Source organism: Loxodonta africana, chromosome 9 (assembly GCF_030014295.1).
Source record: "Loxodonta africana isolate mLoxAfr1 chromosome 9, mLoxAfr1.hap2, whole genome shotgun sequence".
In the NCBI taxonomy this organism is placed as follows: Eukaryota; Metazoa; Chordata; class Mammalia; order Proboscidea; family Elephantidae; genus Loxodonta; species Loxodonta africana.
This window is the reverse complement of record NC_087350.1, coordinates 104,077,734-104,149,822: the sequence shown is the minus strand read 5'-3', so window position 1 is coordinate 104,149,822 and position 72,089 is coordinate 104,077,734. Positions and strand designations below refer to the sequence as shown.

The following is a 72,089-nucleotide window of genomic DNA, read 5'->3' as shown; positions in this document are numbered from 1 at the left end:
CCGCAGCTCTCAACCGCTACACCACCAGGGTTTTCTATGCCAGAATAGGCAGCCTAATTAACAATGGGAGAGGTATAAGGAAAATTTGTCTTAAGGTAGTCAGAGAATGATGATATTATTGGCATTTTATATAGTTAGGTTTTGTATTTAGTATCAAAACAGTCTATTTAGAAAATCCTCTATAATTAAAATCTAGTTATTGCTTTTCTATAATTAAAACAGAGTTATTGCATAGATGATGTTTTTACTTCTTAAAATACCCAGAACTACCCTTTGAAAATATTTGACTCAATTTTCTTTTTTCAGGGTTACAAAAACACTCATTAGGAAATTTATGGAAAAATATTAAAGAATGAGAAGAAAATACTGAAAAGAAATTTAAAAGCTATGTTCTGAATTATTTTTATAATTAATCTAAGTAATAGAAATTGAAAAACACAAAGATTAAGTTTAACCACCCATAATCTCACCACATACCGGTAACTTCTTCATTATTTTGGTAAATGTATATATACTTCCCCATTACTTTATAAAAACACACGTGCATACGTATATGTATATTAGAACATGCTTCTGACACCTGCTTTTTATTCAGCCTATTTCTTTTTTCAGTTAGCAACGTATTGGCACTATTTCACATGCCATTAATTATTCTCCTATCACTTCACTTTTAATGGTTGCGAAGTTGTCCAAGCTATGGTCATACATAATTTATTTAACTTAGTCTTTATTTCTAGACTTTTATGTAGCAGATCTGCTTGGTTGTTTTCTGCCTTTGGATTCTGTATTGACCCTACATATAAATAAATCTCTGCACATATTGCTGATTACCTTTTTAAAATGAATTTCTAAATAGGGAATTGCTGAGTCTAACGGTATACCTGATTCTAAAACTTGATCAAGTTTAAAACTTGACCTCTAAAAATGTTGACCAATCTACCTATATACCAATAGTGTATTATTGCTTGAGTAGTGAGCCAAAGTTTGAGGTTCAAAGTGATACATTTATTTCATGAAGTATTATTTGGTATTATTGTCCTTGTTGACAGCACCTTATTTCCTTCACTGGTTTTTCTTTGAGATGAAATAAAATATTTCTTTTAATTCACTTCACCCCAGATATATTCACAACTCAGGTGTTTTGGATTTTGAAGTAAGTTAGAAAAAATGAAAAAAAAATTTTTTTAAGCTTTGCCTTTTTTTTTTTTCCTTTTTTGAAAAGGAATTGTAATACACACCTTGCCTGCAAATAATCTGTCTTTTTGAAATCCTATTGTTGTTGTTGTTAGGCGCCGTCAAGTTGGCTCCAACTCATAGCGACCCTATGTACAATAGAATGAAACACTGCCTGGTCCTGCATCATTCTCATAACGGTTGTTATGCGTGAGCCCACCGTTGCAGCCACTGTGTCAATCCATCTCATTGAGGGTCTTCCTTTTTTCTGCTGGCTCTCTACTCCACCAAGCATAATGTCCTTCTCTGGGGACTGGTTCCTCTTGATAACATCCAAAGTCTGTGAGACAAAGTCTCTCCATCCTTGCTTCTGATGAGAATTCTGGATATACTTCTTCCAAGACAGATTTGTTTCTCTGGCAGTCTGTGGTATATTCAATATTCATCACCAACACTATAATTCAAAGGCATCAATTCTTTTTTGGTCTTCCTTATTCATTGTCCAGATTTCACATGCATATGAGGTGATTGGAAGAACCATGGCTTGGGTCAGGCACACCTTAACCCTTAAAGTGACATCTTGGCTTTTTAATACTTTAAGAGGTCTTTTGCAGCAGATTTGCCCAACGCACTGCATGTTTTGATTTCTTGACTGCTACTTCCATAGGTGTTGGTTATGGATCCAAGTAAAATGAAATCCTTCTCAACGCCCATATTTTCTCCGTTTAACATGATGTTGCTTATAGGATTTTTGTTGTCTTTATGCTGAGGTAACATTCATATTGAAGGTTGTAGTCTTTGATCTTCATGTGTAAGTGCTTCAAGTCGTCTTCACTTTCCGCAAGCAAGGTTGTGTCATCTGTATATCAAAGGTCGTTAATGAGTCTTCCTCCAATCCTGATGCCACATTCTTCTTCATATAGCCCAGCTTCTTTGATTATTTGCTCAGCATACAGATTGAATAGGTATAGTGAAAAGATACAACACTGACGCATACTTTCCTGATTTTAAACCATGCAGTACCCCACTGTTCTAATGACTGCCTTTTGATATACGTACCAGTTCTGCATGAGTACAATTAAGTGTTCTGGAATCCGCATTCTTTGCAATGTTATCCTATTATTTCACTAAATTATCTCTAGCACAAAACCAAAACTGATAGAGAGATTTCTGCTTCAAATTTCCACACAACTGCCAAATGAGATTGGTTATTATCATAGCAATGTGGCAATACATATTTGGTACAGCATAACACAATTTAAATAGAGCTATTCTTAAACTTTGAAGTATTTTCACTACCAAAGCCAAAAGGTTATTACAGAGTTGAGGGTCGACCACTGCACAATCAGCTACAGCTCATGAGTCAGGCAAAGGGACAGATTAACCAGTAAGCAAGGTGCATGTGCTTACTTGTGCTTACTTACTGATCTGTAGTGCATGATTTCACATAATGTGGTGAAACGCATGTGAAATCATGCACTACAGATTGGTAAGTAAACACAAGCAAGCCCATGTGTACCTTGCTTATTGGGTAATCTGTCGTAGGTGGACGTAAGAAGGTCACAAACACACAACAGAAAAATCAGAAGGGCATTGAGCAAATGCACTTTCAGCAGCCTTTTATCTTCTGGAGGGACAGGCTGATTTGAGCTTATTTTTCCCCTGAATTTGCAGTGCCTTTTTTTTTTTTTTTTTTTTTTGGCATTTGCCATATCAGACTGGAAAGGAGCAGTCTCCTTGGTCAAAAGTTCATAAACCTGTCTGCCCAATCCTGACTATTGCACGAATGTTCATATAGCACCCTTTCATGAATTCTTTGCTCCCCTACCACTTCTCTTAGTGACATCACCCTGTGAAACAAAGAATTCCCACACCTATGCAGATTTACTGACACTGGCTGCATCAATGGCCTCAAACATAGCAATGATGGTGCAGGACCCTTTTGTTCTGTTGTACGTAGGGTCACAATGAGTTAGAACCAACTCAACGGCACCTAACAATACAGATCTGGGTTCTATCAAGTGCTAACTACAGACTCAAATCTGGCCCCAGGCTGGAGAAGTATGCACTAGCTCATGTGAAATGAAAGGTAGAAAACAGAAACCATCTTCTAAAACAGCCTAACGTTCCTTAATGATTTATTGTGAATGTATCTCCTTCCTTTTTTTTTTTTTTTTCTTTCTTTTGTCTTATATTTTTTATCTCTACCTCCACCTGGAATTCCCAAAGTGTCAGAAGCATTAACTCGATTTCGGCTTCTTAACAATCTATATTCAGCAGCAGAGCCCTTAATAGTTCTGAGAGAGGGCTAATGTCCATTTGTAGGAAATGGAAACCACATGGGGTTGGGAGTAAAATGTAACTTGGGATCAATCCAAGCTTCCCCACTAGATGCCAGTGGAATGTTGGTTGAGTGATTTCACTTATTTGAGCTTCAAGTTCATCTTATGTAAGCCGGGGTAATAAGACTTGTTTCTCTGGGTGTTTTTAGAATTAAAAGTAATAAAATATGTAAGAAGCCTGTCAAAATAGCACTCAGTATGTAACAACTCCTCTGGTAGCCAGCACTTTTTCAGAGTCACCCTTTATTTTATCACGGTGAATTGTGCAGCTTTAATTTAAAAGTGTTTTCAACTTCAAAAATACATTTCTTGCTAATTCATCAAATGGATAATAACTAGTAACTATCTGCCTTAATATTCTGAGAATATGATTACAGAATTTATCTTTTATATAAGGCATATATACTCAATACATACCATTAAGATCACCAAAGTATTTATTGAATCATATCTGCTTCTGAATGGAAAAACGTACCCCACACACACACACACACACACCACTCAGCAAGGCTAGATAATGTTTTTTTTAAGAAAGCTAATTTACAACTGTAGAGTAAGACTCTTAAATTGGAAGACCAGGATCTGCAATTCTAAAATGGAGAGTTCTTGAGTTTTAACGCCCAAACAATGCCAGGTAATTAATTCATTTGTGCCTTTACATAAAATTTTTCTGTGCTTCTTTAAGTGGAAAAAATGTGTAGAAACTTATTCCGTATTCTCTTCCTTTCAGGACTTCTAAAAAGGCAGTTCTACCTTTCCTTGCAAGCCTGTAACACTAAAGGTAAGGAGAAGCTAGAAGCAAGATAGGAACAGGAATTGAGAGATTCATAAGACATTGCCAGAAATGGGCATTGCTCAGGTGGTTTGTAGACATTCTATGGCATGTGCCACCTCTACTTGTCAAAACCAGGTGGAAAAGCATAGTTCTCCCCAAATCCCTTAGACACCTTTCTCTACGTAAGCATTCACCATTGTTTTCTCTACTTTCACTAGGGTTCAATTCCCAATATGCTTAGCTTCCATGTTGTATTTGTAGAAAAAACGCTTCAAATAAAATCTGTGAAGTTTTTACAAATCAGGTTTATAGGATTGCCTCAAAGCTAGGACATAGAATTAGGATAGTCATTCATTATTAAAGACATGGCTTTAGATCTTTGTATGTTTATTTTAACGATTATACTATGATATATTGTTGGATTTTTTGTTGTTGGAGCTCACCTCAAATATAATTTTAGAAATCATCAAGAAATCTGGTGAAAGATATCAAAGATGGACTATATGAATTATGTCTATGACTATGCCATAGGATTGCAGGATAAGAATGTCTCAGTCAATAAAGTTTTCTAACTTATAAAAACAGTTTAGGAACAAAGTTGACTTTAAAAAAAAAAACTCAGAGGTGGTTATAAATAAAGAGATTAACTAGCTTGCCATTTTTTTTTTTAATTGTGCCTTAGGTGAAACTTTACAGGGCAAATAAGTTTCTCATTCAACAATTTATGCACAAATTGTTGCATGACATTGGTTGAAATCCCCACGATGTGTCAACTCTCTCCGCTCCCCCACCACGTGTTCCCCGTTTCCATCCTACTGTTTTTCTGCCCTTCTTGCTTTCTTGTTATTGCTTTTGGGCAGGTGTTGCCCTTTTGGTCTCGTATACATGACTGAACTAAGAAGCATGTCCTCATGTGTGTTATTGTTTGTTTTGGAGACCTCACTAATCTGGGCCAGGAAGGTGAACTTTGGGAGTAGCTTCAATTCTGAGTAAAAAGGGTGTTCGGGCGCCATAGTCTCGGGGGTTCTTCCTGTCTCTGACAGACTGTATTGCCTTTGTGTGTGTGTGTGTGTGAATTTGAATTTTGTTCTACATTTTTCTCCCACTCTGTCCAGGACCCCCTATTGTGATCCCTTTCAGAGAGGTAGATGGTGGTAGCCAGGCACCATGTAGTTCTTCTGGTCTCAGGCTAGTGGAGTCTGTGATACTTGTGGTCCATTAGTCCTTTGAACTAATAATTCCTTTGTGGCTTCCTTTGGTTTTCTTCATTATCCTTTGCTCAGGACAGGATGGGATGAAGAGATGTATCTTAGATGGCCGCTCAAAAGCTTTTAAGACCCCAGACACTACTCACTAAAATTGGATGTAGAACATTTTCTCTATGAACTTTGTTATGCCAGTTGACCTAGATGATCCCTGTGGCCATGGTCACCAGCCCTCAGCCCCAGTAACTCAATCCCTCAGGATGTTTGCATGTGTCTATGAAGCTTCTATGAGTTCACCTGACTTCCCCATATCGGTTTAAGTTGTGCTGACTTCCCCTATATTGTGTAGGTCTTTTTCTTCACCAAAGTTATGATTTCCTCTCCCCAAAGCTCCCCTCTCTCGTTACCATCAAAGAGTTTTTCTTTCTGTGTGTAAATTTTTCTTGAGATTTTGTAAAGTGGCCTCACAGTATTTGTCCTTTTGTGATTGACTTACTTCACTCCGCATAATGCCCTGCAGATTCATTCATGTTATAAGATATTTAGCAGATTGATCATTGTTCTTTATCACTGCATAGTATTCCATTGTCTGCATGTACCATTTTTATTATCTATTCATTTGTTGACGGACACTTAGGTTGTTTCCATCTTTTTGCTATTGTGAATAATGTTGCAATGAACATGCGTGTGCATACGTCCATTCATGTGACCGCTCTTTTTACTCTAGAAAATATTACTAGGAGTGGGATTGCTGGATCATATGGTATTTCTAGTTCTAGCTTTTTATGGAAGTGCCATATTGTTTTCCATACTGGTTGTACCATTTTACATTCCCATCAGCAGTGCACAAAAGTTCCAATCTCCCCGAAACTTCTCCAACATTTGTCATTTTCTGTTTTATTGATTAGTGCCAGTCATGTTGGGGTGAGATGGTATCTCAGTGGCGTTTTGATTTGCATTTCTCTAAATGGCTAATGATCACAAGCATTTTGTCATGTGTATCTCAGCTTCCTGGATGTCTTTTATTGGTGAATTGTTTGTTCATATCCTTGGCCCATTTTTAAAATGGATTATTTGTCTTTCTGTTGTGGAGGTGTTGCAGTATCTTATAGATTTTAGAGATTAGACCTTTGTCAGATATGTCACAGACAAAAATTTTTTCCCAGTGTATACGTTCTCTTTTTACTCTTTTGGTGAAGTCTTTTGATGGGCATAAATGTTTAATTTTTAGGAGCACCCAGTTATCTAGTTTATCTTCTGGTATTTGTGCATTGCTATAGTTTGTATCCTATTTATGCCATATATTAGGGCTCCTAGCGTTCTTCTTATTTTTTTCTTCCATGATCTTTATTTTGCTGAGAGTTTTATTCTTAGGTCTTTGATCAATTTTGAATTAGTTTTTGTGTATGGTGTGAGGTATGGGTCCTGTTTCATTTTTTTACAAATGGACATCCAGTTTTACCAGTACCATTTGTTAAAGAGATTATTTTTTTCCCATGTGATGGACTTTGGGCCTTTGTCAAAGATCATCTGATGGATTTATGCCTGGGTTCTCAATTCTGTTCCATTGTTCTATGTATTTGTCATTGTACAAGTACCAGGCTGTTTTGACTACCCTGGCTGTATACTAGGTTCTGAGATCAGGTAGTGTGAGGCCTCCTACTTTATTCTTCTTTTTCAGTAATGCTTTACTTACCTGGGGCCTTTTTCCTTTCCATATAAAGTCAATGATTAGTTTTTCCATCTTGCTAAAGAATGCAGTTGGTATTTGGATCGGGATGGGATTATATCTGTAGATCATTTTGGATAGAGTTGACATTTTCACAATGTTGAGCCCTCCTATTCATGAGCATGGTATGTTTTTCCATTTATGTAGGTCTCTTTTGGTTTCTTGCAGTAGTGTTTTGTAGTTTCCTTTGTATAGGTATTTTATGTCCCTAGTTAGATTTTTTTTTTTTTGTAGTTAGATTTATTGCTAAGATTTTTTTGTGTCTGTGTGTGAAATCTTTGGGTTTCTCTACATACAGGATTGTATCATCTGCAAATAGGGATATTTTTACTTCTTCCTTTCCAATTTGGATGCCCTTTATTTCTTTTTATTGTCTTATTGCACTAACTAGGACTTCCGGCACAATGTTAAATAGGAGTGACGATAAAGGGCATATTTATCTTGTTCTCTTTCTCAAAGGCAATGCTTCCAGCCTCTCTCCGAAAATGATGTTAACTGTCGGTTTTGTACAGATGCCCTTTATTATGTTGAGGAATTTCTGTTCTATCCCTATTTTGCTGAGAGTTTTTTTAATTAGGAATGGGTATTGGACTTTATCAATGCCTTTTCCACATCTATTGAGATGATCATGTGATTCTTTTATTTATGTGGTGGGTTATGTTGATTGATTTTCTAATGTTGAACCATCCTTGCATACCTGATATAAATCCCACTTGGTTGTGGTGTACTATTTTTTGATACACTGTTGAATTCTATTGGCTAGAATTTTGTTAAGAATTTTTGTATTTATACTCAGGAAAGATATTGGTTTGTAATTTTCTTTTTTTGTGGTGTCTTCATCTGGCTTTAGTGTCAGGGTTATGCTGGCTTCATAGATTGAATTCAGGAGTATTCCTTCCTTTTCTACACTGAAATAGTTTAGTAGTACTGGTATGGGCTTCTCTCTAAATGTTTGATAGAGTTCTCTAGTGAAGCCATCTGGGCCAGGCCTTTTTTGTTGTTGTTGGGAGTTGTTCTTTTTTTTTTAAATTACCTCTTCAATCTTTTCTCTTGTTAAGGGTCTGTTCAGATTTTCTATTTCAGCTTGCGTTAGTTTAGGTAAATAGTGTGTTTCTAGAAATTTGTCCATTTTCTCTAGGTTTTTAAATGTTGGAGTATGGTTTTTTATAGTATTCTGTTACAATCCTTTTTATTTCAGTTGGGTCTTTGTAATGTCCCTCATCTCATTTCTTATTTGGGTTGCTTCCTCTCCTGTTTTTCTTTTGTTAGTTTAACCAATAGTTTGTTGATTTTGTTGATCTTTTCAAAGAACCAACTTTTGGTCTTGTTGAGTCTATCGTTTTTCTGTTTTCCACTTCACTTATTTCTGCTCTCATCTTTGTTATGTCCTTTCTTCTGGTGGCTGCTTCTTTTGCTCTTCTCTTTCTATTTGAGTTTTAAGGCTAATGTTTTGATTTTGGCCCATTCTTCTTTTTTGATGTGTGCGTTTATTGTTGCAAATTGAGCTCTGAGCACTGCCTTTGCTGTGTCCCAGAAGTTTTGGTATGATGTGTTTTCATTCTCATTTGATTCTAGGAATTTTTTTATTCCCTCTTTGATTTCTTCTACTAGCTAGTTGTTTTTAAGCAAGGTGTTATTCATTTTCCATGTTTTGATTTTTTATCCTTGTTCTCTCTGTTATTGATTTCTATTTTTATGGCAGTGTGATCAGAGAGAATGCTTTGTATTATTTTGATGTTTTGGTTTTTATTGAGGGTTGCTTTGTGGCCTAAAATGTGATCTATTCTGGAGAATGTTCCATGTGCATTAGAAAAGAATGTATACCTCGCTGTTGTTGAGTGAAGTGCTGTATATATGTCTATGGGGTCCAGTTGGTCGATTTTGGCCTTTAGATCTGTATCTCTGTTGACTTTCTTTCTAGATGTTCTGTCCTTCACTGAGAGTGTTCTATTGAAGTCACCTACTATTATTGTGGAACTGTCAGTTTCTCTTTTCAGTGTTGTTAGAGTTTATGTATTTTCGGGCCCTGTCATCGGGTGCGTAGATATTTATTAAGGTTATGTCTTCTAGGTAGATTGTCCCTTTAATCACTATATAATGTCCTTCCTTGTCTTTTGTGGTTGATTTTGCTTTAAAGTCTATTTTATCTGAGATTAGCATTGCTACTCCTGCCCTTTTATGGTAACTGCTTGATATACTTTACTCCATCTTTTGACTTTTAATAAAATTACGTCTTTGTGTCCAAGACGTATCTCTTGTAGACAGCGTATTGATTGGTCTTGTATTTTTTTATCCATTCTGATACTTTCTGTCTCTTTACGGGTGCATTTAAACTATTTACGTTTAGTGTGATTATCAATAAGTATGAGTTTATAGCTGTCAAATTGTGCTTTTTTTTTGTGGCGCTGACATTTTCTTTGTTCCTTTTACTTTCCTGTGGTGAGTTCTTTTTTTTTTTTTTTTGTGGATTTTCTTTTGTTATTGTAGATTTTGCATTTATTGAATATTTGTATTTCTTCTTTTTTATTCTGACAAGTAGGTTTGTTAACTTTCTTTGTTGTTACCTTTAAATTTACCCTTATCTTCCTAAGTTTGAGCCAGTCTTTTATTAGTTGATATTGCCTTGACTTCATCTTCAATTGAAAGTTCTATACTTATACCATTTATTCCTCCTTTTATTGTTTTCACATATTGACATCTCTGTTTCCCTGTTTTAGGTCTTTTCGCTGTGTTAAACTCTATGGGGCAGTTCTACTCTGTCCTACAGGGTCGCTTTGAGTCGGAATCCACTCGATGACACTGGGTTGGGTTTTTATTATTGAAATTTCTTTATCTAGATTTGTATCTGGCTGATGCTATCCTGTGTCCTAGATTCCAGTTGTTGTCTGATTTTGTTGGTTCTTTAACAGAAGGACTCCCTTTGTTATTTCTTGTAAATTTGTCTTGGTTTTGGTGAATTCCCTTAATTTCTGTTTATCTGGAAATTTCTATATTTCACCCATGATATTTGAGGGATAATTTTGCAGGATATGTTATTCTTGGTTGGCAATTTTTTTTTTCTTTCAAGGTTTTATATATGTCATTCTCACTGTCTTCTTGCCTGTATAGTTTCTGCCAAATAATCAGAGCTTAGTCTTATTGTTTTCCCTGTGTACATTACTTTGTTTTTCTCAAGCTGCTCTCAGGATTCTTTCTATGTCTTTGGTTTTGGCGAGTATGATTATGATGTGACTTTTTTTAGGGTCTATCCTATATGGGGCTCTTTGAGCTTCTTGGATGGTCAGCTTCTCATCTTTCATGATATTTGCAAAGTTTTCTCCCAGCAAATTGTCAGCAATCTTCTCTGTTCTGGAATTCCGACAATGCCCATTTTTTTTCTCTTGATTGTGTCCCATATAATTTTTAGGTTTTCCTCATTCTTTTCTCTGATTTTTCCTCAAAGAAAGTTGTACCCATGGATTTGTCTTTGATCTTGGTGATTCTGTCTTCCACTGTTTTAAATTTGCTCCTAAAACTTTCTATTGAGTTGTCTATTTCTGAAAATTTTGTTGTTTATCTTTGGTCTAGTTGCAGTTTTTGTATCATTTCTAATTTTTTATTTATTTTGATAGTTTGTTCTTGTGTTATTTTCCTGAATTCTTCTAATTCTTTGTCTGTGTTTTCCTTGATTTTGGCTATGTTTCCACTCATTTTGTCTGTGTTTTTCATGATTTTGTCTACTTTTTCCTTGGTTTTGTCTGTGTTTTCTTTGATTTCTTTTCTAATCTCTTGGAAAGCTCTAAATATTATTAACCTTTTGAACTCTGTATTAGGTAGTTCCACTGCCTTTTGTTCTACTAGAAGGCCATCTGATTCTTTATTTTGATCACTTGCTGGAGCCATGTTGTCCTGTTTATTTACAAATTTTGATATTGTCTGCTGTCTCAAAGACATTAAGTTTTTTGTTTTTTTTTTAATTTATTGATTGCATGTTCATTTGCTTTGTCCTGTTTTTTTTGTTTTGTTTTGATATGTCAGGTGTGTTTTGCTGCTTACTTGTCTGTGAGCACAATAGTTCTAACCAACTTGTTTGGGTAGGCAGGGCCAAGGCAGAGTGAGCCTGCTTCGCTGAACACTGGTTTGATGTGGCACCTGAGGGCAGACTGGGCAGGTGCTGTCTGTCTCCTGATGTTGGCCCAGCAGTATGGGAGCTTTCACAGCCCCTTGCCAGATAGGCAGGGGTGTCGGATTGGGAGTGATAGGGGCTCACTTCCCACTGTTCAGCAGCTGGTCAAGTGGCAGGAGAGGGGCTTTGCAGGCCCAGTGTAGTAGCTGGCCTGATTGTATGGGGTGCTGTAGCTGTGACATGTTGGGGGCTTGTGTGAAGGGGGGTGGTGCATGGGGCTAGGTGGGGGGGGGGATAAAACAAAAGAGAGAGGAAAATGGAAAAAAAGGGTGGCTGGGGGGTGGGGGCTGGGAGGACTTGGGGCTGGCGGGAAAGGGGGAGGTGGCATACAAGGCTAACTGGAAGGTAGGAAGAAAAGAAGGAAAGTAAAAGATTAAAAAGAAAAGAAAAAATAAAATAAGTGGTAGTGAGGCAGAAGTAGGGCAAACCTGGGGCAGCGGCAGGCCAGTGGCTCTCCAGCCATGGTGGCACAGTGGGGTCTGGCGACAGGGCGGCAGAGGTGGTGTATGGGGCTAGGTCCAAGGGAGAAGGAAAAGGAAGAGAAAGAAAAGAAAAACCTGGCAGCACGGTGGGTGCTGGAGAGTGAGAGGCAGGGTGGACCCAAGTGCTTGTTGGAAGGGAGGGGATGTGATGTGCAGAGATAGGTGGGAGGGAGAAAGAAAAGAAGAGAGAGAAACAAGCTAAGAAAGAAAAAATGGCAGCATGGCAGGAGCCAGCAGGTGGAGGCAGGGTAGCCATAGGCCAATGGCTCTCTAGCTGAGGCAGTGAGGAGTGGCCCAGTGGGACAGGGTGGAGGTGGCATATGGGGCTAGGTGGGGAAAAAAAGAAAAGGAAGAAAAGGAAACAGAGATAACAAAAAAAAGAGAGAAAAAATAATAGCAGTGTGGCAGGAACCAGTGGGTGGGGCAGAGCAAACCCTGGGTTGCTGTGTGCCAGTGGCCTCCTAGATGAGTGGTGCAGCACTACCTGCCAGGAAGGGGCAGAGGTGGCGCACAGTGCTAGTAGGAGGGAGAAAGAAAAGGAAGAAAGGGAAAGAGAAAACTGTAAAACAATGGCTCAGTGAGTGGGGGCACAGTGGACCTGGGAGTGGTAGTGAGCCGATGTCTCTCTTGTGGAGCAGCTGTGTCCCATTTGGAAGTGGTGGAAGCAGCATACCAGGCAGAACGGTGGAGATTAGATAGGGTGTTTCTCTGGTTACCAGCTGCTCTGTCTCCTATTGGGAGCTCCTGTTGCCTCCCAGTCTGGGGTTGTTGCTGGCTGTGCTCCAAGACGATGAAGCTGTACTGTGTTGGTAGGGGATCTCAACTCCATATCTTTCCTTGTTCTCTGTTCTCTGTCCGTTTCTTCTTCCATTCAGTGCTTGAGCTAGTTCTTTATCCCTTTATTTGATGCTTAGGGTTCCAGGGTTGATATTTGTATTTGTTTTACTTCATTTTTTGGGTCTTTGCTACAGAGGGATGGCATAGTGCTTCTGTCTATAGTGCCACGTTGGCAATTCGTTCTAGTCTGTCATTTTTAATAAATATTTTTTTGTGATTAGGAAAAGGTCTAAGTTACTTGTTTCTTCCCTGTGGCTTTTAGCTTTCAGAGCTACCTCTACAACTCACTGCAAAAATTTTTTAAATAATAAAATGAAGATTCCAGTTCTCTCATGTTACCCACTCCCTCCTGTCTGAAGTGCACGCTCCATGACCAAACACCATTCCACAGATTTACCAGTTCCCCAGTCCTCCTGATTTCTGAGCTTGTGACTCATTTTCCCAATTATGGCTTTGCTCAACTCTTAGGCCTAAAATTCTGCACCACTTTATCTGGCTTTGAGTTTTTATTTCCTTTCTCAACCTTAATTAATGATCAACCTCCAGTCTATGCATGATTCTCTGATTCTATAAATCAGTCAATTCTATGAGTTGGCAAGGGCCAATTTTAAAATTTGCAGGCTTTTTGCAACCTGGTTATTAAACACAGCCATTATTAAGAAATAAATTGTATAAACTTCACATTAGGTTAAATGTATTAAAGCAAAGGTAGTAATTAACACTCATCACTTCCTAATTATTTGACTACATTTTATTATTATCTATGTTCTTAAGGTTATTGTGCCTATTGCCTTTGGATGGTGAACATACTGTATGAGGATATGCTACTGTGTATCTCTTCTCAACTCACCTTGGTAGTCTAAAAACAGACATGGTGAGAGTAGTTACACCATAAAAATGATCAAAAGATACAAGTCATTTATTTTTACTTTTTCAGAGCACTAGCTGTAAATATTTATCGGCATGTCACTGAAATAAGCTACAGGTCCATTCTATAAGATAAGCTGGTTTGGATCCAGAAAATTAGAGCAAAGTTAGCACTTTCACTGAAGAAATCTCTTTTCTGGGCCCTTCACTACATCTTTCAGTAGTATTCAGAGCTCAGGAAAGCATGGAAAAGCAAATAAAGAACTCTATTACAAATGCTGTAATCAAGGCAGAGAGATTTGACAGGCAGTGTGAAGAGGGGTTAAGGGAGACTTAGCTGTTGATGACCTACTTTTAGTAATGACTACCAAATCTCCCAGGGAAGTGTTTAGCTCTGATTATAAATATAAATTAGATTTCAATCAGAGTACTATTTAAAGGGTCTGTGCTTCTTAAACCAAAACCAAACCCACTGCCATTGAATTGATTCTGATTCATAGTGGCCCTATAGGACTGAGCAGAACTGCCTCATAAGGTTTCCAAGGAGCACCTGGTGGATGTGAACTGCTGACCTTTTGGTTAGCAGCCATACATAGCTCTTAACTGCTGTGCCACCAGGGTTTCCCTGTGCTCCTTAGGGGGAGATATTTTAGATAGATTGAGATAAATAGATATTGTTGTTAGGTGCCATCAAGTCAGTTCCGACTTATAGTGACCTTATGTATAACAGAACGGAACTGCCTGGTCCCGCCATCCTCACAATTGTTGCTATGTTTCAGCCCATTGTTTCAGCCACCGTGTTAATCTATCTTGTTGAGGATCTTTCTCTTTTTCACCGACCCTCGACATTATTATGATGTTGCTTAAGCAACATCATCATAAACAGAGAAAATATTGAAGTAGTCAAGGATTTCATTTTATTTGGATCCACAGTCATCGCCCATGGAAGTAGCAGGCAAGAAATCAAATGACTTATTACATTGGGCAAATCTGCTGTGAAAGACCTCTTTAAAGATAGAGGGTCAGCAAAAAACAGGAAGACTCTCAAAGAGATGGATTGACACAGGGGCTGAAACAATGGGCTCAAGCATAGCAATGATTGTGAGAATGGCAAAAGACCAGGTGGTGTTTTGTTCTGTTGTACGCAGGGTTGCCATGAGTCAGAACCAACTTGACAGCACCTAACAACAACAACTACTTTACCAAACACAATGTCTTTCTCCAGGGACCGGTCCCTGCTGATAATATGTCCAAAGTACATGAGACAAGTATCGCCATCCTTGCTTCTAAGGAGCAGATATAAACTGGACATACAAGCACAAGTTGCTCAAGTTGATAATAAATTAGATTTTACCAAGTAAAACAAGCCCAACCTAGCTATAAAATTATAGATGAGTTAACTGACTCTATAAACAGGAGGAATAAAACCTTGGTGCCTTTAGCAGATATAAACTTCCACCATATATGGATAGGGTCAACATTCTTTAGCTTTGTTATGGCATCTTCCTTGCTTAGCATTTCATCAGCTGAACAAAAATATTTATAGGAACAGCGGCTCTACACATTTAAAACAAAGATTCAAAGAACCAGATACCCATTAAATGGTTACTTCCTAAAATTCTTAAGGGTAATTTGAGGCTGTTGGCTGCTTGATATTTCTCTGCACTGTGGGGAGTTGAGTCTCAGGTTAAAGGCTCTGCCCTCGTCCTTGAACTCTGTGCCAGCAAGAATTGGGAATGCTACAAACTTTCAACCAGTGCCAGGGTGAAGATGGAAGGCCTTTCTTCTTTTAACCACAATCCCAGCAGCCGATTAAGGAGTGGCATTACCCACTCCACACGGAGTCTTGCTGAGACTACTTTTACTGTAAGTACTGTGTCTCATACCAGGAAGTGTTCTCAGTGAGGAATGTGTGAAGTGTGTGTCACATCACGGCTGCTTTTGTGGCTGAAGCATTCTTTAAAAATTTGTCATCTGAGTCCAACAATGTTTTTATTTAATTAGCCACTAGATTTTTTTTTTTTTTTTTTTTAAGATAGACAAGAGGCTCTCTTTCTTACTCTGTGAATACAATCCAACTGGGGAAGAAATATCAGTCTTCAAGTTCTTCATAGTACCACCCTTATGCATTCTAAATAGAAAAAAAAAAAAAGGCAGTAGCACATTTGTATGGCCATCACAAAAGCATATAAAAAAGTAGCCTAGGTCAAAAAAATTGTATCACAAACCCAGCATAATAACTGCTTTTATAATTTCACTTTTCAGTGTCCTAGGCTTGGGGAAATACCTCGCATTTAGGTTGTTGATGGCAGATGCTATTAATCAATGAAACGAGATGGTTGAAATGGACAAGAAAGGTGAGTAAAGGGAGGGAGTGGTGTTAAGAGTGAAAAAAAAGGGGCTCAGCAAAATATACAAAGGTTGGCCTAAAGAGTTGTTCCCTCTTTCTCAGTTCTCCCTAAGTTCCCTGTCCTACTCGTTGATGACCTCACTCCCATGCCAAGCCCCCATCCTGGACCTCTTACTGCAACATCTTGTCAACTACTTCTCCAAATCATATAATTAACTGATAAGGTTAATAGCAATTGGTTAAACCTCTCATGCATTTTTTAAAATTATAGAAGATTCTTGAAATTTAAAAATATTCTCAAAACCCAAAGGAAAATAACTTTTATTGTTGAGCATTTTGGGGAGGAATGTTCTCATATCAGGCTTCATGAACCAGTACTGGCCGTGTCAATACAATCTATTATGATGTTGTATGAGGTCCAGTGGATTCCGACTCCTAGTGACTCCACCCAACAGAGTAGTAATGCCCTATAGGGTTTCCTGGGCTGTAAGAGATTACAATCTAGTATAGGCCTATTGAAAGTTTTATGATTTTAATCTTTTTTGAAAATTAGCTAAACTGGCATTTGAAATGTGTCTATTTTAAACTAAAATGTCATAAAACACGAAAATGAGAAATTTTTAAAGGCTTATCATAACTAAGCTTTTCTTTAAAAGTTTAAATTTGTTTTATATGCCATTTAAAGTTTTAAAGTACTATTTCACATATAGTTCACATGTTTAATATCAGAGTAGCTTTTTCTACAGACTTAGATAAGCAGCAAAAAGCCTCTATATTTTTAGTTATCTTCAGCATTAAATACCAATTTTACTGTCTGTGACTCACAATAAATGAAGTGTTCCATTTTTGTACAGTTATATTGATGGTCATTTAACAATAAACGTTTTCACTAACCAAGTTCTAGCTAGATAGGGCATTTGTAAGCTGCTCTTCTCAGTCATCCTGATGCTGAACTTTATAAGAGTTTTGTAATAACAATCTTTCTTGACTGAAACGCAATCCTTTCGTAATTAGATGCCACAGTACAAATCTTATCGCATGATCTTGCGGTTTGCCAAATTTAGGACAAAGCATGACATATCATCAGGGAGTGGAGATTTAGTCTTGTTCTCCTTTGATTCCATAAATGCAGGCTCCAAGTTTAAAATGACGCACTTAACTTACAACTCTTTTCTTCAATTTTTTTTTTTTAAGTGAGAAATAACATACAAATTTCTGGCATGTTGACAGAAGAACTTCAACAACTGTCTCCCTGACATGAAATATTTAATTCATAAAGCCCATGGTTCCTATCCTTAAGAGGTTTCCTAGGCGAGGCTATAATAAAAATAAACTCTATCAACCTACGTGCCTACAAGTTTGTAAAACGTGGATGATGTCCTTGGGGATGGAGCCTAGGAAGGACCAAGATCCCGAATGTGTTTTTGTATTTGCCCCAGAAATAAAGGGGTCCATACTTTGAAATATTCCTATGGAAAGCAAAATTTGTAGTTTACTGTAATGAAAATAGTATTTTCCTGCTTGAAGATTATTGATACACGTTCAACGCTGAATCAAATCCGTAGTCCATGCAGTTCATAGCAACTTTTGGGGTAGACGTATCTCAGATCAACAGGTTGCAAACTTTGAGCTTCTCCTAAATAGTTGAAAAACTAGAAAATTATCAAAGAATAATTCTTTCTTAATATTTTTTCTTCCATAATTAGACTAAAATTAACTCTGAACTGTTCTCTTCTAAAATCCCACTGCTATCTATAGGGTCGCTATGAGTCGGAATTGACTCAACGGCAATGGGTTTAATCGCAATAGTCATATAAGCTATTCTATCTAATTCTTCCCTTCTGCTTTTGGGGATATAATACAACTTTGGTAAGGCAATTAATTTGGGCTGTACATTTACATTGAACTTTTGTATGAAACTGTTTTCCTCTTCATTAGCATTAAATCATAAGGAAAGGCTTCTAAAGCTAGATTCTTACCTTTTAGGAAGGTAGGGGTGGCGAATGAAACCAAATTTAAAGTCATTCTGACTAATTATTGTTAACTGTTTTAAGGTAACCACCAGGCAACTTCGCCGGGAAAAGGGAAAAATCTAATACCAGTGTTGGGTACTCTCAGTTTAAAGCAGGACGCTTCAGCTTTGCTACTAGCAGAAGAGTTGAGACATTTCTCTGCTCTTCTTTTCTGTGATATACGGTACAAGGGTTGGCCCTGGTTTGGTCCACCTGCCAGCGGAGTTTAAAGTTTCCGAGGCTCGGAGGAATACCAAGACTTGGATCAAACAGCCTAAATGGGAAGAAGGGCTGTTGTGCTGCATCCAGGAAGCTGTTAAACGCCTGCTAAACTAAATCTTTCTTTTATGCGTCTTGCACACGACCGATCTCCTTTTCCATTGACCAGAGTTTATTTCTGACAATCCAGGATATCCCGAAAGCTTGGACACATATGGCTGGAAAATGAAACGACCTAGGACCGTGGCCACATAATTATTTTGTTGCCGCCTGGTACCAGATGGGCAGTCAGTGAACGGCGCAGAGATGTGAACGGACAGTTTTACAATGTGAAGCTAAAAAAATTGCATTCCCCTCTCTTTCCTTTTGGTCTACGGTACTTGCTTTTCCTCCTCTCTGCAATATCGATTAACTCAACTTTGCAGTGGAGTAGCCAAAAAGGAAGAGCATGAGGCGATCTAGATCGTCGTAGTCAGTGTCCGCGGCGTCGCAGTACTCAGGGAGCTGCGGCTGCGACCCGCCGCGTCCTGTACGGATTTCAGGGCTGACACCGCACAGGCGGTTATGAAGCGGACGGTGCGCTCAATCCGCCGAGGCTAGAGACCTGGCGCTGGGAGGGCTCTCCCAATCTCGCCGCAGCCTGCGAGGCCCCGCTGCCTCTCATCTGCTTCATTTGATTACCGTTCTCACCGTTCTTGAAAAGTCATGGAAGACGGCCCGCTGCCAGACCTCAGGGACATTGAGCTGAAGCTGGGGCGCAAAGTGCCTGAAAGCCTAGTGCGCTCGCTCCGCGGGGAGGAGCCGGTTCCCCGAGAAAGGGACAGGGATCCCTGCGGGGGGAGCTGCAGCGGCGGCGGCGGCGGCGGCGGCTGCAGTAGCAGCAGCAGTAGCTGCAGCTTCCCTCCCTCCTTGTCGTCTTCCTCGTCGTCCTCCCTAACCTCTGGCTCCCCGCGACGTAGCCACTCCAGCGCCCTGGAGAGGCTGGAAACCAAGCTTCACCTCCTCAGGCAAGAGATGGTGAGTGTGGGGCGCCCGCCGCGGGGCTGGGAGCCAGGGGCGGGAGATGGGGCCATCGGAGGACGGGCTGGGGGAGAGGGCGCCAGGGGCTGAGAGCTCAGTGCTGGGCGCGTGGGAAACGCGGGCGGAGCAGCGCTCGGGGGGCGCGCGTCGGGAGGCAGCTGTGTCGAGGCTAGTTTACCCCGGACTTTGCTCGGTTACGGTTTGCTACAGCAGCAGAACCCCTGCTGTTGTACTTTGTGATAGCGCCATCACGCTGACCATTCTGCAGCCTCCAGGCGTCGGCCCGCTGAGGGCTTGCAGTTGCTCGACCCAAGTGGGGCCTGCTGTGCGCCGTCCACACTTCCGATAGGTTCAAAAGGTGGCCCAATTCATTACAGCAAAGGTACTTCCTGGTTTGCCCGGAGGTGGCGCGGCGGGGGCCCTGCAGCTCTCTTTTTGCTCACTCCTCTTCCAGCACCGCCCTCCCCTTGATGCAGCAGCCGCAGCTGCTCCAAGGCCGCTGTTGAGCTGATCCACCACAGCTGGCTCGGAAAACAATGGCTCACTCCTCCCTAACGTCCTTATGAATGGCTACTCTCAATGTTTTGATCCAGGCGAACAGGTGATCCCCAGGCTCAGGGATTTACTAATGACCACCTCTTACCCTTCCCCCTCAGTCGTCCATCTGCAATTGTTTTCCCTGCTGTTTGCAAACGTTAGCCTAAGAATAGGACAATGGGGCAAGTACTGGAGCTGTGGATACTTGTTACTCCGGATGTACTTAGATACTTATTTACTTGCTAGGAACTCTTAGACAAGTCACTTCGTCTGTATGGACCTCGGTCTATTTGTACAATGAGCTGGTTGGAGGACAGGATCTCTTCCTAAATCCTTTGAAGAAAATGACCACAAAGCTACAGAAGAGAGGAGGAAGGTTGCAACTGCGGGCCTCAGTCGGGGATGGGATGGTGAGCAGGATTTCCTATATAAATGACAAGGTGTAGATGGAGATTTTCATGAAAAAGAAGTAACCAGAGGTGTTTTCCTAGCTCCTCTTTTTCTGCAGTTGGAAGACTCCAGAGGGAATAAGTTCCAGAGGATAAAGTAATCTTGGCAAATATATCAGAGCAAAAAGTCAGTCTTCAGAGGTCATGTCCTGTGTCTAGATTTTCCATTTACTATCTACACAAAGGCTCTAGGATGGCACCTTTAAAACCTCTGAAACATCGTTAAGGTTAAGCTACTGAAAGCCTTTCATTTTTTTTTTTCTCTCAAGTACTCATTTTCTTCCCATGTGAAATATTCCAGATGTTGAAATCAGATACCAACCCAAAAAAACCCACTGCCCTCGAGTCGATTCTGACTCATAGTGACCCTGTAGGACATAGTAGAACTGCCCCACAGAGTTTCCAAGGAGCGCCTGGAGGATTCCAACTGCCGACCTCTTGGTTGGCAGCCATAGCACTTAACCACTATGCTCCCAGGGCTTCCGAAATGAGATACCCACACACATATATACATGTATAGTACAAATTTTTCTTTTACTATACTCATTTTTTACTGTCTAAATACACACACATTCAGAGGTTATACATATCAGTCATTCAACAAGTATTTGTTAAGCGTTTACTATATCCTTGGAGGCCCTATGGGGCAGTTCTACTCTGTCCTATAGGCTCGCTATAGGGTCACTACGAGTTGGAATCGACTCAATGGCAGTGGGTTTGGTTTTCGTTTTGGTTGGAATTAACTGCGTGTGGAATACAAAATGAAAAAATTTGGGGACCTGCCCCTTAAGGGCTCTCAAATCCCTTTCACCCATTTGCCATTTATTACTTATAGCATAGCAAGCCAAATGTGTTGAAGAATTCTATATGGTTTTTTTTTTTTTTTTTTTTTAAAGATGGTTATTTCCAACTAAAAAAACCTAGGCTTATCTATAATTTTCAATGAAAATTTCATGTACTTGATAAAAATTCTGTTCCCCCAAGCCAAGTCATAGTGTATATAATGATCATGGTATAGTAATTAAGGGGAAAAAAACAAAAACTGCAACAGAAACACTCAACAATAACAGCAGCAGTAGGTTGCTAAATTGACTATTCATTACATTTTTTATGTGTGGCATCAGCATCTATAGACATGGGAGCATTTTTGCAAGAACACATGTTTATATGTTAAACTTTGTTGTACTCTAATAAAGGTCTCTATCAAGCACATGATAACATTGGCTTGAGAGCATTGAGGGAAGGCATTGGAAACAGGTATATTCCCTTGCCATTGAGACAGTTTTCCCCATTTCACATAATTCTGTGGGTGCTAAAAACCCCAGCTTCCTCACAAATTCAAACCAACAGATTTGTTTTATGTAGACTTGGCAGTTTTGTTATAAACACTGAACAGATGCAGTTCTGTAGTTCTTTCTGTCTCCCCCTAGCATCCCCATGTTAGAAGTTGGAGAAGTAGAGTTGGGCCAAGATCTCTTGTTATTCTTATATTCTCTTCTGCCCTGTGCTATGGACATTGAGTTAACCTCCTTAACAGTATGCCTGATTACACGTTTCTTGATCATTCTTTTTACCTGCTCACGATTTTTCTTGTAGCTGGTCTGGGGTTATCCAGCTTTGGACCCACCCTTGGAGCTCCTTTCTCTGAAACCCTTTGCCATGTACAAGGTTTCCTGGAGACCTCCAGGAATTAAGCCTCCCTTCTTTCCTGTTGGAAACCCTGTTGGCGTAGTGGTTAACAGCTACGACTGCTAACCAAAAGGTCAGATGTTGCAATACACCAGGCGCTCCTTGGAAACTGTATGGGGAAGTTCTACTCTGTCATATAGGGTCGCTATGAGTCAGAATCGACTTGACAGCAATGGGTTTTTTTTTTTTTTTTTTTCTTTTCCTATTAGGATGGATGTGTGTATCCTTGACATAGTACAGTATAGACTTGCAGGGAGGTAGTCTTGACACTTAAGGTTCTTTACATACAAATAATTTCATCATCATTGTTTCTCTGATCTCCTTTATGCTTTTGTGGGTCATTTCCTTTAGTATTACCTGTGATTGTTATAATCACTCCCCTTATACATCCATGAGACCCAGATGTTAAGGAGGCAAATTGAAAAAGAGATTGAAGAGGGAGAGATTGAAGTTTGTGGACAAACTTCTGCATGCTGGATCCCTTATTAATAACATAAATAGCACTGCCCCCAATAAAGTATGTGGGCTTAAGGGGAATGTTGGAAAAGAAAATTTGTAGGCATATATTTGGAAGAGTAAGTCAGTTTCACAGAACCATCAGGATGACTGGGGGTGGGTATAAATTTTCCCAACGCGAAGTGTTTTTATTTTGAATTTAGAAATAAGGAAATTTGGCAATGCACTAAGCAAATACAGAGATACACAGAAGAAATTTATGATGATATTGGAAATAGGTGTCAGGCCTCTCATATAAAGTCTGCCCAGTAATAATTGTTTGCTGCTTTTCAATTCCCAGAGTGTTTTAATGTTTGTCCTGTTTGAGCCTGAGATCAAACTGGGCAAGAGGAAGTATTTCCAGCTGCATTTTGCAGATGAGATCATTGAGAAAGAAGGCCAGTGTCCCACAGCTAGTGAACAGAATCACGGCTTGAACTCATATCCTCTGATTCTGTGTTCTGTGCTTTTCCCCTGTTCCAGTCTGTATCCTCACAATTTTTTTTTTTCAAAATACGATATAGTTCATGTAATCTGTGATATTCTCTCAGCGCACCCTAGAGTGGCAAACAAACGAAAAACTCCAAACCAGTTGCTGATGAGTAGGTTCCGAATCATCAGTAGAGATGATTTTTCAGAAGCAGTTCACCAGGCCTTTCTTCTGAGGTGCCTCTGGGTGGGTTTGAACTGCCAGCCTTTCAGTTAGTAGTCAAGCACTTAACTATTTGCATTACTGCTCCGAAAACCAAAGTGTAGTTTGGAATGGAGTAGATACTACCTATTGATGACACATTCTGGGTTCTATTAGATTCTGTACTATCTAAGGACAGTTGTTGATCTTTAGGGAATGCAGTGCCATTATCAAAACAGATTTGAAAATACTGTATCCTGATGTCCATGTTTTTGGCACTGGTTTGCATAGCAGCTGTGTAATAGTGAAGTATAACATCTCAGGCCAATTCCTTATCCCAATTCCTCAATACTTGCTTTAATAAAGTTTTCTAGGCAATACCCAGGCCTAGACACAAAGGCACACATATATATAGACACACATACTTAAATGATACTAGAAGAACATAAATCAAAATGTCAAAAGTGTGGAGAATGGTCGATTTAGAGTCAGTTTTTATTGATGGTTTTTCTTTTTGAGCTTTTCCATGGTTTTCCACCTGTCGTAAATGGCTGGCTTACTTTTGTAAGGAAAATAAAAATAGAAATTATTTTGCAGTACCCTCAAAAAGAGATAATAGTGTCATTAAATTAACTTCACGATTGCTTTGGACATATTCACAGTAGGTTAGGAAATTTCTGTCATTTACTGATTTCCCCTAAATTGGGCAAAAATTAAGAAAAATTCTTAGGTAAATAACTGAGAAGATGTTAAGTAGAAGGCGCCATCTTGGATGAGTCACATGATAGCTGGAAAGTGGAACTGTATTTTGGCTAGAGAAAAATTACAAACCAATATGTGAGTGAGTGTGTGGTACCGTAGCAGAGATCATATGTCGTGTTGAGACTAATAGATGAAGCTGAGGAGATTTTTCAAAGGAAATGTGTCCTGTACAAGGTATTAAAAGTGCTGATAACTATGTAAACTAAGGGCTTAATATTAGAAATGAAGACATTGAGGAAAGAGGGAAATCCAATTCCTACCAGTGCTTCTCCTGTCATTGGGCCCATGGAATGTTATCATATTTATTTAATCTAATAAATAAATCTTGTTGAAACATGTTTTCTTGCCAAGTGATTCACAAATTGACAACAGTGCAGACAGAGACCATGTGTTAGGGGTTCGCTTGTGGCTCCTAAAAAAATACGCTGAAGTCCTAACGCCTGCTACCTATGGATGTGACCTTATTTAGAAGTAGACTATTTGCAGATGCAATGAGTTAACATGAGATCATATGGGAGTAGGGCGGTCCCTAATCCAATATGACTGGTGTCTTTATAAGACGAGGAGACAATAAAGGGAAAGCAGAATGCCTTGTGAAGACAGAGAGGTAAGAAGAGGGAAGACGGCCATGTGAAGATGGCAGAAATTAGAGTTATGCTGCCTTGAACCAAGGAATGCCTGGGGCCACCAGATGCTAGAAGAGGCAAGGAAGGATTCCTCCTTTAGAGCTTTCAGAGAGAGCATGGCCCTGCTGACACACAGTGAACTGCCTCCGGAACTGTGAGGGAATAAATTTGTTATTTTAAGCCACCGACTTTATGATAATTTGTTATCAAAGGCCTAGGCAACTAATGAAGTTAGCAGTGTTACTTTGCTAGAAACATACAGACACAATTCAAAGGATTTATAGCAAAAAACCAAAGAAAACCCATTGCTGTTGAGTTGATTCTAACTCATAGCAGCCCTATAGAACAGAGTAGAACTGCTCCCGTAGGATTTCCAAGGCTGGTAGCATAATGGTTAAGAGATATGGCTGCTAACCAAAAACTCAGCAGTTCAAATCTACCACGTGCTCCTTGGAAACCATATGGGGCAGTTCTACTCTGTCCTATAGGGTCACTGAGTCAGAATCGATTCAACGGCAATGGTTTTTTTTTTTTTTTTTTTTATAGATGCAGACTCCCATGTCTTTCTCCTGAGGAACAGCTGGTGGGTTCAAACCTCTGACCTTTCAGTTAGCAGCCAAGAGCTTAACCACTACGTCACCAGGGCTCCTAAAGGATTTATAAACAAAAACAAAATAAAATCGTTGCCATCAAGTGGATTCTGACTTCTAGTGACCCTACAGCCACTCTATAAACACCAAAAAAACTAACCCGTTGCTGGCAATTTGATTCCGACTCATAGCAACCCTGTAGGACAGAGTAGAGCTGCCCCACAGAGTTTCCAAAGAGCGCCTGATGGATTTGAGCTGCCAACCTTTTGGTTATCGGGCATAGCAGTTAACCACTACGTCACCAGGTTTTCCCAGTAACTCTATAAAAAAAAAAAAAAAAAAAACTCTATAAAAAAAAAAAAAATAGGTAACTTGAAATCAGTGACATTTCCAAATAACAGTGGGCTCAGCCTTCTCCTTATGAATGTACATTGGAACGATGGGTACATACGTGAAGAGCACTTTCTGACCAAAAAAAAAAATCTTCCATTCCATTCATGTTGTGCAACCATACTGCCAAAACTGATGACCACAAAGTCTGTGAGAATTCTAAGTGATTATATTCATTTTTTTTATTCATATCCTTGAGAATATAAAAGTATACAATTTGACTTTCTTTTCATAGTAATGATTCACAATGAGAAGACTTTTTCATGTATTGAGAATTTAGTTCTTTAAGATATGATTTCTGAAACTGGGGCTCATGGCTAGAGTCTCAGGGGTCACTGAGAATTTGTTCCTTTTTATTTGTTTTTCTTTAAAGGTGTTCATTCACTACTCAAGTGCATGGACCTCTGGCTTGATGGAAACTTCATAGGCTTTGGAGTCAGACAAGCTGGGCTTCTGGTGAAGGCTGAAGCAGGTCAGGGTACAGATCAACTGGGCCTAGCAGGTTGCCACAGGGCCCAAGGCCTGATTAAAACCCCACGCCTGTGGAGACTTAGCCCATCTCTGCTGTTGGGAGGGCCTTTCCAGCTCTCAGGAGCCTTCACTGTATCTTGGCTTTTTCATTCACTGGTATGTGGCTGCGGGCAAGTTATATAACCACTCTAGACTCCGCTTTCTTGTTAATATGAGGGTAAAATCATCTCCATTATGATGTAAGAATTCAATGAAGTAATATAAGAAAAACAACTATGACGTAAAACCTGTTGCCGTGGAGTCAATTCCAACTCCAGTAAGGGTGATGGTCATAATGGGCATTATGTCAGTGATGTGGCTGTCTGGTAGATATTGCCCTAAATGGGCAATGTAGCTTTGGGACTGATGGGGAATCTAGGTGCCTCCTCCACCAGACTGTTATCTATTATAGCCTCTCTCATGTCATCAAATTTTCCATAGATAACACATTTCTATGCAAAAGAAAAACAAAACATGTAGAGCCTTTCCCCAGCTTCAGTATAACTGGAGATCTTTATGTTTATTTTAAACTATCTTATCGCACTTTAATGTGTTGAGTAGGCTGCGAGTACTGTAGTGTAAATTAGAGAATTGTAGAACCTAATGTCAGACAGCCCACAAAGTTTGAGGAACTTAGACTGGTATTTGGAAACTTACAGTGAGACCTTTCTATGTGCAAGGCACTGTGCTAATTAAACATTTTCTATGTATTATCCCACTGACACCTTATAACAATCTTTTAATTAAATGTAATTTTCACAACCATTTTATTGATCTGGAATTGAGGATTATTGAAGTTAATGTTCAAGATTACCTAGATAGCAAGGGGATGAGCCAGGCTGAGGTCAGAATCTGAGCTTTCAACCATGACATGGATGCTTATGTATAGAGCCACTCTTCTTCCAGAATTTCAGAGCATTGAACATGTTAAACTATATATTTCTTTTCCTAAGTTCCTGCCAGGAGGAAGAAGCACTAAAGACAGTCTCCGACTTAGGAGCACTTAAGATTTGGATGAGCATGTCCAAAAGTCACTGCCATCTGGTCCCGCCATCATATCCTTTCTCTTTTGCTACTATCACCAAGATCTCTATAAATGTTTTGTCACACCCTACAAAAGCTGCTAAGTGAAGGATCCCTTGCCCAGATCAGTTCAGTGCTCAAAGCTCAGTAGTGGACCTCAACAGTGTTCAGGACTTAGGAGTTTGAAAAGCTTACCATTGGTAGCATTTTAGTTCCCCCAAGGCTTTAGATAACTTACCAGAAAGAACTAGCAATTGGGAATCCTGACACCAACTTTAGTTCATTCTATCCATACTTTCAAATTGCTGCCCTTCTAATAGGAGCTCTATTATCCTATTTTCTAAGGAATCGACTCAACAGCAGTGGGTAGTGGGTAATCAGTTGTACCAAGATGAGCCATGACTTCCCAAACGTATACTTAAAACACACTACTGCAAATAGGGCTCAGTGTAAACTGCTTTTATAGAATTCAAAAGAAAAAAATAAGATTATATTTTCAAATGTCTCAGAATCTTAGACTTCAGAATAAAACCTGAATAGCTTACTTTTTAAAGAGTGGGCCAAAAATTGTGTTGGGTGTTTATATGAAACTATTGGTATCTTCATTTTAAGATAAGGAAACAATGGTTTGCAGAGGTTAAGTATCTTGACTAAGTCACTATAAAGTGGAGGACCTATAATTCCCAGCTGCTCATTCAAACAAGAACCACTGTGCATCTGACTGTATGCTGGATCTAAACTACTCCCAAACCATATTATACCCATGTATTGTGAGATGTGCCCATTTATTGTGAGTGAACATTTCTATAGTAACTTCATCACACATCTTCCAATGGATCTTTCCTAATTGTTTTAAAAATATTGTTTTCTTTTAAAAAGTTAAGTCAATATTCTCTCATGATAACAGATTCCAAAAATACAGACATATATCATAAAAGGAAAAACTGAAAGTGCCCTTTACAATCCCCCATACTACACCTCATCCTCCTACTCTGTGCCCCAAAGGAAGTTTCAGTCTCTTCTGACATACATTTTGGTTTCTTCTTTTCTTCCTGTCTTTTTAATGACCTTTTGGGTTCTTCATATAGGATGTCCTTGACGTCATCCTACAACTCACTGGGTCTTTGGTCATTAATGTTCAGTGAGTCAAATCTATTCTCCAGATGGTCTCTAAATTCAGATGGGATATATTCAAGGTTGTACTTTGGCTCTTGTCCACTTGTTTTAATTTTAGTCAGCTTCAACTTGAACTTGCATATGAGCAATTGATGATCTGTTCCACAGTTGCCCCCTGGCCTTTTTCTGACCAATGATATTGAGCTTCATCATCTCTTTCCACTGATGTAGTTGATTCGATTCCTGTGTATTCCATCTGGTGAGGTCCACATGTATAGTCACCTTTTACGTTGTTGAAAAAGGGTATTTCCAATGAGAAAGTCTTTGGTCTTGCAGAATTCTCTTATGTGATATCTAGTGTCATTTCTACCACCAAAGCCTTATTTTCCAACTGCCAGTTCTTTTTTGTTTCCAATTTTCGCATTCTAATCACCAGTATTATCAATGTATCTTCACTGCATGTTTGATCAAGTTCAAACTGCAGAAGTTGGTAAAAATCTTCAGTTTCCTCATCTTTGGCATTAGTGGTTGGTGCATATATTTGAAAAATAGTTGTATTTACTGGTCTTCATTGTAGACCTGTGGATATCATCCTATCTCCGACAGTGTTATACTTCAGGATAGATCTTGAAATGTTCTTCTTGACAGTACCTGCAATGCTGTTCCTCTTCAATTTGGTATTCCCTGGCATAGTAGACCATAACCAAACCAAACCAAACCAAACTCAGTGCTGGCGAGTCGATTCCAACTCATAGCGACCCTAGAGGACAGAGTAGAACTGCCCTACAGAGTTTCCAAGGAGCGCCTGGCGGATTCGAACTGCCAACCCTCTGGTTAGCAGTCGTAGCACTTAACCACTATGCCACCAGGGTTTCCTAGTAGACCATATGATTGTCCAATTCTAAATGGCCAATACTAGTTCATTTCAGCTCACTAATTAACGTATAGGATATTGATCTTCAAGCATCCCATTTCATTTTTGACAACTTCCAATTTTCCTAGATTCATACTTCATACATTCCATGTTCTGATTATTAATGGATGTTTACAGCTGTTTCAGTTTTGAGTCATCCCACATTAGCAAGTGAAGGTCCTGAAAGCTTTACTCCATCTGTATCATTAGGGTCAATTTTACTTTGAGGAGGCAGCTGTTCCCCAGTCTTATTCTGAGTGCCTTCCAACTTTAGGGGCTCATCTTCCAGCACTATATCTAACAGTATTCTGCTGCTATCCATAAGGTTTGCAACTGGCCAATTTTTTCAGAAGTAGATCACCAGGTCGTTCTTCCTACTCTGTCTTAGTCTGGAAGCTCTGCTGAAACCTGTCCACCATGGATGGCCCTGCAGGCATTTGAAATACTGGTGGCATAGCTTCTAGCATCAGAGCAACATGTAAGCCACAGTATGACAAACTGACAGATGAGTGGTGAAAAAAAAAAATGGTATTAAAATTGAAATTTACTTCTCTTTAGTCATATACAGTTTTAACATAATATTCTTGAGTTTTTTCTGATGACAATAATACCAGTAAATCCTCCAAACACTGGGCTAGAAAGCTAATTTAGCACAAGATAATACATGTCACATGGAGAAGGCATGTGACATGTACTTGTCACGTGCCACAAATTCACAGGATTGCCACCCCTGAATTTATGTGCCTTCAGTCTTCCTGGCTGACAAACATTTTAGATTTGTTCAGACTTCGGGATTTTCCTGATAACAACACAGATTCTCTTTATAGAAATAAGATATAATCAGAACATTTGTCAAGGGAACTATGGCTTGTAGAGTTTTAAGTAACTTGATTAGGTAACTACAAGTGACTTTATTTGACTTTTCTGTTAATGAAATAATTAATAGCCTTCAAATTGGCTGTAATAAGAGAGGGATGGTAAAACCAGAATGATAATATATTACTAACTAATGAGCACTCTCTCAGAAGACCCTTTTCATGGAAAGCTAGAAGTCTAGGGAAGCATGTAATTAGGGCTACTAGAGAGACAGGAAGTAAGGCAGGAATTTGATAGTCTCCTGGCACTGTCTGGCCCAACACTTCATTTGGTAGGTTCTGGGCAGCCCTTCCCCTTAACTCTCTTGGCTGGGCCTGCCAGTTTGGCCATTATAGTTCAGGTGATATTTCCTCAGAGTATTAATCCCATCCATTGGGATTTGGTCCTATTGGACTGCCTTTAAAGAGCAAGTGTTCATTCCTGAGCCTTGATGACTTATCAACTGATTTCAGATTTTCAGAGGATAACTGTTTTTCTCCCTTCCAAATTCTAGGTGCCACGTCACACTCATGTGCATGTTCCCCTGTGCTGTCAGCCACACATGCCTTTTGTAGAATCATATTTCATTAAAAAAATTCCTAAAGATTTGACTTTTTTATGTTAACTAAAGAAGAAATGATTAGGAATATCTATGGGAAATTAAACTTCTGGAATGTTCTTGTTTTCTGTGTATTTTAAGTGGAGACACCAGAAGTGAACTAGGATACCTCTCCTGATTTTCTATTTGGTGAGCAGAATAAAAGTGTTGCTATGTTAATATGGCCTCAGTAAACTCATACAAATTTTTTGACACTAAGCTCCCAAACAGTGAGATATGTCTAACTCAGTGATCAGCTCTTACTCCAACAGTTTTTCTGATTTTTGTGTGTGTGTGTTAACGAAACTAAACTTGCCTACGTTGATTTTTTTCTTTTTTTTTTTTTTTTTTGGTGCTAACAAAACAAATTTGAGACCAAACTTGAGAAGGAAAGTCCCCCTCATGCTGAGAAAGTTCAGCTTTCAAGGTTGACTAGCTCAGAGATCTGCCTGTAGTTCCTCAGCTGAGAATTGAATCATAAGTAGCTACTATTGACTTTGTGTTAGTGTAAAGTTAACTCCATTTCCAGGTTTTCTCTTATTGTAAGGTTTAAAAATTATTATTATTAAAATGATACATGTCGTTATAAGACATACGAACAGTATGTTGTTGTTGTTAGGTGCCGTCAAGTTGGTTCCCACTCATAACAACTCTGTGTATGAGAATGAAATACTGCCTGGTCCTGTGCCATCATCATACTCCTTGCTATGTTTGAGCCCATTGTTTCAGCCACTGTGTCAGTCCGTCTCGTGGAAGGTCTTCTTCTTTTTCACTGACTCTCTCCCTTACCAAACATGATGTTCTTTTCTAGGAACTGGTCCCTCCTGATAACATGTCCAAAGTATGTGAGATGAAGCTTGCCATCTTCGCTTCCAAGGTGCACTCTGACTGTCCTTCTTCCAAGACAAATTTGTTCATTCTTCTGGCAGTTCATGGTGGATTCAATAATTTTCACCAACACCATAATTCAAAGGCATCAATTCTTCTTCGGTCTTCCTTATTCTTTGTCTTCAGTCTTCCTTATTCATTGTCCAGTTTTTGCCTGCATATGAGGTGACTGAAAATATCATGGCTTGGGTCAGGTGCATCTTAGTCCCACAAACAGTATAAAAGGGTATATAAAGTGGAAAATAAAAGTTATCCACATCTCTGTTCTCAATTTCTACTTACCAGAGATAAACTACTATAAATAATATTTTATGGCTCCTCCTAGAAATTTTCTGAACGTATGCAAGCATACCTGTAGTTTCTTCTATATCTTTAGATATAATTGTAGCTATTTATGTGTGTGTATGCCCACATGTGCATTTGATTTAAAAATTGAGATTCTTAGGAGCTCATGGTGCAGTTATTTTTCTAGATTCAGCAAAGACTGTGCTATTGATTTCTTTTATTTTTACTTTATATATAAGTATATACACTTTGAAGCAAAATTTAAAGTACCATGCCTTTGAATAGATTACTGGCAAAGGACAGCAGCCATCGAGTTATTCTATTGGTACAAAATGTATTTTAGCTGATGAGGCAAAGGGACAGAGTCAATAATCTCCAGAAACAGAAAGAAGCTTCATAAAAACTTAGGGTGGGAAGATACTTTAGAGCTCATCTGGTCCATTTCCCCACTGTACCTGGCCAGTTGATCTTTCTTTTACCCTGTGCTTGATCCTCTTTAGCAATGGGGACTTCACTGGCTCCCAAGGCAGTTCTTTCCATTATTAGATACCTCTATTCATTACATTTGTTAATTGGCAATTCTAGTTGTTCATCAAAAGACAAACTCCATGATCGTTAACCATGGGAAAAAAGTTTCAGCCTGTATACCTTTAAACCATGTATTTATACTTGAAGATAGAAGATCTATCAGGTGTAAAACACAAAGCTCAGTGGGTTTGTCCTAGGCATACATGTGTATGACTAAAATAAAAAACTTGTCTTTCTTGCAGGATGAAAAAAAAAGTGGTAATGCCCTACATTGGCTAAGATGTGGAGAAATGGGCACTCTCCTGTACTGATGCTGGTCATGTCCATTGGAAGGCACTGTTAGAGGTGACTATACGTGGAGTCACCATGAATTGGAATTGACTCAACAGCAATTAACATCAAACTCTCAGAATTATTTGAAAGCATTCCACAGTCTCTTCATATGAGCCCCTGGGAGTGTTGCGGGTTCAATTATGTTGGCCAAAAGATAATGTTAAAGTTCTAATCCCTGGTATAACTGTGAATATGACCTTATTTGGAAATAGGGTCTTTGCAGATGTAATGAAATTAAGATGAGGTCATACTAGATTAAGGTGGGCTCTGAATCCAATGACTGGTGTCCTTATAAGGAGAGTAAGATTTGGAAACACACAAATACACAGGGAAGAAGGTCATGTGAAGACAGAGGCAGGGAATAGAGTGATGTGGCTGCAAGCCAAGGAATGCCAAGGATTGCTGGCAACCACCAGAAACTAGGAAGAGGCAAGGAAGGACTCTTCCCTAGAGTTTTCAGAGGGAACATGGCCCTGCTAATACCTTGATTTCAGACTTCTAGCCTAGTGAGAGAGTAAATTCCTGTTGTTTAAAGTCGTCCAGTTTGTGGTGGCTATCTTGGAAGAAGTACAGACAGGATGCTTCTTAAAAGCAAAGATGGCAAGATTTCATCTCACATACTTTGGACATGTTATCAGGAGGGACCATTCTCTGGAGAAGGACATCATGCTTGGTAAAGTAGGAGTTCGGTGAAAGAGAGGAAGACCCTCAAAAAAATGGATTGACACAGCGGCTGCAATGATTGGCTCAAGCGTAACAACAATTGAGAAGATGGTTCAGGACTGGGCAGTGTTTCGGTCTGTTGGTCACAGGGTCGCTATGAGTCAGAACTGACTAGATGGCACCTAACAGTAACAACAACAGTCTTCTACCATTTAAACATTTACTGATAAAATTGTATTGCAAAGAAATAATTAACAAGGAACTACCAAGTAAAACTTAAGTGTATCACTTAAATGGATCAGTGGTTTTAGTCATACTGTAAAACTTAATGACTTATAGGTAGACTAAATGCTATTCATTGACACACAAGTATCTGGGCTAAAGATTTCCACAGGGTGAAAGTCCATATATACATGACTTCATTTTTCATTTTCCTAAATTTTAGACTATATATTCCAAGTTGGTTCATAATCTTGTTGAATATCTCTCTCTCTCTCTCTCACTGAAATCACTTTGAGGGCAGAGGAATAATGACTATTCCATGCCTGTAGTTCCCCAATACCTGGTCAGATATCTAAAGACTCAGCGTTTTATTAACCTGTGAATAAAAGTACACCTTAGTCCTACATTAAATGTTGCGTTAACAACAATTCCTTTTCAGAGTGAAATATAGAGCCCCAACCCCCTCCTCTAACTCCCACCTGCCAAAGCCAGTCACTTTCCTAAACTGTCCACTTAGGTCGCTGGCTAAAGAAAGACTAAAACATCTTTCTACTGCCTGTTACTGTGACTAAAAAGAACTTGTCTGCCTGCTTCAAAGCGGTGCAGCAGAATGTCTTCTTGCTTGTAAGAACTACTCTATCCTTAAGGTATTGTCAGTTTCAGGAACCATTTTTCCCAGGGGTGCTGGAAAAGTGTTGAAATGAATGGTAATTTTTTTCCTCCTTCCGTAAATGCACAAAGAATATGCACATTTTAGTTTTTTGTCATCATAGTTTTCCTACTATGGAATCAGGTTTCAGGGTGAAACGAAAGAAGTTAAAAGAAAAAAATATGAATGTATTTATAGTATTGTATACTGTACAGGGAAACCCTGGTGGTGTAGTAGTTAAGTGCTACAGCTGCTAACCAAAAGGTCACCAACTGGAATCTACCAGGCGCTCCTTGGAAACTCCATGGGGCAGTTCTACTCTGTCCTATAGGGTTGCTATGAGTCAGAATTGACTCGATGGCAATGGGTTTGGTTTTTTGTTTTTGTTTTTTTTTTGTATACTCTACACATTGATATATAGTATAGTCTATGTGATATTGGTTGAAAATAGTTACATAATTTGGCAGCTTAATTAGTATGTAGGTAGCATTAAGCCTTAGAGCATGAATCCATTGACTATCCTCAGCACAGCCTCAGCAGAGATGTAGGAATTTATGATTACAACATGACTTGGGCACACTGTATCGGAGGTGTTTGAGGCAGTTAGCAAACTTTCATTGAGCATCATATCAGCCGTGTCCAGATGGGTAATCTGGATGGACAAAAGGAGGGAGACTAGGTTTCCTAAGTTTTCATTATAGAATTGTAGAACTGGAAAGAGTTTCAAGGACTCAAACCATTTTTCTGTTTTTAATTTGGACCTAAATTCAAAAGATGAAAAGATTACCAAATATTCTAGGATTGCAACTGAACCAGGAGTTGCATGGGCTTCCCTTCTGGAATGTTTGTCCCTACGTGAACTTTTGAAATACTCACTTTCCTCCTACTTTCAGATTGCTTGATGCACCAAAGGCATTAGCCTTACCACCTTACTAGAAGCTGTACTGTATGGGCTTTTGCTGCTTTTAATCACAGCCTTTCTTATTTTTATCTTCCATGGGAGGAGTACCAAATATATGGCAGGCATTTTTTCCCCAATTTTTGTTTTGAAATAATTTTAGATTTTACAGAAAAGTTGCAAAAATAGTACCCAAAATCCCTATATACACCTCACCCAGAGTCCTTAAATATTTTTTCATATTTGCCATCTCATACTTTCTGTCTCGCCATTTCTCTCCACTCACACACACACACACACACACAAATAAACACACATGCACACTTTTTTTTCTTAAAAATTCTTCAACTTTCTTACAAGTTGCAGGCATGATATCCTTTACCTCTAAATACTTCTTTGAAAATTTTGCAAAAACAAGAACAGTTCTGGGGCATACATGCTGTTCTTCCTCCTCCTCCCTCCAGTGTACATTGCAATCATAACTGATTATGTCATTTTTTTCCTGCTGAATTCAGATGTGTCCTTAGAATATTTTTCAGCAGCTCACCCCAAGTGGCCAGCTCTAATCAATCAGAGCCGAAACTCTAGTCGAAACGTATCTGAGGCCAACATACAGTTATCTAATAGAAGTGGGTCCACCCGAGGCATAGTAGGGGCAATTAGAAGAACATGCCTTCGATTCCTCACATTTCTTCTGGCTTTAGAAATTCTGCACTCACAAAGTCATCTTTTTGGCCAGAGCTTCTGATCCATATGAAATTACGAAATAGTAACTGGAAGGTTTTAGATCACAGGTGTTATTCAGTAAGTATATTTTGAATGTTAGGTGAAGTAACAACACTATCAAAACCAAACCTCTTGCTATCTCATAGCAACCCTATAGGACAGAGTGGAACTGCCCCATAGGGTTTCCAAGGAGCGGCTGGTGGATCCGAACAACACTATAGCCTTCTGCTGTTTAAGCTGTATGGCAGCAAGGATTCTGTGAGCCAGTTTTGTTAGGTGATTAAAAAATGAGGAAATGACAGAGACTGAGGGAATAATTTTTTAACATTTTTGTCTGAGACCAGATTTTTCCTGTCAGTCACTATTTTCCACTGTACACTGCAGTTTACCAAGCATTTTCAGGTGTGTTGTATCTTCTTTCCTTGAGTCCTAAGGTTCTGAGGTTATAACAACGAGATACAACGTGTATAACATTTGCAGCATACAACTTCAATGCAATGTTTGTAGCATGCATTTGCTTGAGTCTAGTATTTGCCCAGTAAATGTAGCTACTAATAATAGCCTTCTGCCTGGTATGATAGTTAACATGACCAGGAAAGTCATGAATCAAGCTATGGTATCACTACCACCGTATGCTCTATTAAACAATGAAAAGATTTAGTTTTTGAAACTGAGATGTACTCCTTTCGGGCATTACACTGAATAGGAAAATTCTTATGTTAGGTAAAATCTTCACATATATCTACTTGCATTTATTCCAAACTGACTTTGATCAGTGTTTGCCAGGAACTATGGTTCTGGCAACCCTGATGAAATGAAATAAAATTTTGATTTTTATATTCCTGCTTAACTTAGAGTTTATTACTTCATATTTTGTTTTGCTTTGTAATATGGTACTTGTTAAATTATTCCTTATTTGGAAGTTTTTAAGACTTAGTTTGGAAATGCCAGAATAAATATTTGAGAAGAAAGCCAAGATAACTAAGAGATTTATGGTTGTCCCTACATGTGTGTTTTTGTGAGTGGAGAAAAGTGAACTAGAATATGACAAGAATTATTTTAGTAGGTTGGATTCATGCTGACTAACCCAGATTACGTATTGTTCTAAAAAAGACTAAACTTAAATAAAGACTTAGAAGTGGATCTTAAATTTTTCCCCCACTTAATTCACACTCCCCCCCTTCAATCACCACCCTTCAGTAGTCTAGAAAATTATATAAATTACCACCATATCTATCAGTATGCTTCCTGCTTCAGAGTAATCTCATGCTATAGGGAAATAAAATCTGGATTCTCTACAGTAATATAAATGCAATGTAAAACAGAACTAATTTCTTAGATATCCATGTTGATACGATTTCTTTAGGCTACCGCTTAAGATGAATTTCTCAGTGTATATATTTGCTGCCATGACCTTGATTAGTACTTGGCCATAGAGTTTTACTTATGTGTATCCCATATCTCCTGGTAGGCATTTTTTGGACTTGTTTAGGTACTCAACGGCAGTGCTTCTTCACTGCCCGCCTTTCCAACAATGTTACAATGTACATTTATAAAACCAAACCTGTTGCCCTCAAGTCAATTCTGATTCATAGTGACCCTGTAGGACAGAGTAGAACTGCCCCATATGGTTTCCAAGGCTATAATTTTCATGAAAGCAGACTGCCATATCTTTCTCCCGTGGAGCAGCTGGTGGGTTCAAACCACTGACCTTTCGATTAACAGCCGAGTGCTTAACCACTGTACCACCAGGATGCCTTTACATATACAAGTGGAGTTAAGAGACTAATTTCACAGAAGGTGGGAAACTTATTAAGTGAAACAATTCACTAGTTCCACTCTGTTCGAGTTGAAATCTTACACTGATTCATACATGATGATGTCAGGAATTCTGAGAGGATCTTAATGGTCATCACATATTATATGGATTTACATATACTATAAGGTCTCAGGAGCCCTGATGGCATAGTGGATAGGAGCAATGGCTGCTAACCAAAAGGTCAGCAGTTTGAATCCGCCAACTACTCCTTAGAAATCCTATGGGGCAGTTCTACCCTGTTCTATAGGATCACTATGAGTCGGAATCAACTTGTCAGCAAATGGGTTTATAAGGTCTAACGGCAGTTAAAAAAGATACAGTGCAAAAGCTGCTTCAAAGAATGTTCTTTCCTGTCCCAGTGAAAAGCAATCTCTTTGCTGAACTATAGCTTCCTTTGGCACCAGCCCAGGAAAACCAACATGCTTTGAAGGGTAGTGCCAGCACAAAATGGATCTGCCCAAAAGTTTGGATTTAAACAGTGAACGAAATGAATTCAGAATATGTCATTAGCAGTCAATAAATAACAAGGCTGAACTCACAAATGGAAGCAACTTTCTGTGTTGAAGTCTTTTAAATAATCATAGCACAACCATCTCACCTTATTGGCATTGCCTAATAAGCAAATAGCTTGAAATGATTATCACTGAAGCCTGTAACACTTTTATTTAAAACCACTAACCATTAACTAAGCCTCCTAGGAGCATTATCAAATGCTCACATTGCTAAGCTGGAAATGGAGATGCAGATACTAAGTGATTCACAGGAGATAAAGACCAGACCAACTTTCCCACTTTTCAAACTGGTTGTTCTGAGTGCCGTGGAACGGCCAATATAAATAGAGAAAGTGTATTTCCATTTACACTTTAATTCCAACCTCCAGCCCTCATTACTGGGAATTCTCAGTAATTTCCTAACATTAAGTGTTGGTTCATTTTCATTTGCTTTCATTCGAATTTCACCCATTGAGTTAATTTTGTGTCAGTAAGATAAAAAACTTGAAAAACTTATCCTCTACATGAAAATGCCTTTTTGTAAACAGAATTTGGAACTACTCAAGGATGTTAGCTCTTCTGAGAACAAACAAAATGAGTGAAGTATATACTAAAAGGAGAATGTCAAATTGATTCACACACTTGAAAATTACTCTAACAAAGATCTCTTTGCCATCTAAATAACCTTACATGTGAAATTAATTTTGCCCCAGCCAAAATTCTTGGTTGCTCCAATTTAATACTGGTGATGCAAATCAACACTAAATATACTATTTCCAAATCCTCATCCCTTATAGGGCCATAGAGACAGAAATGTAAATTTCCATCCTGGGTATTATTCCTGTCTCTATTTCTAGAAATGTTTCTATAATAGGCATTAAGTGAATACAACAGGTTTTTTAAGCACGTATTTTTCAACCCTACTCCTGTGATAAATCCCAGAGGAAATACAAATGAAGTTGAAGACACAGATTTTAGGTTGCAAATCAATCAGATAGGTAAGGCATGAGATTGCCATGAAAGCAACAGAAATATTTAACCCCATGGTATTGAAAAATTCTGGTCCAATCCCAGAGACCAAAATGTGTAATAAAATATAATTTTTATAAGAAACAAATGACATCACAGCCATAAAATGCTGTGCCTAAGGAACTGGTCATTTACATCTTAACTCACAACCCCACCCCCATATCAGGTCCTCAGAACTACCATGTGCTCTTTTGTTTCTGAACATGTTGTTCCCTTTGCCTAGACTGTTCCTCCTTTTTAGCCCCTTTCCCCACACTTCAACTAGTTAACTGAGACTTGTTATACTTAAGACCATATCACGAGTTACACTGTATTTTGTTTTTTGTATCCCTTACTGCATCATACTTTGTCATAGCTAGAACCATGTCTAACACATTTCATCTTTAAAACTTAGCAGGAGCTCAGTATTGGAGGTATAAACAAGTAACACTACCTAGAAAATGACCTTCAAGGAAGTGACCAGAGAGGAAGGCTGTAGTAGGTAGAGGTAACAGCAAATTTGGGGTTAGTGATAAGCATAGATTGCCTAGGAAACTGTAATGAGAACGACTAAGATAGAATGGAAGCCTACATTGGAGTTATTGAAAATGAATTGAATAGGTAAAATAATCCCAATTAATAAAGAATATTGAATTCTAAGCTAAGAAGTTTGAATATGGCTTGACAGGCAATAAGGAACAATTGCAGTTGTTATTTTAGGGAAATTATAGAATGAAAGTTTGTTCATTTTTTACATAATTATTATATTTTTCTTACAATTATGTTCTTGAGAACTAAACAGTTACCATATGTTTTATATTATGGAATCAAAGTATGTTGTACATTCAAAATAGTCATAAACAAGAAGCACACTGTTAATTACTGAGGAAAGAAACTATGTAATAAGATAAAAAAATGGCAGAAAAATATTTTTGGAACAAGGAAAGAGAAGATTATACTTAAATAAGACATATTTCAAAAAAACTGCTTTTCCTAACAAATACAGTTCCACCATTATGCAGGGTTTATGATTTTACAGTGTGCTTTCAGTAAATTAGTAAAGTTGGCCTTCGTATGTTGAAATTTGCTAAATAAAAATATAAATGTTTTAATTATCCAAATGACATCTATCCATAATTATTTGTTTATGTAATTCTCTGTGCTTATGATTTACTTTGTAATTATGTTTTTGTTTTTCTTATTAGAAAGTAATATACACTCCTGGTAGATATTTTAGAAAGCACATAAAATATAAGGAAGCAGAGACAGAAAAAAAGCATCATGATTATGTAACCCAGAAGCCATTATTGTTAACATTTTTGTTCCATTTTCTTCAAGTCTTTTTCTTTTGGAATGTTTTCTTTGCATAGTTGAAGTTACATACCTCACATCTCACTTCTTATAGCCTGTTCTTTTCTTGACATTGTATCATTATCCTTTTCCTATGTGAATTTCCTAAGCCTGATTTTTATTGCCTGAATAATATTCCATTTTATGCATATTTCCCTCATAGGGTATTTAGCTTGTTTCTTATATTTTGGTAGTGATGCATATCTTTACCACATTTTAAGTTATTTTCTTAATAATTCCTGGTCTGGAGTTACTCAGGAAATATGATCTTCTAATTCTTGATTTTCTTCTCTTTTTCCAGACTGAATATTATAGTAGTTTTTCATGAGGATACAGGTATGCTGTTTTCTGAGCTCTTGCATAGGGGAGAGGAGGCAGGTCAAGCACGTAGGCTTCAGAACCAGATAGATGTAGATGTGAATCTGGGCTCCATGACTTTTTAGTTGTGTGACTTGGGTATGTTATCCATCCTCTCTGAGTTGCAGTTTGAAGATAATAATACCTACCACTTAAGGTTTATATAAAGATTAAAAAACCCTGTTGCCATCCAGTTGACTCCGACTCATAGTGACACTATAGGACAGGGTAGAACTGCCCCATAGACTTTCCAAGGAGCTCCTGGCAGAATATGAAGATTAGATGGGAAAATATGTATATAAAACACGTCATTATTCTTTACTAAAGGCTAGCTATGATTGTTATTATTATTGTTGGGATTCTTTACTATCACTATGGAAGTCAACTTGTGTTAGTTACAAGTTCTTCTGTGGGACTGCAAAAAAAGAAAAACAACAAATAAATTATCAACAACAAAAACCTACACACCCCAGAGATTAATTACTACCAGGACTCTCCTATCTCTGCCACCAACCTGAGGGCTTTCCTTATGAGAACTGTATTTCCCAGAATTCAATGCATCACCTTTGGTTGCTCCTAACCCTACTTCCTAAGTGGTGAATTCTGATCATTTCAGTTCCAGCCTATAAAGATGTTACTGGTGCTGCAGAACAGTGGCAACAGCAATCACTCTCATTGCCTTAAAAAAGTAGCACATTCAAAGCAGCCGATGCTTTTTTTCCATTGCAAAAACCGCATTTCTGAATAAGGGGTAGATAGTGGGGAGGGAAAAGTAGGCTTTCTAACTACTTTGAGTGGAGGCTAGATGCAACAGGAATTACAGGCAGTCATTGGGTTACAACATCTGACTTACCTACAACCTGTAGTTAGGAACCGACCCCCATAAAGCCTATTATATTAAAAATTTGAGGTACATACAGTGGTCCGTAATAACAGACAGGTACTAATTTGTGACACACATCAAAACATTATTATTATTACTACTATATTAATTATGTTAAAGATGTTTTAGTATATCTGGAAGTATTAAAAATTTTTTATGCATAGGAAGTTACGGTATATACTAAGACAAACATTTGACTAACCTAACTGTTCCCACTTACAGGTTGAATTTAAAGACAGATTTGGGAACAGAACTCATTCGTAATCTGGGGACTGTCTGTATATTTTTTAACCTGCATCCACCAGGACATTAATTAATGGAAAATCCTCTAAAATTCTAGTGGGAGTTTGAGCATAAGTTTGAGGTGTCATTGCCATAATTTTGTCTTATTTTTTGATATCATGATTTAGAATAAGCTTTTTTGTTTTAACTTCAAAAAATTCTCTAAGAATTTTATTTGAGTGTGAATTATATATTGGCTTTAATAGGGAGCTATCCAATTAACCCAAATAGTGCCTTATTTAGAAAATTCACAACCAAGAAAAAGCACGGGACTTGGCATTATCTTTGCTGATTATATGACAAATAATTATATCCAGTATTATCCAGCCAATATTTAGTGTGACATATGTGTGAAGGTAAATATTTTTGTTTCTCCTTTTTTTATCTTCCACGTTTATGAATTGCATTTCAGAGACCAACTGCAAATGGATAATGGAATATTCCTGAAAAAATGAACAGTAATTAAATTTAAATGCTAGTTTATAGGGCAAGCATCCCATCAGGGCATCGCTTCAGTGTTTTTTTTAGCACTGAGTCAAAGTTTTATTATATGCATCATTCTTTTTTATAATAAATATGTGACAAAACACATTTGTAATTATAAAATTGGAAGTACTTCATAGGTGTAATTTCAGTGTAATGCTAGGACAGGGTATTGTCTGAGCAGCAAAACTTGGTGTTATTATGAACCGGTGTCTGGACATGTCTTGATGAGTTCATCATGTGCTGTCAGCTCCAATAATTCTTGCCACCAACAGCCATGTTTTGCTAGTGGGTGTTGTAGGATCCTGCCTATAGTTGCTTGATTGTTTCCATTATGGATTTTTCTACCTGGCTAGGGACCACACTAGGACATGAAACCAACTAGCAAACAGGAAATCCTCTATTTTAGTAGGACACTTAAGCCTGCAGTTAAGCCTGCACTGCTTGATTGTTTCCTTTTCTGTCTGTTTCACCTTTAGTAATAAGCTTTGAAAAAGTGAACCATCCTATTCCCAGTAGCTTTTTTTAAATGCAATGACCCATCTGTTGCCATATCCCAGGCATCTGCTTTCATCACCCTCATCGGTAGTCCTTCAAAGCTAGAAGTGATGAATTACTATTGAATCTATTCTATTTTTTGAGTGTGGGAGAACAGGTATGTGCAAATCATTTAATCTGACAGCAATAGTTTTCAGATATAGGGAGTAGAAAAGGATAAGACTAGAAATCAGAGATGTATTTTTATCCCGAGCCACCTTTTTTTTTTTTTTACCCTCTTTGAATCAGTGTCTGACTTTTAGATAATTGCAATGCCTCCATGACTGTTTCCTTATCAGCAAAACGTGAGGAATGAGCCTTGCTTGTAAAGTGTTTGTTGAATTTACATCAAAGGAAATATGAACATCACATGGAAGAGGGTGGAATGGTTCATGAATGCTCTTGCAGGTCAGTGCCTGTTGAATCCAAGTTGCAGAATTTTTCCTTACTTGAAAAAGATGATTCATTTTATCTACTCCTAAACTGTCATTGGAAACCCTGGTGGTATAGGGGTTAAGAGCTACGGCTGCTAACCAAAAGATTGGCAGTTCAAATCCACCAGGCGCTCCTTGGAAACTCCAAGAGGCTGTTCTACTCTGTCTTACAGGGTTGCTATGAGTTGGAATCGACTGGATGGCAGCGGGTTTGGTTTTGGGTGGGGTTTAAACTGTCATTAAGAAATGCGGATAAACTATTAAAGGTTAATACCACACTGATCAGGCCATAATAAAAATATTTCTTATTTTTCTAGTACGAAAAAACTAAACCCATTGCCAATGAGTCGATTTCGACTCATAGTGACCCTATAGGACACGGTAGAACTGCCCCATAGGGTTTCCAAGGACCAGCTGGTGGATTCAAACTGCCGACCTTTCAGTTAGCAGCTGAGCTCTTAACCACTGCGCCACCAGGGCTCCTTTTTCTGGACAGTGTTGTGGAAGTTGTCAGTGAATTGGGATAAGAACATTGAGGTGTTAGTGCTATTTCTAGCACTAAGTGGTAATTTTGGGCAATTCATTAAATCTTGGGTCTGCATATGTCTCATAGGCTGTAGTCCAACTTGGTTATTAGCTGTGTTTTAACATTAGTAATCAGTGATTCTATTTTCATATTTTCCACATAATTACCAATGCATTTATCAATCCAGTTTTTCAGTATATACATGTCCTTCTTACATGAAATAGTTGTAGTATTGATATTAGATATTTGGATTTAAATAGCATTGTCTGTTAAAATGAAAATAAAAACTAAGGAATACTGTGAAGGTTTTCTATGCTGAAACCAACATCTAAATACCTTTTAGAACCAGGGAACAGCCATATTTTATGGAAATCACATTAAGTCACTTTCATTGACTTTCTTAATTGCGTCGAATTTCAATATCATCCAATGTGGCATTTTTTTCCCCCCAACTCATGCCATTTTAGAAGTAAAGGAGGTAACTAAATTTTTTGAGCCCCATTGAGCCAGGCACTATACTACATGCATACATTATCTCAGGCAGTTCTCTTAACTATGTTATTAAGTAGATAAAATAACCCATTTTATGGATTAGAAAGGGGCAATGGTGATTGAGTGGCAGAATTTTTCCCTCCATGCAGGAGACCCTGGTTTGATTCTTGGCCAGTGCACTTCATATGCAACCACCACCTATCTGCCAGAGGAGGCTTTCATATTGCTGTGATGCTAAACAGGTTTTGGGGGACCTTTCAGTTTGAATCCACCAGCACTCCTTGGAAGCCTTATGGGGCAGTTCTACTCTGTCCTTTAGGGTTGCTATGAGTCAGAATTCACTTGGCGATAATGGTTTGGTTTTGGTTTTTCAGATTAAGTGGACTAGAAGGAAAGGCCTGATGACCTACTTCAGAAAATCAGCCAATGAAAACCCTATGGATCACAGTGGTCTGATCCGTGAACTATCATGGGGATGGCATAGGACCGGGCAGTGTTTTGTTCTATTGTGGATGGGGTCCTCCAGGAATTGGGGCCTACTTGACAGCAGCTAAAACATAAATTGGAAAATTGGCATAGAGAAAATATTAAGTTACATGTCCAACTGACCATAACCAAAGAGCTAATTAGTGGAAGGATTGCATTTTTAACCCTGGTTTTTTTGAGAGCCAAAGTTTATATTCTTTCTAGAGTATCAAGATGCCAAGGATACCATTTTCCTACACTGTTTTTGTTTGGTATTTCATAAGGGTTTAGCAAAGAAATGCTCAAACATTCTCAGTCAAAAAGGAAAAAAATCATCTAATGCCTCTTTGTTGAACTCAGGTCTTTAGGTAATCTCTTTTTGTAAAATGGTATAATCAGTGTCTGAGCAAGAAACCATGGCAGTAATCTGAATGTCTGATATCTTTGTAATTTCCGCAGTGGAAAAGAAATAGTGTCAGGATGGTAGTCTTGCCTGACAAGCTTAAACATAAACTGAGACCTCTAATAACTGCTTATTTTAATTTTGACTAGACATAAAGTTAATTGTGACACCTATGGTACAAAAGTAACTAAAAATATTTAGGGCTTTTACATAATGATAAGGATCAAAATTCTAATCCTTGGTGTAAAAATATTTTAAAATTTAAAAATACTTAGTTGCCTAAGCTTGAGAATGTGGCCTCGTAATTACAGTTAAGATAACTGCCATGCCACATAGTACCTTTCATCAGAGAACATCTAACCATTCCATAGGCTCTAACTAATTGAGTCTAGCTTCATCTTCCTGAAGTACCATCAGGACATTATTTTAAAAGGTAGTAAATTATGTTAAAGATGGTTAAAGCAATTAAGAAACTTGCTCACGGTAAATTTGTGAATTGGATGTTACTGGATGTCATAGTTGTTGTTAGGTGCCATTGAGTTGGTTCCGACTCATAGCGACCCTATGCACGACAGAACAAAACACTGCCTGGTCCTGTGCCATCCTTACAATCGTTGTTATACTTGAGCTCATTGTTGCAGCCACTGTGTCAATCCACCTCATTGAGGGTCTTCCTCTTTTCTGCTGACCCTGTACTCTGCCAAGCATGATGTTCTTCTCCAGGGACTAATCCCTCCTGACAACATGTCCAAAGTATGTAAGACGCAGTCTCGCCATCCTTGCCTCTAAGGAGCATTCTGGCTCCACTTCTTCCAAGACAGATTTGTTCGTTCTTTTGGCAGTCCATGCTATATTCAATATCCTTCGGCAACACCACAATTCAAAGGCATCAACTCTTCTTCAGTCTTCCTTATTCATTGTCCAGCTTTCACATGCATATGAGGTGACTGAAAATACCATGACTTGGGTCAGTCACACCATAGTTTTCAGGGTGACATCATTGCTCTTCAACACTTTGAAGAGGACTTTTGCAGCAGATTTGCCCAATACAATGTATCTTTTGATTTCTTGACTGCTCCTTCCATGGCTGTTGATTGTGGATCCAAGTAAAATGAAATCCTTGACAACTTCAATCTTTTCTCCATTTATCATGATGTTGCTCACTGGTCCAGTTGTGAGGATTTTTGTTTTCTTTATGCTGAGGTGTAATCCACACTGAAGGCTATGGTCTTTGATCTTCATCAGTGAGTGCTTCAAGTCCTCTTCACTTTCACCAAGCAAGGTTGTGTCATCTGCATAACGCAGGTTGTTAATGAGTCTTCCTCCAATCCTGATGCCCCGTTCTTCTTCATATAGTCCAGCTTCTCGTATTGTTATTAGGTGATGTCAAGTCCCTTCTGACTCACAGCGTCCCTCTGTACAAAGAACAAAACACTGCCCAGTCCTGTGCCATCCTCATAGTTGTTGTTATGCTTCAGCCCATTGTTGCTGTCTTCATTTTTTTTGCTGAGGGTCTTCCTCTTTTTTGCTGACACTCTACCTTACCAAGCATGATGTTCTTCTCCAGGGACTGGCCCTTCATGATAACATGTCTTATTGGATGTAGATTTGGGAATCTGTATTCCTGTTCCTTAGAGTGGAATACCAGGCCATATTTTTCTTTTTTTTCTAAAGGAAAAAAAGTGACTCTCAAATCGTCCATGACTTTAAGATGTTTTTGATTTCACTAAATTGCTGTAAGAATATAATTTTAAAAATGAATATTACTTTAAGAACATTTTTTAAATGAACTAATTTAAAACATAAAATGTATTTAGAAGTTAAAATTAGGGACCATGAGTTTTATTACATTTGAATGTCATATGACATACTTTCTTTGTGTTTATTAAAAAAGAAAATAGCGTAAACACAAACTTTAGAGAAACTTAAGAATATCCCCAAATAGGGTGAACAAGTCAAAGCCCAAGAGGAAGAAAAACATATTTATCATGAGAATTTTAAGAACAATGAGACTGGGTTTATGGGAAGGAAATGGGAGATCAGAATAAGAATTTGGAGTCAAGCCCTTTAGGCCTTCCTGTGAAGTATACTTGAAAACACTCGCCCCCATCTTTGACTGAAAAATGGAAAACAGCCATGCCTCACATATACAAATGAACTCCTTTTGAATTCCCAGCCTAAGTCTTCCTAAGACTGAATCTGTCACTTTGGATTCAGGAGAATGAAATAGTAGGTTATGTACAGTTTAGTAAAATCAGTCCTGGAAGAGTTGACATCCATTTAAGAGAGATTTTTATGTGATATAATCGGGACTGATGTCAGATGTAGGCTGTAGTCCTTCCCTAGCTTCCCGGCACAGTCAAATTATTATTATTATTATTTTTTAACATCCGTTGCTGTTTTTATTAGGACATTTTTGCCTACACTAAGGAACAGGTCTAAGACACTGATGAAACACCTTAAAGTCCTTTTGAAGCCACACAAAGCCAGTAACAGCAGAGCCCAGCAGTGAATTTATGTTCTGATCCAGAGCCTGTTTAGGATAATGTGATAACGTTTTCTATGGGCCAGAACGTCACAGCATTTCTCAGGCTTATCCTTGCTCAACACTCCTGATCCTTTATGATATGCTTCCAAATATCATTTCCACCTTCACCATCCATTGTGTTCTAGATTTCCAGCCCCTTTGATTGCTTTAAAAAAAAAAAAAAAAATTTTTTTTTTTTTTTTGATTGGTTTGCCACTTCTGAGCACAAAATGAACTGTTATGTCTCTGGGCCTTTACTGATTTTCCTCATTGTAGGCTCAAAGTATAATATCCTTGCCATGGGCCACCCACACTCATCTCTGTCCATGAAAATCCATGTATTCTTCCTTACTCAGCTGACATCTATCTTCTTTTCCCAACAAAAATCAATTCATACTTACTCTCTGATGCATTACTACTTATTACATGCCTCCATTTCTTCATCCAGAATACCTTTGTTGACAAGCCAGGTACTATGCTACCAAACCACAACCAAACCAAACCCAGTACAGGATTAATGGGAAGGATTGAACCACTGCACCAGAGGAGTTCATACATACTACTTCTTTGTCACTTGTCTTTTTATTCAGTTGTCGCCAATATGTTTCTTTCTCCCATGTCTTGAAAAATTCCCAGTCCTGAAAAATTTCCTTGTTCCTGTATAAGCCCTTTCTACCAATACAGTCTTCTCTTACAATTAAGCTCTGAGATCATTCCAACAGTTCAGCAGTTCAAATCCACCAGCTTCTCCTTGGCAACCCTATGGGGCAGTTCTACTCTGTCCTATAGGGTCACTATAAGTCGGAATTCACTGGACGGCACATACCAGTAACAACAACAATCAGAGAATTATGACATTTTAGGGATGGAAGGAACTTTAACAATGATCTCCCACATTCTCATCAGACAGGAAAACACAGGCTTGGGAAGACTAGGTGGTTTGATACTGATGCAATCAAGACTAGGACCAAAGTCTTAGGTTTCCTTGCCAGTTCGACTACACTGTGCCATCAATGGGCATCATAAAAAAATAAGAACTCACCCAACACCTCTTATTTAAAGTTCTTTGAATATTACACCTGCTGAAAATGGATCAGTGTAAAAATAAATGATAGAAATAAACATGACAAATAGCATCACATTCAAAGGAGAACAAACTCTCACACGTCCAGGTGAAATCATCTGCCATTAATAAGAGTGAAATTGTAAGAGAATCCCAAATTGACAAAATGAATATAATGTTTTAGCCAATGTTATGTCAATGAATGTAACTAATGTTATTTAAAATAAAACACAATAATTATTCAAAATGGTAGATATGCAAAAGGAGAGTTTGATCTTTTTTTTTCTTCCCCCTCCTAAAGACTAAGGATAAAAGCACAGGAATGTAGTTATTAATCTGTATTGCCAGATACCAGTAAACTATGGAAAATAAAATGTAAATGGGTAAGATTATGAGCATTGAGTCATCATAATCCTTGGCATGTGCTGAATAACAGATCATTAGTTTTTAAGCTAAAAGACATAGTTCCACTGGAAATGAAAAGGTAATTCATTCCTTGTTCTGGGAATTTGCCTTGGTTCATATTGTAAAGATAAAACTTGTTTAGTCATATTTGAAGTATTAAATTTAGTGTGTGAATATTCTCTTATGTAATAAGGGTGATTTTTTTCCTAATAAGAGATAAGAGATGATTAAATAAAAGCAAAAAAAGTGTGTAAGGCCTACAGACAGAAATTTAACAAAAACTTTTGTCACAGCAGTAATTTTTTAAAATATATTTTGTGTTATCTGTATTGTTTATATTGTCCTGGGCCCATCTGCATTTGTGGCACTTCTAATACGATTTCTGTCTGTGGTTTCCGTTATTTGATCCCTTCAAAGTATATATTTTTTAAAAAAGTAAAAAAACAAAAAGACTCATACCAATATTAACAAGCAGGTTAGAGATTTACGTAACTCATTAATGAGGAAAGAAGAATTAAAAGAGCAGAGTTTAACAGTCCATTAGAAAAGACATATTGAATTAAAATCATCAGCAAGTGCCTTTTATTTATTTATTTTTTAAAATATCTGTAAGGCTGGAATCCCTGCAAACTATGCCCTCAGCCCCAATCCAGCCCACCTGTTTTTGTAAATAGTGTTATTGGAACACAACCATTCCCATTCATTTATATATTGTTTATGGCTACTTTCTAGCAGTCTTCTTTACGGTCATTGCCTAGGGACCCTGGTGGAAACCCCAAAATAGTTTGGGTATAAAAGACATCTTAAGTTTTTCTCTTGTGTTTAGAGTCTGGAAAGGCAAAATTAAAAGTATTAGCAGAATAGATATGGTTACTTGATTCAGCTACTATCATGCATTCCTGGAAACAACGGATGGTCTTAGTTTAGAGTGAGATTACAACACAACTTTACACATCGCCGTCGAGTCGATTCCAATTTATAGTGACTGTCATGGATTGAATTGTGTCCCCCAAAAATATCTGTCAACTTGGCTAGGTATTATATGATTTTCTACCATTTTATCATCAGATGTGATTTCTGTATGTGTTGTAAATCCTATCACTATGATGTAATAGGATGGATTAGCGGCAGTTATGTTGATGAGGTCTACAACATTAGATAGTGTCTTAAGCCAATCTCTTTTGAAACATAAAAGACAGAAGCAAGCAGAGAGATGTAAGGACCTCATACCACCAAGAAAGCAGTGCCAAGAGTAGAGCATGTCCTTTGGACCTGAGGTTCCAGTGCTGAGATGCTCTCAGACTATGGGAAGACTGATGACAAGGACCTTCCTCCAGAGCCAACAGAGAGAGAAAGACTTCCCCTGGAGCTGACACCCTGAATTTGGGCTTGTAGCCTACTCGACTGCAAGAGAATAAATTTCTCTTTGTTAAAGCCATCTACTGGTGGCATTTCTGCTATAGCAACACTAGATGATTAAGACTGTGACCCTGTAGGACAGAGTAGAACTGCCCCATAGGGTTTCCAGGGAGCAGCTGGTGGATTTGAACTGCTAAGCTTTTGTTTAGCAGCCAAGCTCTTTAACCACTGTGCCACCAGGGCAACACAACTTTAAGGAATCTTAAATCTATCAGGAAAAGTAAAGAACTTTTTATTTTCTTTTCTTAAAAGGTCAGCACATTCAGTACATTATAGATCAGTTTATTTTCTCAGAATTCTGAAAAAATTAAGTTTATGCAAGTGTTTATTAATCTGTTAACAAATTAGGTAAGACTCCTTTTACTTGAAAGGTTTTATTATCTAATTTAGTAATACCTTCCAGGACTTAGAAAATATTTCATACTTTTATTAATGAATGATAAAGGTTTTTCTCACTTAAATACACAGTAACTTGCAGGGCCTGCAGCTTCAGTTCTACATCTTAAGGCACAGGGCATTAGAAAACATGAAACAAGTAACTCACTGGTTTAGATCTCAAAGGGTTGTTTGTTCTCCTCTTCAGTGGAAATGGAATATTCTATTTTTCACTGATTTCAGCAGACAAATAGACACATAAGCAAACAAGACAGACCAACTAACCATATTCTCTCATCTCTCACCCAACAGAATAGATTGCCATTATCCCAACAGAGATCACTAAGGGATGACATCATGAAACCAGATTGCCAAATATTATTACTTCAAATGGGGAATTATTTATAGACTGTGTGGGTTGACTGGCCTAGTTGTTCAGCAGCCATTAGTCCCTGGAACTGGCTTTTTTTTATTAAGGGGGCTCCCTTGACTACACAATGAAGACCAGCCTAGTGGTCCAGTATCCAGTTGTGGAAATAAATGTGACCTAAACCATGAGTTAAACAAAACATGGACAGGCTCGGCCAAGAATCAGAAACTACAACAACAAAACAAACAAACAAACAAACAAAACCCACTTTATCAAAAGAAGAAATCAGAGAGTCAGGGAAGGTAAAGTTGTATTGCTGTATGTGATTTAACTATGGAGGCCACTTCTTGTGCAACTCTGTTTAACCAACTCCAGCAGGTGAGCCCACCTGGCCATCTTTAGGGCAACCTCCAAATCTGTCAAAGGATAACTTTCAAAAAGTTGAAAATACGACTTTTCTACAAATACATAGAGTACGGTGTGTCAAAGATGGATTAAACTCATTTAATGAGGGAGCCAGTGGATGATAAACCTGGTTCAAAGGCGAATCAAAAGAACAGGTTATATATATTTATTTTAAGGAAAAGCATATGAAATCAGTTTGATAAGTTAGAGACAAAACTTTTAATGCCCAACAGGATAATAAAACCATAACTTTGAGAATACCTTTTTTTTTTTTTTTTTTAATTGGACAGAAGTCACTTTCATTTCTTCCAGACATAAATCTACAAAGTTAACTTGTAACTTCCTAAGTCTGGGCCAAATCAGTAGTGAAGAGGAGGTCACTCAAAAGTATATCCTGCAAGATAATTAAATAATGCTTTGATGGCCTCTTAGACTATGCTTCACTGTAACACTGAAGAGATACTCAGTCTTTTTTATTTCTTAATGTTGGATAATATTTTAAAACAATTTTATGTTATACTTCCAGAAGTCTATAGATGGTCTCAAGAAATGCTGGGAAATTTTGGTGGAAGTAGGTGGTACTAATTGACTTTTTTATCTCTGCTGGTATTCTAGTAGGCTTACCAAAACCAAAAAACCAAACCCAGTGCTGTCGAGTCGATTCCGACTCATAGCGACCCTATAGGACAGAGTAGAACTGCCCCATAGAGTTTCCAAGGAGCGCCTGGCAGATTTGAACTGCCGACCCTTTGGTTAGCAGCTGTAGCACTTAACCACTACGCCACCAGGGTTTTCCTAGTAGGCTTAAAAAAAAAAAAAGCTTAGAGGGGGTTAAAAGGTCTTGAGATTTTCATTGACTCCCAAGACTCTTCAGTGACAACTGAAGAATTATACTACAATTGTCCCCTAGTTTGTAAGGTTCTTCAGTTGGAATGCCAGTCAGTGCCTTCTCTCTAGTCTATCACCATCCAAGAGAATGCCTAGAGTCTCTCGATAAGTATTCATAGCCTTGTTTGCCCTTCAGTCAGTCCTTTTACCTCTATCCCATTGTATTACACTGCTCTTCTTGACAACTAATCTTTTAAAAATGAAACTGAGAAAGGATAATTTACTATGATAAGCTGACAGTAAGTTTTAGAAGAACTTCGTTGTTTCTCATAATATGGGGGAAAATGGCCTTTCCTAGGCAGCACAGCTTGAGGGAAAGAGTAGAGACTATACAGTTGATTAAACTTTTGTCTGATTCTAACTTTGCCACATAAAAACTATGAGAATTTGGACAGCATGTCTTACCTCATTGAGCCTCATATTCCTTTATCTGCATAATGAGGATTCATAGATTAGTTGTGACAATTAAATTAAGTAGTTAAATTAATATTTAAAGCATCTAGCTAAGTACTTGGCACACAGGAGGCATTTGATAAATGGCACATAATTTTATTTGTATTCCTATAGCCATTAAAAAAGTTACTGAATAAATGCCTAGACTAGAAAGTCAGTGTGTTATTGTTGAATGTTATATATGTTGGATGTTTCTCATTGGCTACTCTTCAGGGTATTAGATCACTACTCCCAACTGGTGTCATCTGGAGAGTCCCACCCAAAGGTTCTCAAATGAAAATATTTAGTCAATTCTTAGGCATCGTATGAAAAGTAAAACAAACTGATCTTCAACATAATAAAACATCTCAAATATTACCAAATTATAAAAAGCAGGTAAAAATGAAGGATTACAATGAGCTGACAATTCCTGTTATAATCCCTATGTAAAGGGATCATTCTAAGAGGACCCTTGGTAAAGGAAACAAGTTAACATAGGAAAAACAAAATGAGGTTCAGAGGACACACTCAATAAATATAACTTTTCCTCGTATTATAATGTCCTTGCTTCTTCCCTCTACAGGCAGCCAAATGAAAGTGAATCTCTCAATTATAAATGAGGAATTTTGAAAAGTAAAATTATAATTTAATAAGTTCATCAATATTGAAAGTTCAGTAACTGCAGTATACACTGTCTCCACACTTATCAACATCGTTAGTTTCCAAAGACCAGGTCATTATGTGAAATCGGTGTTAGGTGAAAACGGAAGATGAACACATCAGATCACAAAATGGAGGATGACTATATCATTACATACTGCCAATAACATCATTACATAGCTGCCAATTACATCATTACATAACTGCCAAGTTACATCATTACATACTGTAGTTTTACACAAATAACGCACACCCTCTACACTTGTTGTGGGTGTGCCCTCCCCCTGCGAGCATGCTATGTTAATTTTTTTTATTTTTTTTTACAACAACATGGGAAAGAGGAATGCCATGGCAGTACCTGTAAGGGTACATTGCAGGGGGAGGGTGAGGCTGGCAAACAAACGTAGAGGGTGTGTGTTATTTGCATAAAAAATATGGTAACTGCCAAGTTACATCATTACATGACTGCCAAACCAATGAGAATCATGACCAGCCAAGCTGAATTTAACTATCAAAGCCAGTGTTGTTCTCACCTCACACCTTGGTGGATGTTACTGTCAGACATACGTTGTTAATGCACAAAATAGTCAGCAGATTTTTTACTTTTGTTGTAAATCAAAATGTCAGATTACAAAATAGTCGGTAAGTGAGGAAAAGATGTAGTTAATCTCTTATTATATTCAAAACTCTTCAAATTACATCTGAAAGTTTTTATCTAAGTTTAGTTTATTATTTTACCAGTTTAGGGTCTAAAATTTGAGGTTTTATGACCCTCAAATTATAGGTAGTATTATTTAAAAGTGACCTCCATTTAAAGCATCTCTAGTATACTGTATACTAAACATATCATCTGTCATTTCTCCTTCAGGGTGATAAAACCCGTGGGGAATGAGAATAGCCCTCTCATTGAAAACCATGACTTTTCTTGAATATTTTTTGTTTTCAACAGTAAGTATTTAATGATTTACACTATCTATTATTTTTTTCAGACTACAAAACAATGCACCAGTAGAGTAGCATGCCATAGACACAGTAGTCCAGCATCCATCACCCAAAATTATCCACAAATACAAAGATCTCTAGGCCTTTATGAGTCAAAGTGTGGTCTGTAGACCAGCAGCACTGGTGTATTGGTTATTTATGCTTCATAACAAATACCCCAAAAAATAGTGACAAAACAAGCAAGTATTATTTCACAGCTTCTGGGAGTCAGGAATCTCGGCACAGATTAGCTAAATGCCTCTGGCTCAAGGTCTCATAAGCTCTAATCAAGGTGTTAGTTGAGGCTACAGTTATCTTAAGGCTCAATTCAGGGAGTGTCCATTTTCAAGCTCACTCGCACGGCTGTGGGCAGGCCTAGGTTCTTGCTAGCTGGTGTCTGGAGACATCAGTTCCTTGCTATGTGGCTCTTTCCACTGGGCAGTTCACAGCATGGCTGATGACTTCCCTCAGAGCCAATGAGCAAGGGAAAGTGGCCAAGATGGAAGCCACAGCCTTTTTGTAACCCATCCTCAGAAGTAATATGCCATCACACTTGCCATATTCTATTCATTAGAACAAGTCACAAGGCCCAGGTCACACTCAAAGGAAGGGAATCCCACAAGGAAGTGAAAACCAAAAGAAGGGAATCAATCATTGGGGCTATCTTAGAGGTTACCTACCACAACTGGCATCAGCTGGGAACATGTTAGACATGCAAAGTCACAAAACCAATGCCCAGAATCTAAATTTTAATAAGATTCCTAGATGTGCGTAAGCGTCTTCTCTATAGGCCCATAGTAAGCATTATTGCCTTCCTGAGGGGAATTCATATTTTTGTTGAACCATTCCAAATAAATCTTGGCTCGGGTGATTTACCATCTTTTACATTAGTTGAAATCACACTTTTGAAGCAGTCAGGGAAACAGCTTTCACTGTATTAGAATATGCAAAATATCGCAGGCATCTAAGTATCAATTTGACCTGGCGACTGATTGAATCAGACTGGAAAAGCTGCGTGTCTTACTTTGGGGATTAGAGGCCTCACTCACCAGCAGAAACTACAGATCTCACACATAGGGCTGGTGGCAGGAATTTATGTTTAACATTCAGGGGAGTCACATATGCCCCTTTCAAATAAACCAGATGCAGCTTTCTAATTTATCACAACAACATCAATCAGTCAGCTGTGCTGATGACAGGGTTCTTATGTATGTAGCTTAACTAGTCTTTGGGGAAATTACTCTTCTATAAGGGCTTGGAAACAGAGTGAGCTGTTTTAGCTATTGTTCAGTTCCACACATAAACAACGCAAATGGAGGGAGACAAGCCTGACTGATATAAAAAATGGAATCCTCTGTTGCCCAATTAGAAACAAATTTTGTTGTAAATTTTGGACTGGCTGAGAAAGCAGGGGAAGGAGGAAAGCTTTGGCATAACAGCATTGCTTTGTCAGTGGCTGCAGACTCTTCTCCTCAAGCATTCCAAACCAAAAGCAGTGGGTGGAAATGTTATACAATGTCTTTTCAGACTGCAAAGAGACAGTAATATCCTTATGGATCCTCTGGGAAAACAGTGAGAGGAGTGCTGTATAAATATAGTTATTAACAAAAGGGCCTGAAGCTTTAAGGATGGTGTCATGGATTGAATTGTGTCCCCCCAGAATATCTGTCAACTTGGTTAGGTCATGATTCCCTGTATCCTATGTTGGTCCACCATTTTGTCATCTGATGTGATTTCCCTGTGTGTTGTAAATCCCATCACTATGATGTAATGAGCTGGATTAGTGGCAGTTACATTGATGAGATCGACAAGATTAGATAGTGTCTTAAGCCAATCTCTTTGGAGATATAAAAGAGAGAAGCCAGCAGAGAGACTTGGGGACCTCACACCACCAAGAAAGAAAGCACCGGGAGCAGAGCACGTCCTTTGGGTCTGGGGTTCCTGCACGGAGAAACTCCTAGTCCAGGGGAAGATTGATGAGAAGGAACTTCCTCCAGAGCCGAGAGAGACAGAGAGAGAGAGAGAGAGAGGGTCTTCCTCCAGAGCTTCCCCTGGAGCTGACCCCCTGAATTTGGACTTCTAGCCTACAAGACTGTGAGAAAATAGATTTCTCCTGTTAAAGGCATCCACTTGTGGTATTTCTGTTACAGTAGCACTAGATGACTAAGACAGATGGGTAGACAGAACATCTTCTGTGATAATCAAATTGAGGATATAGTGAATTTGGAGAAGTAGCAGATTTGGACACAAGGAGGTTATGCAAGGGGAACATGGAAATAAACTGGGATAAACTGGTGGAAAAACAGTATTCCAAGCAACTTTACAAGGGCTTTCAATTGAGTACATTAAAAAAAAAAAAAAAAAAAAAAGTTGTGACCCTGTCAATTCCAACTCAGGGCAACTCTATGTGTCAGAGCAGAACTCTGCTCCATAGAGTTTTCAATGGCTGTGATTTTTTGGAAATAGATTGCCAGGCCTTTCTTTTAAGGCACCTCTGGGTGGATTCGAACTGCCAACCTTTCGGTTCGTATTGAAGCGCTTCGCTGTTTGCACCACCCAGGGACTTCTTGGTACCTATAAATGCCTTTAAAATGTTTTATGCATGTTTGGAAATAAATATGGCTAAAGGGGAGGGCTTTCCAGAATTAAGCTCTCTTCCAACAACTACAAATCTGAATAAATGCTGATTGGTTTCTCCTAATAAGAAACTAGCGATAGAGCATTACATTGAAGGGCAAGTCTAATCTTTTTTCCTTTCTTCATGTATGTGATTATGCATTTGCAAAGTAGTTTTTCTCCCTTCCAATTCATGTATCAGCCTGCTGGACATTTGGGATTTATAGCATGGATATTGTGAATTTTAAAGTCAGAAAGCATAACTAGGAAATGGTTTGCTTTTATCTCTTCAGTGGTAGTTCATAAATAAAAGGATAAAAAATAGTGGGGGAGGATGTTATGAGAGATATGAGTGCATGGTGCTGTCCAAGTCTCCAATGTGATAAGACACAGTGAAAAGTCCCTATTTAGAAATACATTCAGCAGCTCATAAGCTCATCTTGGTTAATATATACATGTGTTAGAGATGATATGCGGGTTTGTTTTGGAGCAGAGCACATATTTATATCCAAATTATGAGAGCAAAATTATTATTACCATACAATTTCTGATAAGGTAATTAAAATTCACCTAGAGCACAAACTTCTGGCTTTAGCTGTGTCTAGCAGCTAAATCTTTTGCTAGAGCTGTTGAGCAGCAGAATTGATTGCTCTCTTTCTTCTGTAGCCTACATAATTTTCTCATAGCACAATTTAGTAATCAGATGGCTACAGGATGACAAAGAATCAAAGCATATATCAGAGTGGAGGGAAATCTGAGATTATGTGGTCTGTAGAATCATTTATGGAATAACGTCTTCAGTGAAACCTCATTATGAGAAACAGACAAAAGTGATAGTGAGTTTCTCAATTGGATTAAATGTTCCTTATTGGGCAGAAATTAATCATTGTTCCTGAGACCGTTTTGCCAATTTTGCCACCTCCACTGAGTCCTATGGTTCACTGGCAAGAATAAAACCCCATGATTTCTCCTTGTGTGTAAAGGAAGCTGAGGTCCTGTATGCTGAGCCATTTTGTCCAAAGGTCACATAGCTAGATAATGACAGTGGGAGACCAGTAACCTATACCATGTCTTCCATACTATACCGTGAAAGATACTTATTTAGGTATTCCCTCATTAAGTGAAAATTTGACCACATTCTCTCTTTCTTGGATCCCATTGTATCGATTCATAACCACTGTATTTGTTCAGTATTAAAATGATAAATTCTAGAAGGAAACATAGATCTGGAAAAATTTACAATTGAGAATATTTTCTCTTTCAAGATGTCTTGTTTTAAGTTCTTCCATAGACCCAGTTCATCACCTGTCAAAACAATGACACAAAATTCTAACATTCTACCAAAACTTTTGATGCCACAAATCTGAAGCATGAGAAACTTAGGTTAGGTATGAAGATGAACAACTGCATCACAATGACTGTAAGGACCGGAGTAGGAGTGAAGAAGAAAAGAGGAAAAGATGGTCGCATCTCTTTGGATTGGTCAGCCCAGATCTCGTGCCTTGTTTATTTGTTCTCTTTTTTCAATTCATTTCACCAGGTGTTTACAGAACACCTGTGCGGTGCTAGTACTGGGTTATCACCTCTGAACAAACAGATCAGTGTTTGGAGTGTGACTCATGCCTTGAAGTCCACTTCCTTTTAGAGATACTATCTCGTAATGTGTAAATTTATGCTGGGAATAACCTTGGACCAGTTACTTAGTGTTTGAATTCTGTGAGCGAAGGGAAATGGGCTTGTGCAGTAGGAATGCTGTAGTACTGAAAGGCTCTCCTGAAGAGGCTCTCTTTCCTTCCTCTCAGGGCACATATCACTCATCCACAGCAAAACCCAAGGTAGAGGGGTTCCTGACAGATGGTCCAGTCAGAATCAAAGTTGATAATTCAGCTGTTGGATGGATACTAACTGAGCACTTACTATGTGTCAGGCACTCTTCTAGATCTTGGGCATAGAGTGGTGAATAAGACAGACCAAGTTCTCTGCATTCTGGGGCACTTACAAGCTTATGGGGAAGATAGAAAATAGTAAGTAAACAAATAATTGTTGTTAGTGGTTTTCGAGTCAGCCCTGACTCATGGCAGCGTCATGCACAATGGGACAAAATAATAGCCAGTCCTGTGCCATTCCCATGATCAGTCGGGGGGACCAGACTGTTGTGATTTCATTGGCTGAGTTTTGGAAGTAGATCACCAGGCCTTTCTTCCTCATCCATCTTAGCCTGGAAGCTCTGCTGAAACCTGTCCAGCATCATAACAACATGAAAGCTTTTACTGACAGACAGGTAGTGGCTGTGCTTCAGGTGTATTGGCCAGCACTCGAATCCAGGTCTCCTGCATGGAAGGTGAGACTTCTACCACTGAATAACCGATGTCCTTCAAACAAATAATAAACAAGATGATTTCGGCTAGTCATAAACATTATAAAGTAAACAAAATAGATATATATGTAGCATACAACTAGATGTGGGGACTGGATGTCAGGATTGGTCAGGAAGGAGCTCTGCAAGGAGAGGACATTTAAACACAGACCGGTCAAGGAAGGGACATTTAAACAAGGACCACGAGGAGGATCTCTCAATTCTCAGTACCCATGGAGCAGTCACTAGGTCTAATTAGAGGGTTTCAGGTCTCAGGGCGAATCTACTCTCTTCTTAATTAATGACCCAGACTTCATAAGGACTGAAATGAATAACAGTGAGGAAGGGTGGTGCAGCCATTGGAGACAGAAGCAGTATTGTGAGTTAGGTCTTTGGTGGATAGGATAGTTCATTCTAGTAGTGTAACCACTCCTTAGTTCAAGGAGACAGTGTGAAGCGGCCGGGACAGCGGAAGGCTCGCTGTACCCTGTAGAGCATTGATCCGGAGCATTGATCCCGGTGGACTGGCAACTGTGTCAACCGGCTGACCCACGTTCCCACAGTGGAAAACTGTTTACTCTTGGTCACCAGGAGGGCACAGAGTTAGACACAGTTAAATCTAAAATCATTATCAGGCAGACCAACACTTTCTAACTGAGTTGCTTTCATCATCCCTCCGCCCCCCGCCCGCCGCATAGTAGTTCAATGCCCTGTGAATGTTTTGCCTTCAGAAGAAAAAATTTTTTATTTAAATGAATCATTTCATGGATAAAGGAAGCTTTGTTTACTTCATATGTCTACTCCCTCTTTATTCTTATTGCTCAGTAAGGTTGAATACTTTTTATTTGATGCAGCCGCTTTGTAATTCAGACAAAAATTGCTGAAAAGAAAATTTATTCTAAACATGTTCTAACCCAGGGTCACACAGTTGCTGGAAACATGTATTGTTAGCATCTTCAGAGCTGAACTTACACAGATCTTAAAATTATGACTCTTTCTAAAAATCTTACTAATGGTTAGCAAAGACCTTAACATAATACAGAAATGTAAGCTATGACTTCTTTGTTTAAGGAACTTTCAGCTTAGTTGAAGAAAAGGCTAAAAGACACAGTAGTAGGTGGCAATATAAACAGTATAAAATTAAGTTATACTATGAGATACAGGCTAGAAAGACTGGAGGGGTTAAGTGGACCAGCAGAGGAGGCTGGAGTCAGCAAGCAGTGGTTGATGGAAGAAGCAGGACTTCGAGAGGACTTGAAGAAGAGGGGAACACTCCCAGAGCTAGGCATGTGTGGGAGCATTTTCAAGAGACAGGGTGGGGACATGAGCAAATTCAGCTGTGGTTCATTTGGGGAACTGTTGGGAAATGGTCAGATTGAAATTGCATCATGCCCACAATGGGCACATCAAGCTTTATCAGCTACAGATGTCTAACTGAAGAAATTTGTAAGACTTTGACTCTATATTGATTTTTCTAGTTTTCTCAGGACCTAGGCAAATTGTTGGTGATTAGTAAACATTTGTTGTATTACTTGAATAGAGTATCTTGATAGTTCATAGAGTGTGTAGGTGAGTTTGAATATAAAGACAGCCAGAAAGCCTCCTTCCTCAACACAAAGTTGTCTCAAGGTCATTCAGACGACACCACAAATAGAGAAGCATTTCAAGACTGACTGTTCCTATATGCCTCCTCATAGATAAACGATTCATTTCTATGCCATTTATTTTTGGTGGTTTTCTCAGAGAGGATAAGCAAGTCTTCCAAGTCACTTTAATATCCTAGCAAAACTAAGGGTTTATAATTGTCCTTTATTCTTCTTATATTTATATTTTTACAGTTTTGAAAACTATAATCGTGTACTCTTAGTTACATCCTGATTTTTGTTCCTCACGTTCACTCAATCCAAAGTTTGCCTTCAGTTATGAACTAACTCCTAACCAGGAAATGTTTGTGCACCATGAATGCATACTTTTGAAGACAATAGGCTCCTTTCTCTCCTACAGTTTGTGTCATTTAAGACTGAATGCCTTTGATAATTCTAAAATCCGTTGCCATCAAGTCAATTCTGACTTATAGTGACCCTTTAGGACACATTAGAAGTGCCCCATAGGGTTGCCGAGGAGCAGCTGGTTGATTTGAACTGCTGATCTTTTGGTTAGGGGCTCGCTCTTTAACCACTGCACTACAAGAGCAGCCATAAATCTGATGTAGCCCTGGATCTTAAAGAGAGAATTAGCATGACCTTTTTTTAGCCTCTTGGGTTAACCCTCCAACTGATGGAAAAGAATCAGCTTTCAACCCACAATGAGTGTGACAAGGACCTCTAGTGGCCAAATGTGGCTATGTCTCCCAGTCCAGGAGCAGGACTCTTAATAGGGGTCACAGCTCTTTAATTCCAAAATTAACTGGGGCAATCATGACAGTTCTTGCAGCTGCCCCCCTCTTCAACTACCAAACCCTTGATATTAGCAAATGTTCCCACTGAACTGCGGGACCTTCAAAGAGATTCAATTTTGTGGCTGTGGAGACAGATTTCTCAAAGTAACTTAGAGCTATCAGAAGGAACACCTAGATGGCCCTTAAAAACGTTCTAGGACCTCTCCAAAGCCTCACATCCCAATTTTGACTGGGCTGCCCCTGACATCTCTGAAGCAAATAATCAGATCTACAGAAATATTTGTACCGTGTATCTTGTAAATTGTACCAGCCTAGTGTAAAAAAAAAAAAAAGAAAAATTTTTTTTTTAGTGTATAGGGACTAGTGTATTAGCATACTTTTGGACTCAGAGTGGTAAAAGGGCAAAGGAAATATTAGAGTAACTTTGTTCTTAAAAATAAAAGCATTATTCATCACGATCTGTGTCAACATAGTAAGAAAGAGTGCAAGCCTTTTCTGTATTATTTTTAACTCTTTTCTGTAGATTTCAGTTTCTCAGCTGTAAAATGGAGATAAAATAATAATACCTGTGCTATCGGATTGCTATTAGATTTTGCTAACAAATGTTGAGCTGTTGTAATGATGGCTGGCACATAGATTATCATTCCATAAATAGTAGCAACCACAATAATGATGATGATTCATTCCTCCACTTCTTCTTCTTCCTTTTCTCCCCATCTCTCAGTATCCACACACCAGTTGCCAAGTAAACATGGATAAACCATTAACCTGGCATTAGAGAGAATTCATGTTTAGCAGAGAACCCGACATTCAATATGAGATTTCCGGGCAGCTCAGTGAGGAACAGGGATGCAGTGGGAGTTTCAATGTCCCTTTTAGAGCCTGCTGCATCTGGCAGGAAGTGAGTTCTTTAATTATAATTTGTGCTATTGGTCAGTGAGTTTAAAAAACATACCGAAATCAAATGCACCTATATTTTATTCTGTGAATTTTAAATTGTGGACTACAGAAGACAGGAACCAAATGAAATGTGGATCTTTCCAGAATGTAGACTAACTGGCATGCTTTTGCTCTTTCCCTCCTCTCCACAGGTTAACCTCAGAGCCACAGACGTCAGGCTCATGCGCCAGTTGCTCGTTATCAATGAGAGCATTGAGTCCATCAAGTGGATGATTGAAGAGAAGGCCACCATTACCAGCCGAGGCAGCAGTCTCAGCGGCAGCATGTGCAGTTTATTGGAGAGTCAGAGCACCTCCTTACGTGGCAGTTACAACAGCCTACAGGATGGCAGTGATGGGCTGGATGGCATCTCTGTGGGGAGCTATCTGGACACTTTGGCAGATGATGTCCCAGGCCATCAGACCCCTTCAGACCTGGACCAATTCAGTGACAGCTCCATAATAGAGGACTCACAGGCACTGCACAAACATCCCAAATTGGATTCTGAGTACTACTGCTTTGGCCAATAACCCAGTTTTTTGCATGGGACTGGTGTGCAATTAACTTGTATTTATCCTTCTTTTCTGCTGCTATTATTTTTGGTGTGATTTGATTTTTTTTTTCTTTTTATAAAGCAACCTTTTTAAAAGAAGCATATTTTGAAACTGCTTAATGGTTTGTCTGTTGCTCCTAATATTTCTCACCTGATTTATTTTTCTCTCTTGCATCTCTATTTTTATTTATTACATTGATTTTTCTCCCTTCTATTACAGTGGCACAAGTAAAGTAGGGAGAAAAGAATAAGCAATAATTATGTTTTTGCTTTTGTTTTCAGAGCAAGGGGTCAGGGATTACATGAAAAACTTTGATAAATTTTACAATAAACCAAAGTCTGATAACAGTTAATTTTGTAGCCTGTTTTTTTTTAAGAACACAACATCATTTTGTGTCCTATAAGGAAAGCTTACTCTCGGACTGTGTTACTTGGCATGATTGTACTAAGGAGCCCGTACGCCTTCCTGTAAACCAAACCAGTTGCCATCGAGTTGAGTCATGTCAGAGTAGAACCCAGTGTTCCACAGGGTTTTCAATGGCTGTAGCCTGTCTTCTCAAATGATTCAAGGTGTCATCTTCCAGAAAATATTGAGGCTTATGGCTGTGTCCCTACTTGTTTGAAAAAAATGCTTGGGAGAAAATTAGACATGATTTCTAGGCCACAGTTTCCTTGTATATAATCAGCGCACTGTTAGGCCCACACTTTTACACAGAAGTTGTTTGGAGGCCCCCAAGTACATGCAGTCTGTTCAACTCAACCCTGAGATTATACTGTAGATTAGCATTTTGTCATCAGTGACTCTAAGTCAAACCACAGATGTAGTTGTGTGATAATGCACATGGTTCTCTCAAAAATTTCAATGAAAAATTGAGATAAGGTTTGAAGGTGGCTAGAAGCAAAGATATTCTAAATTTATTTGAATTTTGAGATTTTGTTAATTATTCATATACATTTTTGTGATAGACTGTACAAACACATACATAGGGATGGATAGATAGATGATAGATAGGTAGGTAGGCAGGTAGATAATAGATAGATATCCTTACAAATAGTGGAGATGTAGAATCATTATTCATTTATAAAGTTCAATACGATATTTCATCCTGGAGTGAGTATCTTAGGCTGGATTCTCTAGAGATGCAAAACCAGTAAAGAGTATAAATATCTATATAGACAAATCTCTATCAAGGAAGTGGCTCACACAGTTGTAGATGCTGGTATGTCCCAAGTCTATGGGTCAGGCTGCAGGCTTCTCCTGATTCACATAGCTATAGGGGCTGGCAAACCCAAGATTGGTAGGTTAGCCAGCAGGGCTCTTGCTCACAGGCTGCAAAGACTGATGAATCCCAAGATCAGCAAGCAAGATGGCAGGTAAGATGCTAGCTCAAGTCCCAAGAACCAGAGGTCAGAGCAAGGAGCCAGCTGCAGGATCCAGAGTGAGCAAAAGCCCATGAGTCTTGTCAGAGAGTCCACTTATATTGGATGCAAGCCACACCTCCAAGGAAACTCCCTTTCAACTGACTGGTTACTCACAGCAGATCTCATCAAGTCGGTGATTACATATCAAATCTCATTATGGAAGTGATCATATCATATGAGTGCCAAACTACATCATCGTAACAGCCAGACCACTGAGAATCATGACCCAGCCTAGTTGACACACAACCTTAAAATCACAGTAGGTAAATAATCTCTTTACTGAAATGGAACCTAAAAATATTATAATTCATTTAGTAAATGAGCATAAGTTTTGATCTGATATTATTAATCGTCTATATTTCTTTTTCTTTGATGATTCCTAGTGAAGGAATCTAAGTTTTCAAACTGTTCTTTGCAATGATATATGTTTCTGCACAAACATTTAAAATATCAATCAAAAAAGTTTTCCTATTTATAACTATACTCAAAAAATAGTTTCAAAATTTCCTTTATTACATACTTATTACGCATTTGTCAAATTCATTATTTGTTTCTAGGACATACATTATTCAACTGCCAATTAAAATTTACCAGGGCCTATATTTTGCACTGGAATCTCCGGGTGTTACAAACAGTTAATACACTCAGCTGTTAACTAAAAAGTCAGAGGTTCAGGTTCACCCAGAGGTGCTTCTGAAGAAAGTCCTAGTGATTTACTTCCAAAAAATCAGTCATTGAAAACCCTATTCTTACATACTTGGGGTCCCATAAGTCAGAATTGACTTGACAGCAACTGGTATATTCTGCACTAATTACTTTCCATAAATTGTTGGATTTATCTTCATCACAACAATCTTACGATGTTGCTGTTTGATGATTGAGGAAACAGAGGCTCATAGAAGGTAGTTAACTGGGTCAAATCTCCCAGTAAGTATCAAAACTGGGATTTAAACTTTGATCTGTCTGATACCTAATGATTACACTCAACAGTTCCTTTGGTACCCATCAAAGTTGAATAATAAAATGGGGGTAAAAACACAAATTTCAGCTCTTGACAAAAAACACCAAAAATGTAACCTTCTTCTCTCCAATCTGTGGGACCTGTGTCTTTCAATGCTGAATTCACCAAGCCCTTTCCTGAGACCACATGTTCAGAGTCAGCTTCTTGCCTATAGATCAAGCCAGGAGTTGGCTATACACTTTCCCTAATATATTTTCCCTTTTCTGCTTACTTTTATGTTCAACTTAGTAAAGACTGGTAGGTTGGTTATTTTGTTTGGGTTTAATCTGAAATTAAGCCAACCAAATTTTAGCACAGATTGTTTACCAGATTAAAACACAAGAGCATGCATTATGACATAGTAGAGAAAACATCCTTAGAACAAAGACTGATGAATTTCAAACAGAGGGTAATGAAATATGTAAACAAATGTCTACCACATTACAAGAACATTCTCAACAAAAGGGGTAGTGAAAAGACACCAAGAATATAGGAGGCATCAGAAGCCAGTTCTAACTTCCAAAGCCCAACATTTGCCTAGAACAAGCCATGCACAAGAAAGTGCACAGTTTCAGATTGTGAATTAAATCTGCTAAATTTCTTCTATACTCTGTTTTTCCAACCAGCCACCTCTACCATTTGCCAATTTCATGCCTTCTATAAATTTCTAGAAAAAAATTTTTAATTTTTTTATAAATTTCTACTCTGGATTCATGTGTAGAAAGGAAATGAAGTAGCATAAGAGTATAACATGGGATAAGTGTGTGGAATAGTTTTCATTTATACCCTGCATTTTAAGGAAGCCGTAATAGATAGTGGCAGAATATTTGAAGATATTTCCATTGGCTTTATGAGTTTCAATTCTTTATGTTTCACATTTATTCTATTTTTTTTCAAAATACAGTAAATACAGGATCTATGACTTAGATATATGGAGTCACATACAAACCAGCACTGTTTTAATAGTTGATTTTACTAAAAGGCAGGGAATATACAAACAACACTAATTACTAACATATTCACTGGTCTCAAGAGACTGAATTCATATAACTGCCTTGCTTTCAGCTAACAAACCCCATAACTAATCTCTGACCTGAAGCATTTGATATTTGATCTCTGTGAGCACCATGAGGAAATGGGGTAAAAAGTTAAAGCAAAAAATATCTTTAAAACTATTCTGCCTGAGCTGAGTTGTGTTTTCCCACAGAAAATGGAATTTTCTTCAGTTACATTAATCTCTCCATTTTTATGGACTTGTCTGTTTTCTGTTGTTGTTGTTGTTGTTAGGTGCCGTTGAGTTGGTTCCGACTCATAGCGACCTTATGCACAACAGAACGAAACACTGCCTGGTCCTGAGCCATCATCACAATCATTGTTATGCTTGAGCTCATTGTTGCAGCCACTGTGTCAGTCCACCTCGTTGAGGGTCTTCCTCTTTTCTGCTGACCCTGTACTCTGCCAAGCCTGATGTCCTTCTCCAGGGATTCCTCCCTCCTGACAACATGTCCAAAGTATGTAAGACGCACTGTCGTCATCCTTGCTTCTAAGAAGCATTCTGGTTGTACTTCCTCTAAGACAGATTTGTTCATTCTTTTGGCAGTCCGTGGTATATTCAATATTCTTTGCCAACACCACAATTCAAAGGCGTCAATTCTTCTTCGGTCTTTCTTATTCATTGTCCAGCTTTCATATGAGTATGATGCGATTGAAAACACCATGGCTTGGGTCAGGCACACCTTAGTCTTCAAGATGACATCTTTGCTCTTCAACATTTTAAAGAGGTCCTTTGCAGCAGGTTTACCCAATGCAACACGTCTTTTGATGTCTTGACCGCTGCTTCCATAGCTGTTGATTGTGGATCCAAGTAAAATGAAATCCTTGACAACTTCAATCTTTTCTCCGTGTATCAAGATGTTGCTCATTGGTCCAATTGTGAGGATTTTTGTTTTATTTTCAGGTGCAATCCATACTGAAGGCTGTGGTCTTTGATCTTCATTAGTAAGTGCTTCAAGTCCTCTTCACTTTCACCAAGCAAGGTTGTGTGATCTGCATAACACAGGTAGTTAATGAGTCTTCCTCCAATCCTGATGCCCCCTTCTTCTTCATATAGTCCAACTTCTCGTATTATTTGTTCAGCATACAGATTGAATAGGTATGGTGAAAGAATACAACCCTGACACACACCTTTCCTGACTTTAAACCAATAGGTATCCCCTTGTTCTGTCAGAACAACTGCCTCTTGATCCATGTAAAGGTTCCTCATGAGCACAATTAAGTGTTCTGGAATTCCCATTCTTCGCAGTGTTATCCATAGTTTGTTATGATCCACACAGTCGAATGCCTTTGCATAGTCAATAAAACACAGGTAGGTATACATCCTTCTGGAATTCTCTGCTTTCAGCCAGGATCCATCTGACATCAGCAATGATATTCCTGGTTCCACACCCTCTTCTGAAACTGCATGAATTTCTGGCAGTTCCCTGTTGATATACTGCTGCAGCCATTTTTGAATGATCTTCAGCAAAATTTTGCTTATGTGTGATATTAATGATATTGTTCTATAATTTCCACATTCGGTTGGATCACCTTTCTTAGATTTATAGGCATAAATATGGATCTCTTCCAGTCAGCTGGCCAGGAAGCTGTCTTCCATATTTCTTGGCATAGATGAGTGAGCACCTCTAGCGCTGCATCTGTTTGTTGAAACATCTCAATTGATATTCCATCAATTCCTGGAGCCTTGTACTTCGCCAATGATTTCAGAGCACCTTGGACTTCTTCCTTCCGTACCATCGGTTCCTGATCATATGCCACCTCTTTAGATGGTTGAACATCAATTAATTCTTTTTGGTATAATGACTCTGTGTATTCCTTCCATCTTCTTTTGATGCTTCCTGCATCATTTAATATTTTCCCCATAGAATCCTTCACTACTGCAACTCGATGCTTGAATTTTTCTTCAGTTCTTTCAGCTTGAGAAATGCTGACCATGTTCTTCCCTTTTGGTTTTCCATCTCCAGCTCTTTGCACATGCCATTATAATACTTTGTCTCCTCGATACGCCCTTTGAAGTCTTCTGGACAGTTCTTTTACTTCATCAATTCTTCCTTTTGCTTTAGCTGCTCTACGTTCAAGAACAAGTTTCAGAGTCTCCTTTGATATCCATCTTGGTCTTTTCTTTCTTTCCTGTCTTGTCAATGACCTCTTGCTTTCTTCATGGATGATGTCCTTGATATCATTCCACAACTCATCTGGCCTTCAGTCACTAGTGTTCAATGCATCAAATCTATTCTTCAGATGGTCTCTAAATTCAGGTGGGATGTACTCAAGGTCATATTTTGGCTCTCGTGGACTTTCTCTGATTTTCTTCATTTTCAGCTTGAACTTGCATATGAGCAATTGATGGTCTGTTCCACAGTCGGTCCCTGGCCTTATTCTCACTGATGATATTAAGCTTTTCCATCATCTATTTCCACAGATGTAGTCAATTTGATTTCTGTGTGTTCCATCTAGTGAGGTCCATGTGTATAGTCCCCGTTTATGTTGGTGAAAGAAGGTATTGGCAATGAAGAAGTCGTTGGTCTCGCAAAATTCTATCATTCGATCTCTGGCATTGTTTCTATCACCAAGGCCATATTTTGCAACTACTGATCCTTCTTCTTTGTTTCCAACTTTTGCAATCCAGTCACCAGTAATTATCAATGCATCTTGATTGCATGTTCAATCAATTTCAGACTGCAGCAACTGATAAAAATCTTCTATTTCTTCATCTTTAGCCTTAGTGGTTGGCGCGTAAACTTGAATAATAGTCGTTTTAACTGGTCTTCCTTGTAGGCGTATGGATAGTATCCCATCACTGACAGCATTGTACCTCAGGATAGATCTTGAAACATTCTTTTTGACGATGAATGCAACACCATTCCTCTTCAAGTTGTCATTCCCAGCATAGTAGACTATATGATTGTCTGATTCAAGATGGCCAATACTAGTCCATTTCAGCTCACTAATGGCTAGGATATTGATGTGTATGCGTTCCATGTAATTTTTGATGATTTCCAATTTTCCTAGATTCATAGTTCATACATTCCAGGTTCCGATTATTAATGGATGTTTGCAGCTGTTTCTTCTCATTTTGAGCCATGCCACATCAGCAAATGAAGGTCCTGAAAGCTTAACTCCATCCACATCGTTAAGGTCAACTGTACTTTGAGGAGGCAGCTCTTTCCCAGTCATCTTTTGAGTGCCTTCCAACCTGGGGTGCTCATCTTCCAGTACTATATCAGAGAATGTTCCGCTGCTATCCATAAGGTTTCCACTGGCTAATGCTTTTCAAAAGTAGACTGCCGGGTCCTTCTTCCTAGTCTGTCTTAGTCTGGAAGCTCAGCTGAAACCTGTCATCCATGGGTGACCATGCTGGTATCTGAATACCAGTGGCATAGCTTCCAGCATCACAGCAACACCCAAGTAAGTAATTTAGACAAGTCAAAACTAGTGCATTTGTAGGGCTTGCAAATAAAGGAACTCTAGACATCTTAACTTCAAGAAACCACAGTATTTGTACTAGCAGTCAGCCTCAAAATGCAAAACATAAAACTTTATTTATCAGCATTTAGAAATGCAATAGGGATTTCTTGTTTTTGAGTGGATTATAAAGGCATTTTGGAGCTACACAAATAACGTCAATCAGTCATTTGTATCTCTAATTCTATCAAAACACAACTACCTTCATGATGTTAAAGGGTTATTTTGTGGGCTTTATCTTGACAGTTCACTGGACACCTTTGCTGTCTCCTTCCTTCTTGAAACGGTGTCTTTACTTGGCTTCTGGAACACCACTTTCTTGGATGCCACTTTCTTAGATCCTTTCATTCTCCACTATAACCAGACACTGTTTCTAGTTTCTTTTTATATTCCTAATCTCCAAACATTAAACTTGCCCTGGGCTCAGATCGGACATCACTTCTCTACCAAAACAGCCCTTGGAGGTTTCATCCAGTTTCACATCTTGAAAAGCCATGTGTGTCTTGCTGATACCTAAAGGTGTGTCTCTAGCCCAGGCCTCTCCCTGAACTCCAGTCTCCCATGGCCATCTGCACCCACAGCATTTTCACTGATGTCTGATAAGCATCTCAGTCTGAATATACGCAAAAATGAAATCTTGGTCTTATTTTGCAATTTCCCCCCATTGAGTAAATGGTGCTTCAACTCTTCAGAATTCAGCCCTAATCCTCTTAATTGCTCTTTTTCTCTGACATTCCACATCCACTCCATCATGCAGATCATACAAGCTCCACCTTAGAAATATATCCACTGTTCAAAGCTTATGTGGGATTACTGAGTATAGTCCAAATGCCACCATGGACTACAAAATTCAGTGTAATCTGGCACTCTTCTGCCTGTCTGACCTCGTTTTGTAACATTCTCCCCTTCTCTGATTGTTCAGCCTCACTTGCATCTTTGCTATTCCTCAAGAATCTCAAAATACAGACATGTTCCTACCTTAGAATCTTTGCACTTGCAATTCCTCTTCCTGCATTGTTCTCCTCCCAAATATTCATAAATTTGGATTTCCCCGTTCTTTTTGGCCTCCCATCAAATGGCACCTTATCTGAGAAGCTTCTTACACAGTACTCCTCAAACTGTCTATCCTCCTTACCCTGGTTTATCTTTCCTCATAGCTCTTATCCTCATCCAGTACATGTTTTTTGTGTGTACTCTCTGCTTTCCCACACAAAAACGTAAGGTCTAAGAGAACAGGAACTGTGCTTTATTCACTGTCATATCTTCCAGCATCCTGAACAGTGTCACAGAGTAGCAAATCCATGCTATTTCCATCCTAAGTAAATCTCTCTTTTTCTTATTCATGTTTTTAGAGGAATTCTTAGGATCAAAGGGTCACGTTTGTATGTAGTGTCTAAATTCATTGAAAAGGACTTAATGCTGTCCCCTTCTGCCTTCTCTTGAAGGGGCCTTAGCAGTCTTCTGATGCACTCTTCCACATGATCTTTGAATCTCCTAGCCCATATCCCTGATCAACAATGTCTAATTGAAAATCTCCAGGGAAAGAGAATTTACTTCTTTCTTTGGACACATGCAGGCAGTGTTTACTGTCAGGCCATGGGAACTGTTTAAACAAGTGGTTGCACTTCACTGGGATGAGTATATCAGGAAAAGGCACCATGCAACTGATTTGATGAT

The 72,089-nt window shown here is 38.6% G+C and overlaps 1 protein-coding gene across 1 annotated transcript; it reads left to right on the top strand.

Annotated features, from left to right (window-relative positions):
- The first annotated feature begins 18,225 nt into the window (after positions 1-18,225).
- LURAP1L (leucine rich adaptor protein 1 like) lies at positions 18,226-63,817 on the top strand. The gene is made up of 2 exons (XM_003407678.3): positions 18,226-19,173; positions 63,069-63,817. The coding sequence occupies exons 1-2, from the start codon at positions 18,862-18,864 to the stop codon at positions 63,444-63,446; spliced, it is 690 nt and encodes a 229-aa protein (XP_003407726.1). The 5' UTR covers positions 18,226-18,861; the 3' UTR covers positions 63,447-63,817.
- Positions 63,818-72,089: the final 8,272 nt, after the last annotated feature.

What these genes read in the sequence shown, in the direction of transcription:
- LURAP1L (XM_003407678.3), top strand. Translation starts at nt 18,862, where the DNA reads ATGGAAGACGGCCCGCTGCCAGACCTCAGGGACATTGAGCTGAAGCTG. An exon ending in ACCTCCTCAGGCAAGAGATG is followed by an intron (nt 19,174 to 63,068) that starts GTGAGTGTGGGG and finishes TCCTCTCCACAG; the next exon opens with GTTAACCTCAGAGCCACAGA.